The following is a 72,089-nucleotide window of genomic DNA, read 5'->3' as shown; positions in this document are numbered from 1 at the left end:
GGGCAAGGGGGACATACTATTCCATGAGTGCAGGGGAGAGTTAGACCCACTGCAGAACCAAAAGGAAGAAAGGAGTGCAAGCCTACAATCACAGTGCTCCCCCTCCTTTTTTTTTTTTTTTTAAACCATGTTTTTCATGATTAACTGGTTATTTTCTGAGCAGAATTACAGGAAAGGGGGAGGTGTAACTGACTGTTAGAGGCCCAGGGTTTTGATCCCTGCACCCCACATTCACAAATCAGAGGAAAAAGGAAAGATAAAGGAAGGGATGGATGATGGACTAGCAGGTGTGGGCCATCCAGTCCGAGCACTAACTTAGGTACCCATGGCTGGGAAGGAGCTTTTCAGGGAAGGGTTGTATCTTCAAAGTCAGAAAATCTCCTGACCAATAAACACAGGAAGAAATCTATAACAATAGTGAATATTCACGGGGTAGATTTTTAGCGCCCTGCACTGAATGAAGCACTTTTCCTTCATTATTTTCTTCATTTCCTATAGTGACCCCATGAATTCGGTACAGGACTATAACTTGAGGAATTGAGCAGGTAAGTGACAGTCCCCAGATGACACAGGAGCAAACAGTGGGTCCAGGATGGGAACTCAGGTGGTTGTCTCAGATACTGCTCCTTCCATCATTACCTCTGTCTTAAGGGTACATTCAGGGTTCAGGAGGGGGCTCAGCAGGTAAAGGAACTTACCTGATGACTTGAGTTGGATCACAGGAACCCACGTGGTGGAAGAAGACAACCAACTCCCACAAGTTGTCCACAGACTTCCACATATACACCCACCCCTACAATAAGTAACTAAAGTTTTATTATTAATCAATAATCAAGCCACCACACTCATAGGACACTTGTTCAATGCCTGGTTCTATGGACTTTCAAACATCATGGCAGTCCATCTTCCACAGCTACAGTTTGAACACTGAGGGTATTTGGCAAACATACCCTGTGCAGGGAACACTTTGTTGGGAGGGCCCTTCCCTGAAGAGGCCAGTGCCCAGAGCTGTGGTGGGGACTCTGAGAGTCCATGTTCCCCACAAGTGTACAGGAAGGTCTTATGAGACCAGTTTTGGAAACACTGCTGCAGAATAAAAGAAAATAATTACATATTGCAATACTATGGAGAATTTTAAAAGTCCAGTTTTTAAAATTTTTGCTTAGGATTCAAAAAAAAAAAAAAAGGAACTACAAATAAGTGAGGGAGCTAAAATCTGAGGGAAAAAGGAATTGACTCACACACAATTGCTCCTCTGCATGTTCTTTATTCTTCTTTCTCCTTTCCCTGTCACTCTGTTTCTTTGTTTCTCTATATCTGTCTCTCCCTTTATAATACAACACGAGGCTTGAATTTCTCGGGGTCAGCAAGGCAGAGAAGATTTACACACACAGCAATAAACTAAAACTGCTAGGAGAAATTTTTAGCATCCATTACTTAGGGCTGCAGGTCAAAGAGAGGGTCTAAGTTTGATCTGCACAAGAAACAAAACCTGGTGCCTTCCAGTGCTCTAGCCTCAGTGGCAGCACAGGAAAGTTTACTTTTCCCTGAGGAAGAGAAAATGTGCTGATTACCTTTGTCTTTATCTTCTCAGGAGGAAACAGAAGGGAGTAGTAAAATCTGAGCTAAAATCTTGAGTTATTACAAGAAGTTTAAGAATCTTTTAGTGCAGGGTTAGTGTAGGTTATCGCTTTCTCTATCTGTCAGTGAGATTAAGCCACAGGCATGCTTATATTTTCTATCCATCTAGACAGCTATGAATCAACTATTTTGGATTTGTAGTAATTCTATGTCCTTGGATATTTGGGAATGTCTTAGATGGGATGCTTTTGCCTGGGCACTAAACACTGACCAAATGCCCATCAATAAAGGTAATTGCAGGAAGGCAGGTCTCTGAAATTACAATGAAGGGGGGAACAATGACCTGATAGTGGGAAAAAGGCCTCACACATAGCTGAGGAATATAATCAGTAAACTAGGACCTGTTAATGGAGAACAGGTATTTACATGAAACTAGGGAGTATAATCAGTAAAACTCCAAATGCATGGGAGAAATTTGTTCCCAGTAAATGATCAGATGGTGCTGAACTGTGGGAAGTAAATCCCAAGTTTGTTACAGAAAGGAATAAGCCACAGGAGGAAATCTACAGCACGACACAGCCAATTCATTCACGACATTATAATGCCAGGTACAGCTTTTGTACTGCCTTCATCCTTCAGAAGAATCCTTAATTCTTCTAAGTTATTCGTGAGGCAAAGGCTGTAAAATTACTGTGTGATCTTTTGGCTTGTAGCACAATACCAAGAGATTTGATGTCATAAAACACCAAGAAGCTGTCATGGACTAGATGCACGCACAGTGAAGACTGTGGATGTGAGATACAGTGGGCAGATGCTGTGCGATTCACTAGACCATGTGAGTACACAGACCCAGTATATGTTCAGAGGGGCTGGGTTCAGAAGTGAAGCCTGGCTTATGCTGCTACGGTGCACCCAGGATATGAGTAAGCGGGAGGAATCCTGGGTTGGGCGTGGCCTGGAATGACTGACAGGAGCGGAAAAGAAGAAAGGTCTGACTGGAGCAAAGACAATGCCGAAGAACAGGAGCCCCTGCGATGCAGAGGGCCCGGAATTCCATCTAGGGCTGGGGAGAAATTAGGTCTGGATACTGCAGAGGAGGAGGAGCCCTTAGGATGTGTGGGGCAGCTGATGAAACCACTCTTGTAGCAGGTACATCTGCCAGTGATTTCCCTCCGTGGCCCAGCAGCTCTTACTCAGAGGGTTTGCTACAAGTAAATTGCTGGGCCCCACCTGAATCTGGAAGTCAGGGGTAGAGCCAGAGAGTCTGCATTTCCTAACAAGTTTGCAGCGACTCGAATGCCGGGTCACTCTGGAAGAAGCCATGTTGTGCTGGTTGGACTAGAGACCACAACTATGAACTAGTGCCAAGACAAAGGTCGTAGTCTAAAGAATGGAAGCCTAGGTACTAGTGTGTGGTTGGAAATGGGTATGGCAGAATCATGAGAATGAAAGAATACTGTGTGAACCCAAATAGCAAGAATAAAAGGGTAGGTTCTACGAAGCGTCATCTCTATTGCAGTGAATCTTTAGTAAAATGGAATCCTTCCTGCTTCTTCTGTTGCTTCTGGTGATGTAAAATTAAGTAGCAACAGCCAGCTAGTGAGGACTTAATGAAAGCAGACATTGACAGGACTGCCAGAAGCATGCTCTAGGCACTGTGGTATAGATTGGGTAACTGTGATTGGCAGTGTCCTCCAAGCTAACCTGACCCACTTACATGCTTGTCCCAGGCTGAGCCCTATAGCATTGTTTCATATCATCCATTTGCATAGACTCTACACCCAAACCAGAAACTCCTGTTTAGGACCAGAATGACAGCTGTTGTCACTGCTACCCCACCCCCACCCCAGGGCTGGAAACTGTGAACCTTGACTCACTAAGCCAGTGGCTCCCAAACTTTTGGGATGGGCAGCACACTCAAGTTTCTCTAGCCCTTACCGCCAGGGGATGCCATCCCAGCCCTATTGTAAAGTTGGGTAAACCTAAGACAGAGGAGGAGTCCAGTCAGGGATAGAAGCATCCAGAATCCTTGGGGGATACTCCCCTGGAGATAGGAGCAAGAGATTACTCTCTTCCCCTGCTGGAACAGAGTAGATAATGAAACCCCGTATGCATCTCCTTGAAAGCCTCCCAGAACCATGGGCACACAGCTACACAGCTGTCCCTGTCTTGTCAGCATGCCCATGAATCTGCTTAAAGATCATAAGTCAGTTCCTGGACCCCTGGACTGTATCCTCAAACAAATGAACAAAGTTGTGCCCCCTCAGATCACAGACAGAGGATAAAAACATAAACAAGCATAGAAATACATCCCATGGGACCATGCATCTCGCAATGTTTCTATGAAAAACTAAACCCCAAGTTCTGCATAGTATTCATCTTGTCATCCAAGGACATTTCCAGGAAAAAGTCTGAAAACACCTTACATTCCCAAGATCCTATTGTTATAAATTAGACCATTCCCAAAGAATGGTACCCACAAAAATACCCCATTGGTCTAGCACGTTAGAGAGCATCCAGAAAGAGTGGTACCCAGGAAGATGCCACCCTTAGTTTAGCAAGTTAGAGAGCATCCAAAAAGAGTTGTACCCATGAAGATGACCCCTTAGTCTGGGATGTTAGGGGGCAGATGGGTCTGGCTAGTGAGGCGCAGTTTGCTACTGAGGCTAATACTCCTTCTCTGTTAAAAAGTTATGACTCTTCCCTAGCCGGGCATTGGTGGCTCACTCCTTTAATCCCAGCACTTGGGAGGTAGAGGCAGGTGGATCTCTGTGAGTTCGAGGCCAGCCTGGTCTCCAGAGTGAGTGCCAGGATAGGCTCCAAAGCTACACAGAGAAACCCTGTCTTGAAAAACAAACAAAAAAAAGTTATGACTCTTTCCTTTCAAAAGAATGAACTTTCATTCAAACACTATTAACTGAATGCCAACTATGGACCAAGAATTACAGTGGGCAATTGGGCATACTGCAGTGAACAGCATTGATTAAAAAAAAAAAAGTGTGTATTCTGAAAGCTGGTGCTGTGTTAACTGGAAAACAGTAAATAACTGAATAGTTACAGAGAATATGGGCGGGGATCTAATAAAAGTAAAGCAAGGAAGGGATTATGACTTCACAGTGAGGAGTAGGGGAACCTTAGCATTCACTTTGATATTTAAGGATGGTCTCAATAAGAAATATATGAATAAACACAAGGAAGTGAGAGAACAGGTCCAGTCACTACTGGGAGAAAGCATTTATGCAAGAGAAACAGCCCAGAGGCCAGACAGGTGTATTCCTAACACAGTTCAGCTGCAGATAGCAGGGAGACCTAGCCTCCTGGAACTTTATTTGGTGGCACTCAGAGAGAAGCAATGAGATCTGATGGCACGAATGAAGAAGCCCGTTGGATGCCTTAGAGAGTCAAGGGACAGGGGTAGAAGTGGGGAGAGGAGTTGCTATGGTGACCCCACGGACAAAGGTGGAAGTGGCAAGAGCTTTTCTAACAATAGATGTGTCCCGAAAGTGGACCCATTGGAAAATTCTTGGACCAATTAAATGGGGTGCCAGAAGTAGTGGCTCATGCCTGAGCCACAAGGACTGACAAAAGTTCAAGGCCAGCCTGGGCTACATTGTGAGCTGCTTACTCAAACAAACAAGCAAGCAAACCTACTTGGGTGTGATTGTAGAAACCACAAGACAGGATAAGGAAAAAAAAAAAAAAAGACAAAATGGATTTCAAGTCAAAATTTCAATACTGGCATTTTTGGTTGCCAAACATAAAATTAGTAAGTATGAAATAATTAAAGAAATGATGCAATTATTTATTTGAGGACAAAGCAAGAAAACATTTTTAAAAGAACATAATTCATAAAAATGAAAAGGTTTAGAGAGACAGCGGCTGAAACTATTCAAAATCAAAACTATATATGACACATAGGTATAAAAGCATAATCTATCCCAAACACGACGACAAGGTTGAGGAGGGTAGGGATGCAGCTCAGTGGATGGAGCGTTTGCCCAGCACTCACAAAGCTGGGTTCAATGCCCACCTCTGCCTGTTGAACATAGTAGTGTATGCCTACAATCCCAGTACTCAGGAAGGGGAGGCAGGAGGATCACTCTTGTCTACATAATGAGTTCAAGACCAGCCTGGGCTACATGAGATGTAGTTCAAAAACAATCAAACAAACAAAAATTATTCAATGCTAGAGAAATGATCTATAAAGACACAGGAACCATGAAATAAAATTGGTTAAGTGAAAGAAGCTAAGCTGAAAGTGAACATTCGGAGACTTATAGAAAGTGGCGAATAGTTGCCAGGGGTGGGCAGAAGGAGGAGCAAAGCCCAGTAGCTTTATTCCTTAAAAGTCCTTGTTCAGCCGGGCGTTGGTGGTGCATGCCTTTAATCCCAGCACTCCGGAGGCAGAGACAGGCAGATCTCTATGAATTCGGGGCCAGACTGGTCTCCAGAGTGAGTGCCAGGATAGGCTCCAAAGAGAGAAACACAGAGAAACCCTGTCTTGAAGAAAAGAAAAACAACAACAACAAAAAAGTCCTTGTTCAGGGGAGGTGCTTAGTCCTAGTGCAACTTGATATGCCATGGTTTGTTGACACCCATGGGAGGCCTGCCCCTTTCTGAACAGAAACAGAGGAAGGGGGTACAGAGAGAGAATGTGGGGGGAGAGGTGGGAGTTGAGGGGAAATTCTAGTTGGGATGTAAAATAAGTAAAGTTTTAAAACTTGCTATTATTTCAATTATGAAGTTATAGCTCGGCCTGGGGACAGAGTGATTACCTACCATGTGCAAGTCACTGCATTCAAGTTTCAATACACTGAGGGGGAAACGGTTTGAATAACAGGAATTTCAGAATTTTTTCCACAACTGCAGGCTCAACAAATCAAAAATAAATAAACAAAATAAAAACCCTGGTGCTAGGAGCTAGAGATGGCTCAGTGGTTAAGAACACTGCTCTTCCAGAGGACCCAGAGTCAATTCCCAGCACTCACATGACAACTCACAACTATCAATAATTCCAGTTCCAAGGGATCTGACACTCACACAGATACAAATGCAAGCAAAACACCACTGCACATAAAAATAAATAAATCTTTTTTTTTTTTTTTTAAAAAAGGCCTTGCGCTCAGCCTATGGTCTTACGTCACTGTGATGAGTCTGTAACTTCACCAGTTGTAACATCAAATAACAGAAACCAGGCAACATTCTGCTGGGGGATACTGACAGTGGGGAGTCATGTTATTTGGGGAAGAGATAGGTCACACCTCTGTACCTTTCTCTGAATTCTGCTGTGAACCTACAACCACTCAGAAGAAAAAGAAAAACCACCACTCAAGGAAAAGACTACAATTGGGAAACTGAAAGAAAAACAGCCTTTATGAAAACTATTTACAGAACTAAAAGTTAATTTATTGTCTACAGATTTTTGCTATAGGATATAAAGATCAAAGAACATATTGCGAAAAATGAACCAGTAGTTTGAAAATGGTGAAACAAATGATTATGAGTGTTTGCTGCTCCTGTTCTCCATCTGTTTGTGATGTGACAGTCCTGTCTTGCTTTGGGAACTGAGTGAGCACAGTCCTATAAGGTACCTGTACAATATGCCTGTCTGCCACCATGGGAGTATGTCCAGCTTCCCCTCTGAAGGCTGTGCTACCTAACTATAGGAAATGCAGCTCACAGCTGCCAGCTTAGCTGCCAAACAGCCAGTATCTTGTGATTCATTGTGATGTGTGTACCAAGAAAGACTGGCTATTCTGCTGATAGTGGTTTCTAATAAACTATTATCCTTCCCAAAGACCTCCATGGTTCATCTCAGCTCCCCAGCAGAAAGCTGTACACACATGAGTCAGGCTACCATGGATCACCAGCCCCAGCTTAAAAAGCCAACCAGACAACTCAGACAACCATGAAAAGCACGAATTTCTCGTTCTAAAATAGGAAGTATTGCTGGGGCAGTAGTAGGTCAGAGAGAAAACACTTGCCTCCCCAAATGAGAAAAAAAGACTACAATTGTACATTTTTTGAGAAATGTATTTTTCTTATAATTTTTAATTGTGTGTGTCACACACACATGAATGTAGTGCTTGTAGAGCTCAGAAAAGGGTTCAGGTCCCCAGGCACTGGATCACCCGAGAAGTGAACTCAAGACTTCTACAATAGCAGTATTTCTCTAGTCCGAAGTTAGTACGTTTTAAAGTGGTTCATCATGCAGTAAAAGCTGGCTGGCAAACTATTAGCATATTTTAAAAAGTCAGAATTCTATTTATAATAGTCAGAATTCATTAGAAAATTAACATTAGAAAACCCCCATGTCATTTACTACCTCAGAATTTAAGATATAGTAACACATGCCTGTAGTCCCAGCATGCTGGAGGCTGAGGCAGCAGGATCATGAGTTCAAAGACAGCCTCCTTGAAATAGCAACACCGTCTCCAAAAAATAAAAACAAACAAATTAAAGTCAGAAAAAATATGTGTCATTGGCAACAGTTTTCTTTTACTATAACAAATACCTGAGATAACCAACTTAAAAAGAAGAAAAGTTTATGAGCTCAGAGCTTGGAAGTCCCAGTGAACAGTGGGATTAGCCCCATAGGTTTGTTGTTGTTGTTTTGGTTGTGTGCAGAAAGGACATCATGGTAGGTGGTATGTAGTAGGGCACAGTGTTCCCTTCACAGCAGCTGGGAAATGAAGACAGGAAGAAACTAGGGTCCAACAGGCCCCTTCAAGGATACATCCACAGGTATGCCCCCCTAACACAGCAGGGGCTGAGAAGCCTTTAACACACAGGTCTTTGGTAGACTCTGTGAACACCAGCTTTGGCACTGTCCCTGGACACAGACTGAACTGGTCAATTCTTAAAAATATCATTATAGCTGGGTGTTGGTGGCTCACGCCTTTAATTGCAGCACTCAGGAGGCAGAGGCAGGTGGATCTCCGTGAATTCGGAGCCAGCCTGGTCTACAGAGCAAGTTCTACAACAGCCTCCAAAGCAATACAGAGAAACTCTGTTTCAAAAAAAAATTTTTTTTTTTTTTTTTTTTTTTGGTTTTTCAAGACAGGGTTTCTCTGTGTAGCTTTGGAGCCTATCCTGGCACTCGTTCTGGAGACCAGGCTGGCCTCAAACTCACAGAGATCTGCCTGCCTCTGCCTCCCGAGTGCTGGGATTAAAGGCGTGCTCCACCAATGAAAAAAATCACTATTAAATGAAATAATATAATAAAATAAAGGCATTCTAGGGGCTTGTTTTTTAATATCACTAAAATGCCAAAAGACTCAAACAAGTATTAAGTGAAGACAAGGAATGTAGCTCAGTGGTAGGGTTAGTATTTACTCCGTGTATATGCTTAGTATAAAACACAGTCCTCACACACACACATACTCACACACATATTATACCACACACATACAAACCACACGCATACCACACAAGTATCAAAGACACCACACTCCACAAAATTGAATGGTAAAAGTAACTAGCATTTTTCCTATACAAGATTGTAATGAAGATCTTAATACAACAATATTAAAAGGAAAAAAATAAAAATAAAATGGAAACATAACTGGATAGAAGAAAGCCCTTCTAATTCATATGTGATTGCTTAGATACAAAACCCTAGACTATTTAGCAATGAGGAGAAATAGAAGAATTCAGCAAAGTGGCTGGTTATAAGCTCAATGTACTAAATCTAGTTACAGTCCTGTGAAACTAGCATCAAAAAGTTAGCGAATGTAGTATTTGTTCTTAAGATAAACAGTTTTAGAAATATAAAATTTAAAAGATACTTTTATGATAGCAACAAAACTATAAAGTAGCCAGGAACATAGCAAACAAGATAGAAAATACCTATATAAAAATTATAAAGTTCAAGCTGGGTGGTGTGGCGGTGGCGGCGGCGGCAGCACACACCTTTAATCCCATGGGATTAAGTCCCATGGGACCATGCTTCTCGCAATGTTTCTATGAAAAACTAAACCCAAGTTCTGCATGGTACTCATCTTATCATCCAAGGACATTTCCAGAAAAAGTGATTTTTTTCATTGGAGGAGCACACTTTTAATCCCAGCACTTGGGAGGCAGAGGCAGGCGGATCTCTGTGAGTTCGAGACCATCCTGGTCTATAAGAGCTAGTTCCAGGACAGCCTCCAAAGCCACAGAGAAACCCTGTCTAACCCCCCTCCTCCCAATTATAAAGTTCAGGTAAAGAAACAGAGGCATAAGTGAGAGTCATGGTGTTTGTAGCTAGGAAGGAAGGTTCATCATAAAAGTATTACTTATCTCCAAACGCGCTGCATGTTCAATGCAATTATAACCACAACCTAAATATGGTTTTTCATGATATACTTATAAAGAATCATGGGCTACAAGTAGCCAATACTTTTCTGAGGTATATATTTTCAGCACATGAACTGCTTATGAATACTAGCCTTTGTAATACAAAGAACACATTTTAGAAAAAAAAAAAAAAGACAGTCCAAAAATAAATCTGGCACAAATATACTGATTTCAGAGAGGAGTAAAATGGACTCTCAATAACTACAAAACAAACAAATGTGAGTGCTAAATAAACATATGACAGAGCCACCCACAATCCCAGCTTTCAAGAAGCTGAGGCAGGAGGATCACAAGATGGAGGCCAGCAAGCCCCTGCTCTGAAAAACCAAGCTATACAGCACAAAAGGATATGGCAATATGCTCAACTGCATTCTTCAAGGGAAAAATGAGATACATAACGATCTTATCATGTAAAATAGCCAAAATATTTAGACTTATTCATTGTAAACGATATTGTGCATCAGTAACGGTTCATTCAGTAACAGAGCAACTGATTGGCACAGAACTCTGGGGAAACGTTCGTTATTGTTTTGTAAGTAAAACATTTGTCTAACATAATGCAGTTCTCCTAACAGATAAAGAGGTTGCAGGCATGACCCATGAGCTGTGAGCTCTAGGTGTGTGGTTTAGCACCATGTTTTAAAATGAAAATTGCAAATATACAATGTCTGCTGACAGGAGGAGATATTTAGAATTTTAATGAATTATAGTATAATAGCTGGTGTAATCTGACAGAGTATAAAATACACATATGGGTATGTTTTGAGTGAAACTGAGTGAACAGTGAAAGACAAGAGGAAATCTCGGGAGAACATACATCACAACAGCACTTTTCTAGAAGTTTGAAGCCAGCCAGCCCCAAATCGCCAGCACATACAGCAGTGTCTCCCTGGTTCACGTTTTCCTGGCAGAATGCTTCCTGGTTCCTTCCAGACAGCATAATGCATATGTTATAGACACATAGGGAAAATTTGGTACTTAAATCAGTAAAATTAAACTTGAAATGGATTTAAGTATGGGAGGAATTTTTGTTTCTTTCATCTACTGCTGTAGGGATGTCAGGTTCATGGAGGTATTCTGAACAACTCTGGCTGTCAGGCTGTCAGGGGCCTTCATCTCCCCTGATGCTCATGAGAGGACATCCTATTGGTTATGTGTTATTAACTGTGTTAATTATGTAGACTCTAGGAAGTGGTATTTTAAACAGCATCACTAACCAGACAGTTTTGAAGGCTACACTGTACATTGTGACACTTCAATGTAACAAAGCACTAAATGCCTCCTCATTAGCTGCTTACAGACTCTTTTCCACAGAGCCTGCTGTTACTTAGGAACATATTAAAAGGAGATCCATGAAAGAAGAAAAGAGACTGGGCCAGGAGGGCCACATGGTGAGATTAGGGGTAGCTAGCGTTTCGGAGATGAGGGGGATGGAAATCTACTAAAACACACTTACTTTGAAAATGCTGTACTGATATCTAATACTTTATATGCTAATTTAAAAAACAAAAGATCTAAATATCTGCCAGCAGGAAAGACCTTCCAAGTAGTCAGTCTCGCTCTAAGGAAGTAAAACACATTTTATCCAGTGTATGTGTGTGCATGGTCCTAATTATCGTCTCTGTTGCCACAATTAAACACTGACCAAAATCAACTTGGGGAGGAAAGGGTTTATTTGTCTTGCAATTCCACGTCACAGTCCATCACTGAGGGAAGTTTGGGCAAGGACCGACTCAAGGCAGAAACCTGGAGCCTGGAACTGAAGCAGAAATCATAGAAAGATACTTGCTTCTCATGGCGTGCTCAGCCTGTTGTTTTTGTTGTTGTTGTTGTTTGTTTTTGTTTGTTTGTTTATAGCACCTAGGACGTTCAAGGGTGGCGTTGCCTATAGTGAGCTGGGTCCTCGCACTTCAAGCATTATTCAAAAGAGTTCCCCACACACATACCCACAGGACAACCTGATAGAGGGATTTTCTCAATTAAGAGTCTCTGTTCCCAGCCAGGTGACTCTAGTTTGGGTTGGTTTGACAAAAAAAATAAAAAAAAAAAAAAATAAAAAAATAAAAAAAAAAAAAAAAAAATCACCAGCACAGGGGCTGGAAGGAATACCAATATAGTGTTTAAGGATATACACATACAGCTCTTTCTTGTGGCACCTCTTAGGGGGTTGACTGTGTCAAGCTAACTCTCAGCCACGCCTGTGTGAACTCACTAAAGTGGATGAGTGCAAACTTCGTACTTACTATAGAAAAGCATGGCCACACAAGTAGCTACTGAGGCTCTGAGTGAAGAGAGGTCTGAGTCAGTGGTGGGAACGACAAGCAAGGCTTTCCGGTGAAGCAGGGTATCCTGGCCCATGGCAGCGTGCCTGCTGTTGAGTAAGGGGCATTCTTGTTACAGACCACGGAGAACTGGAGACAGGAAGTGCAGGTCTGTCAGCGGATGCATTGTGGATGCCAATCTGAATGCTCTTAACTTGGTTTTTGTTGAATAAGGAAAGACTATTCCTGGACTGAGAGATACTACCATGCCTAGGCAGATGGAGCCTAAAGGAGCCAGCAGAATTAGAAAGCTTTTCAATCTTTCTACCGAAAATGATGTTCCATATGGCAGAAGCCCTTAAACAAACAGTAAGAAGCCCAGGCCTAAAGCACCCAAGAATCAACATGTGTCCGGAGACACAAATGCTCATGTTATGCTTTGAAGAAACAACACTAAGAAAAACGAGGCTGCAAACTATGCTAAACTTTTGGTTAAGAGAAGAAAGGAAGCCAAAGAAAAGCACCAGGAACAGGTTGCCAGAAGAGGTAGAACTAACTGCCCTTGTTGAGAGCTTCTACCTCTGAGTTCAGTCAAAAATAAGTCTTTAAGAGTAACAAATGATCAGACCTTGAAAAAAAAGAATGCACAGTTGTGTAGTAATTTTTTTTAAAGCAAGGGCAAAGGACATTTACACCAACACCCCTGAGGACAAACTTACCAATCTGTATTGAATAGAAAATAAATCAGAAAGCAACAATAATTTAGAAATTTGTGGCAGGGACTCTCAAAGATGGCCCCCAAGGTTTGCTTCCCAGGATTCCCATTAGAGGATTAGACACAGTGGACTCACTTCTAACAATGTCGCCAAAGGGAAGGGGAAGTCACTTCTGAGATTAGGATACAAAAATACTGTGGTTTCCATCTTGGACTCACTTGCTGTCAAGGAATTGAAGAGGTCTTTCCCCAGAATCCAGAGAAGAGCTGAGGCCTCCAGGTTAACCCACAAGAACTCGATCTTCCCAGCCATCCTCCAAGTGAGCAGGGATCACCTTCTGATCCACTAGAGTTCCAGGTACCAGTCTGAGGGAGCCAAGGGAAGAGCACTGACAGAGATTTGCACTGTACCCATATTCCTGATTTGCGAAACAGAGGTGATTACCCTGCTGTTTTACAGAGTTTTGCAGGATAATTTAGTAATGCAACAAGATAACTAAAAGCTGGTTAGTAAGAGCAATGGGATTAAAACATTAATGGTGATATAAGAACCAAGGACAAGCCCAGCTGAGCATCTGTGAGGGCAGAAGGAGCACTTGTGGGGATGAGTTATGACTTTGGTGATCTGGTAGAAATGATAAATAACAAAGGCCAGGACCTTTGTGCCAGAGAAATCCCTCCCAGGGAAATTCTCATCTAGAAATAAATCCCACAGCTTTTGACCTGATTTGATTATCACCCAAGTGGTCCAAGGAACCTGAAGCTTTGGTCTTGGAGTACTGTGAAGATGTGGTATGAGCAGACAAAAGTCTCGCCTGCAGGTAGATTCTAGCATAGAAGGCTTCATGTGTCCTCACTCTCCACACAGATAACATGACAACACAAGCAAAGACAACCAGGCACAGAGAAGACATCATCTTAACCGGAAACGGGGTAATGGTTGTGCCTGGGATTACAGACCCTTGCTCTGCAGTGTTGAGCTTTTCTGTGGGCTCTGGGAATCTGAACTCAGCCATCAGGCTAGCATGGCGAGTGCTGACACACTGAGCCATCAACCTAGGCCCGTCTGAACCGTTTAATTCTTTTTTTTTTTTTTTTTAATTATTGGTGTGTGTAGGGGGAATAAACTCATGGGTACTGGTACTTTCAGTGGCCAGAGGTGAAAGATCCTCCCAGACCTGGATTATATAGGAGGTATGAGCTGTCTGGCATGGGTGCTGGGGTTTGAACTCAGGTTCTCTGTAAGAGCAATACAAGGTCTTAACCACTGGGACATCTCTCCAAACCAGCTTTTAAAAATTACAAAGAAACCACGAAGCACTATTTCTAACTGCTGGTAGACACCTCTCTCGAGTGTAATTCAACTCTGTAATTTAAGATTCAAATATCAACCCAGAACTTTGATCAAATCAGCTCTGATTCTACTTCTAAGAAACCTGGGCAGGAGAGACAGCTTAGCTGTTAAGCGCACTTGTTATTGCAGAAGACCCAGATTCAAATCCCAGAACCCACACGGTGGCTCACAACCATTGGTGATCCAGTTCTGGGGATCCAAAGCCCTTTTCTGACTTCCACAGGTACCAGACACACATGTGGTGGACAAACACACATGCAGGCAAACATTTATATACATAAGTAAATACAAATTAAAATAATTCTGCTCCTAAACACACACACAGACACAGACACACACGAGCAGGAATGAGGAAGACACCACTAAAGATGAATGACAAAATATGTGCCATGTGTGTGCAGATGCCTGTGTGCATGTATGTAGAGGCCACAGGGTGATATGAGATGTGCTCTTCTATGATTCCTTACCTTAGTTTCTGAGATAGGGTTTCTCATTGAACCTCAAGCTTATCATTTCAGCAAGACTAGATTGTCAATGAGCTCCATGGATCCTTCTGCTTCAGCCCCCCAAGCCTTGGGATTTCAGGTGCACACTACCACACCTGGTTTCGTATGCCAGTGTTGGGGAATCACTTGGATCCTCATGCTTGCATGGCAAACACTTTGCCAATGCATCATCTCCCCAGCTTCCATGAATGTATTTTCAATAGATTACTGAACCAACAACTAAAGTAAGACTTTCAACTGCTGATACAAAGGCATGTTAGGTTGGCCAGGAGTAATGCAGCATGGATAGATTTCAGTGTGGCAGTTCCTGGAGTGACTCTAAAGGAAGAGCCACCCGTGATATGTTCTGTCAGCTCTCTCCAGGACCTTGGCCAGTGGTCACATTTAGCTACTGAGCACCTGAGACAGGACCACCACCACAAAGATTTACAGTTTAAAGTACTTATTTTAGACAAGATCTCACTATTTAGCCCTGTCTGATCTGGAACTGAGCACATAGACAGGCAGGCCTTGAACTCATAGAGTTCCCTGGTGCTGGTACTAACGGTTTGCTTCACCACTGCTGGCCTGAGGCTTAATTCTTCTGAATGTAAATACCACAGGGGACTAGGGGTGACTGGCCTGCTTCAGATTTAAACCAGTGACTTATTGGCATCCAAACCAATTTCGTTGGGTGACAATAACTTCTTACAGGGTAGTCTGAAACTCTGCACTCACAACTGACCTAGCCTGTTGGCCCCAAAAGTGAAAGGCAGCCTGGCAGTGCCCACAAGTAGATATAAAATATTAGCTGTTACTATTTTTATATATTTAAAAACTTGGGGTTGGGTGGGTTGAGAGTTTTATTCTGCAGCCCAGGCTGGCTTTAAACTTGTGGCAATCTTCCTGCCCCTAGTGTCCAAAGTGCTGAGTTTCCAGGCCTGCACCATCATGCCAAACTGTCTTCGAATTTTTGCCTTACTATGAAATTTCAGCGAAAGTGGCTGGAATTCATATTTTTTCTTCTTAAATGCATTGGGCCTTATATTTACCTGAATTCCAAAGATAAAAATACAATCTTGAGTGTGAAACTCTATTTTTTAACTTTTAGAGAAATGTGTTTTTCCTCTTCCATCTCAATAGTTTGAATTTAACATCTTTCTTTCAGCTAAAGCCTGGATTACTCTGAGAGCCAGCTAGCATCTCTGCCCCCCAGACCCCATCAGAAGGCCCTGAGGGTCTGATCTGGCCTCTCACCAAACTCCACAGGATCAAGAGCTAACGGCCCACCTAGAATGGGTACTCACCCTTCAGTGTCCACCCTGCATTTCAGGTGCCCGGCACTTTCAGGCAGACTTTTTCCTCCATGCGTTTTTGACAGTAGCTCTTTTTCCCCCCACACTGACTAATAGTCCTTTGGATGTGCCTTGGGCCATGCATTTCCTTGCTGAAAGCCATCTCAGTTGCTTCTAAGTCTTGACAGTTGTGAACAAGGCTGCTACAAATGTTTCTGTGCAGGCTTCTGTACCATGTCAGTTTTCATCCACTTAACATGGGTAGATTGCATGTCTAAGAGCATTTAGATTTGTCAATGCTCCAAGCTCTATCCTGGCACTGAGTGAGCATCCCTGTGGCTGCACGCTCTCACCACTTTTGATATCTGGATTTGGGGTCTGGTCACGGTGATGAGTGCACGGTGTCCTCCTCAGTGCTGTGTTGCCACACAGCTTCATCCTCATGTGCCCATGTGCTGTGTGCACACCATCTCTGGTGGGTTATCTGTTCAAGGGTCTTACTGAGGTTTATGAGCACTGTATATTTGGAGTAACAATACTGTTCCAATCACGGCTTTCTTAAAATAGTTTCTCCTGTTCTGTGGCTTGTTTTATTTCTCGATTCATTCATTCTCAACCACAAGTTATGCATTCAATTAACTATTTGATATCTCCACTTGAATGCTCATACAGACATCTCAAATCAAAATGCAAAGTAAAATTGACCTTTATCAAAATCTGCTTTCTAGGCTGGTCATGGAACCACATATTTATGATAGGCAGAGATGGAAGGGTTGAGCATTCCAGTCTGGGATACATAGCAAGATTATCTCAAAACAACAACAAACAGAAATCCAAACCTGCTCCCTTGAAATTCCTACCATCTCACCTCATGACAGCTTCACTTGTTAGTGTTCTAATTACTGTGACCAAGTGTCTGTCAGAAGCAATGGAAGCGGTACTTGTCACATCTGAGGCTACAGTCAGTTTACTAGAAAGAGGCTCCTTCCTTGGCTGCCTGAACAGAAGGGTGAGCAACTCAAGTATATGCTTACCCTTGAGGCCCGCCTAAGGGGACCGCTTATGAGGTCCTGGAATTCCCCATCAGCATTTCCAGGACTGTAGAATCTCACTTGACTATGACTGGAAAAATAACAAGGTATGAAGAGCAGTGTCTCCCCAGAGTTAGGGGCAAGGACACCAAAACCATTCTGCAGGATAAATGCCTGCATTACACATGTCAAAGTCCACAGAATGTACCTTATATACATTACACATTTTTAGTCACAGACTGTAACAAAAAGTATCACTGATAATGACAATGCCAAAAGTGATGGCAGCCTGTAAGAGAAGGTAAAGGACACATAGGAGTTCTGTATTTTCTGCTTAACTTTCTTGTAGACCTAAAACTGCTCTTTAAAAAAGTCTATTTTAAGCCAGGCAGGGGTGGTGCACAAGTCTTTAATCCCAGCATGGGAGGCAGAGGCAGGCGGGTCTCAGTGAGTTTGAGACCAGCCTGGTCTACAAAGCAAGTTCCAGGACAGCTAGCACCATGCCACAGAGAAACCCTGTCTTGAAAAATCAGAAAAAGGGTCTAAATAAATTATTATTTTAGAAACTAATACCATGTTCAAGCAAAGCAAAGTTGAATATATTTGGAAATATTTGAGGGAAGTATTTCAAATTCTGGTTTGGAAACAGTCACACATATAGTGTGATTCTTGTAAGGCTCTAGGTTTGATCCCCAATATTCGGGGAGGGGCAGGGAACAAGAGAAAGACAGGTTCACACACTGTGGCCACATTTATAATAATCCATTACCAAAAAGTACTCAATAATGGCATGCAAACTATAACTATACAACTTTCACCACAGATTCCAAGACAATACTCTGGGCACCAAAACCCACATGTACTACGAAAAGTCAAAGACAGAACTGAAAAAACTCATGCAGAACAAACACTATAGATGGAATCAGGGCCTCAGATAATTATCTATTTACAATCTTTGTTGTTGTTGCTGTTTTTCTTTTTTGCTTTTGCTTTCTGTGAGACACAATTTCTTTTAACCCTGACTGTCCTAGAACTAGCTCTGCAGATCCGGCTAGCCTGAACTCACAGAGATCCACCTGCCTCTGCCTTCTGAGTGCTGGGATTAAAGTTGTACACTGCTGCCACCACCCAGCCTATTTACAACCTTAAACCCTTTGGAAATTTAACTGTTATACTTTATTTACTAAGGTCTACTCTTAATCTGGTTCTTCTAAGAATTTGCTACCATGCTAATAACACACTAAACTGAAGAAAACAATTGTAGGCCTTTGGGACTGTGGTGTCTCTCATGTTGATAAGCTTTATTTACATAGGTCTTCACAGTAGACACCATCTTCAATTACAGAGATCTTCGACAGTCCAGGTTCCCCCACTGCTTCAAGCATGAAATGTTACCAGACAGATTAAATTTACAGAAAAGCATAAAACAAAAGCACATTCTATAATTTAATATATACAGTGCCATTAGTGGTTAACTTTACAGTTTTTTGTTTGTTTGTTTGTTTGTTTAAGATAATTTACTGAAGCTTTTATTGGTAAAATTCAGGCAAAGTTGTTTCCTAATGTAGATTTCCATAGATTCAAGAGTATTACAGAAGAACAGATTTAGTGTTTTGGTTTGTGAATAGCTGTGGGTCACTTTGTTTCTCCCCTTTTGTCAAAAGTCTTGGATGATGAAGAATCTCGACTTTCACCACAATTATAGCGCTCATATAGAGTCTGAAATAAATCACAAATCTGATTTTCAACATTTGAGCTCAATGTATTATTAGATCAGTAAAGATGATTTTTCAGGATACAAAGAAACACAGCTCAATCTTTCCATAAGAGAATTATAATATAGCACAATAGGCAAATACGAAGGCCTATGAGACCACTGAAAGCCCCTAACATTTCCTTAAAATAACTTGCTCATAGATCCCTATATATCAAATATCCCTTAGGAAATAATATATAATTTCAGAAGCTATTTACACCAATGAACGAAGACATAAAAAGTACTATGCAAATATGTCAAATTAGGTTCCCTGGTCCCTTGGTGTACCATTAAAGGACTGGTTAACAGGTTTCCTACCTGACAGATGTTCTAGCCCCTACAGAATGTGCATACCATTTGCATATATGTGTACATATCTTGCTGAGTATTTTAATTAATACTTATAACTAATACAATGTAAACATGATATAATTATGTTATTGCATTTTTACAGAATCAACAAGAGAGCAACAATATGTCCAGTACACACAAATTATTTTTCAGAATGTTTTTGATTTGCAGTTAACTCTAGATAGGGAACTCATGGATACAGGGGCAACTGAATCATTAAAAGATATGTATTAAAAAAAAAGACTGAAGGCTAAGTCAACATCTAACTTACGAAGTTGAAAGATATATTTGCCATCAAGTAATATAAAATCTCAGTGATGGGATGATTAATTCACCTTAATTTTATTTAAAAGAACATTTTGAATAATACACTATTATGATCTTAAAATATGGAGACATGAAATAAAAAGCAATGAATATAAAGGCATTTTGTTCAACTTAAACACCCCAAAGCTAATGATTCAGTCATTAGCATCTAAAGAAAAAACAGTCCAAGGTCCCACGAATATATGTAGTATAGAGAATATATAATAAATTCATTCCAAGATGGGCCCATATATAGGTTAGCTGGACACTAATCCACAGAACAAATGTTATTAGTTCAAATTTCCATAATTTTATGTTATTATGATTCAAATATCTAATCTGTAACTGTCTGGTAGCTAATCTAGTTGATAAGCAATCATAGACATTGAAATTACAATAACAATGATATCCAAACACACTGTGGATCTGAGTGAGGTGTCTCATATTTTTAATCCCACTACTCTAGAGACAGAGGCAGGTGGCTCTCTGTGTGAGTTTAAGGCTAGCCTTGTCTATCTAAGATCCAGGCTACAGAGGCTGCATAGTGAAACACTGTCTCAACACTCAAAAAAATCAAACCTCATCACCACCATGGAGAAAATCCCAGGAAGTTGCCAAGCATGAGATGTGCTTTGGGCAATGTGCCAATTGCTACAGAAACTATTGCATATGAAAATTACTGCCATTTTCCTAAGGTTGCATTAAAAATTGGCTAGAAGAAATGATTTCTAGAGCTGTGCTAAGAATGTCGTTGAGAAAGTTTAAAAGATAAATTCCTGCCAGGCGGTGGTGGCACACGCTTTTAGACTCAGCACTTGGGAGGCAGAGGCAGGCAGATGGATCTCTGTGAGTTTGAGACCAGACTGGTCTACAAGAGCTAGTTCCAGGACAGGCTCCAAAGCCACAGAGAAACCCTGTCTCGAAACCGCCCCCCAACAAAATAAATAAATAAATAAAAAGATAAATTCCTATTTATTCCAGCTTGGAACCCTAAGAACAATAACACAAATCAGAAACAGTAAGTAAGTAAGTACCAACTTAAAGAAATGAATTTCACCATAGATGTGAACAGTTAACTTCCTTTTTGGCTATATGATTCTTTAAGTGTCTAACTCATTGCACTATATTAAAACATGAAATTAATGTAGACGCACTTACTTTGGCAGCTTTCAAAATGGAGTTAGGAGAATTCAGACCAACCAGTTGACCCAGAACATACTTCATCTCATCAGTGGCTTCCCTAGCCATCTGGCTGCCTGTAAAAGGAATATAATCAACAAGATGCTGGTACTAATAAGAATAGTATAAATTCATTTGAGAATGCACACTCTGAAGTGGTACATGCCTGTAATCCCAGACCCCAGGAGCTGAGGTAGGAGTATTATTGAGGTAGGAGTACTAATCTAAGTTAGAGGAAACACCCCACCCCCAATCAAAACAAACAAAAGAACTTCATTCTGGAGGCAGGGGAAAGGGATCATGAATTCAAGGCCAGCCTAGGCTATAAAAGTAAGATTCTGTCCCCAAAACAACAACAACAAAAGAATACATACTACTATGGGCATTGTAGTAATTTATCACGATCCCATATGTAGGATAGGGAAGATTAGGTAACATAGTTTAAAAAGTCAATGTTATTAACTTTATTATTTAGCAAAATATCAACTTCCTTGAAGAAGGCAGGGTATAAGGGAGTAGCCAATTCAGATTCTGGTTTTCTAGTTAACACACCATTCATGCTGATAATCTAGCAAGCAGTAACCTTTAAGGAAGCAGTACCTGGGTGGGGTTGAATTTGAACATACGGATGTGTGAGCAGTTCAGGGATGGATATTCTCTCTTTAGGGTCCCTTACTAAACAGCGCTTTAAAAAAAGAAAACAAAACAAAAAAAAGAGCAAGTTTTCATACATGTTACTAACAAAGTAGCGTTCCAAATGGCATCATACTATAGAAGCTACACCAGACATCCTACTCAGATAATGGTAAGAAGTTTTCTCTGAGTCACCTTTTAGAAATTCCCAAGTATTCATTAAATTAAAAAACACCTTTCATGGTAAGCATGCTTTAAAAACAATCCCACTAGGAAGTCCTCTTACTAGGCTATATTCAAGATAGCTGAATAATTCCAATTACCTCAACTATTTCTTTTAAACAAACATGAAATTATGAGACATTATCTTCCTATATCCACATACTGTTAATGTTACCTTTAGCACGTCTTGAAGATCTTTTTCTGGAATATCAGGAAATTCAATTTCATGACTGGGGTCAATTATGGCATGTAGTTTAGAGATCTGATTAATGATATGCTGAAATGGTGTTTTCCCATAAGTCATATAGTACAAAATGCATCCCAAGGACCAAACGTCACTTCTAGGGCTTATCTAAGTAGGAGAAGAAAAGTTGTTTTATTTAATATAAATACAAAATGTAACATAAGAATGTTATATATCTGTAACACTAACGATACTTAAAACCTCAATGAGTATCAAAGTATAAGATTACACTTACATGACAAAACATCCTTTCCTAGTTTTCATTTGATCATTTTATAGAAGAACTAACTTTAAACCTTTGAAAAACAACTATTTTTAAAGAAAATAAAGAAATTCTTGGCATTTTGTGAAAATATAACACTAAAAAATAACACACCCATAAATTTGAATTTACTTGTTTGTCCCAGAATGATGGGGTTGTAACACATTTGTATTTGAACTCATTATACATATATGTATATATTTATATTTTAAAAGGTCATTTGAATTGCACAACCCTAATCTCTAGAGTACAACCATAGAAGCAGGCTGGACAGAGTTAGGATCAGATCACTAACCTGGGCATGTATAAAACCCCAAGTTTAATTACCAACAGTAAAAATAAAATAAGGTATATGGTTATGGGTATTAAATAAGCTGAACATAATCAATCACAGAGAAGTCTCTTTTTCTTTGTAGGTTTATTTATTTATTTATTTTTATTTTATGTGTCTGTGTGTGGACCTGAGCTCTGGGAACTAAGCCCAGGTCCTCAGCAAGAGCAGAAAGTACTCTTAACTGCTGAGCCACCTCTTCAGCCCACAGGAGTCTCTGAATAAGTACCAGTAAGTATCACACATTCTCCACAAGCCCAATATTATTAAATGTTCCTGGCATTAAGTCACACTAGGAACAATCGCAGCAACAGGAAAATGGAGAAGGATAGCAACACGAACATATAATTTCCTCAAAGAATAAATCTAAGCCAAATGATACATAGAAAGCTGGTGAAGGATGGGGGAAGAAAAAAAAAAAAACAGGGAAATTCAAAACCTATTTTTTTTAAAAAAGAAGAAAGTAAAACTACAAATTAACATCAGGAAACGAGATCAAAACATCACGTAAAGAAGAGAAAGCTATTTTAACCAACTAAGAAAAAGGATAAACTTAAAATAATTATGTCTGTATGTATGGTTGTCCACAGAAGCCAGAAGAGGGCATTGGATCCCCTGGAGCTGGAGTTATATAAAGCTACCTACCCAACATGGATGCTGGGAACTTAACTTGGGTCCTTTGCAAGAGCAGAACTTGCTTTTGACCACTGAACCCTCTCTCTAGCCCCAAGGAAGAATTTTTAAAATGTTACTGTATCATTGAACACTGAGCCAGGTGGTGTCACACATCTGTAATCCTAGCATTTGAGAAGGCTAAGGTAGGCGATTTGAGAATTCAAGACTACCCCAGACATAATAAGGAGACTATGTCTCAGAAAATGGGGAGGGGGGGAGGAATTTGCCATTGTATGTTAAATCACTGAGTTGACAATTGAAAGAATTATATAACCTCTAGGTATAATTTAAAACCTAAAATTAAAATAGACAAACTTTGCTGGGCGGTGGTGGTGCACGCCTTTAATCCTACCTAGCACTCGGGAGGCAGAAGCAAGCACATCTCTGTGAGTTGAGCCTAGCCTATAGAGCGAGTGCCAGGACAGCCAAGGGTACACTGAGAAACCTGCCTCGAAAATACAAAAGAGACAAATTTTAACTGAAATTACAAACCTTAGAAATTTATAGGCATTTAAAATATTATAAAACCTGTAAATAATAGCCAAATTAAAACTCAGTAAAATTTTTTGTCTTTTTAAAAGCAAGGTCATATTACATAACCCAGTGTCATTAAACTCATGACCCTCTAGCCTTGGCTTCTCAATGGTGGATTATACGTTTACAGGCTTGCACTACCACACCCAGTTAAATTAGTAGTTTTAATCTAAGTATAAACACCAAATCCAGATCATTTATGATTTAAATTAAGAGATAGGGAAAAATAACCAGAGTGCACAAGGAAAGATCGCTCAAGAGGCAAACACAAGATCCCTAGGTTTAGTTTCCTGCACTACCCCCGCCCCCAAAAAGGTGAAAATATTTAGCTGGGTGCTGTCAGTAGTAACTCAAGCAATGTAATACCTATCCCATATGATCCCATCACTCCAGAAAGCCAATGCAGGAGACTTGCCTCAAGTTCAAGGCCAGTCAAGGCTGTCAAGCAAAAGCAAAGCAAAGCAAAATAAAACAAAACACAGAGTATGTAAAAAAAAAAGCACAAATAACCAAACACCTAACAAAGACAAAAACACAAACTGGAAAGCAAAGTGAAATAGAAATTGTTAATAAAGAAGATCTGTTTTTTTTTTAAGTTCAACAAAACCATAGGAAGTCTAAAGAAAACTTAATAATAAGGCAGTAAATATAAATCAGAGAAGAGCCAGGCATTGGTAGTACACGCCTTTTAGTCCCAGCACTTGGGAGGCAGAGGCAGGCGGATTTCTGTGAGTTTGAGGCCAATCTGGTCTACAAACCGAGTTCCAGGACAGGCTCCAAAACAATACAGAGAAACCCTGCCTTGAAAAAACAACAACAACAAAAAACAAAACAAAACAAAACAAAAAAAATCAGAGAAGAAATCAGAAGGCAAACAATTATGAAAATAACTTTGTAAGACAAAATATTCAGCAATGTTTCATGTAAGCTGGGCTGGGGAGATGGCTCAGTGGGCATAGCACTTGCTGCACAAGCGTGAGGACCTGAGTTGAGAGATACCCAAAGCCCAGAGCCCAGAGCCCATGTAAAGCCAGGCATGGCAACCTAGGGTAAGACAGGAGTGAGAGTCAAAATAAACCCCAAAGCTGGGAGTCAGCTAGCTTGCTGTACACATCGGCATACAGCAACAAAAACACTATTACCAACAAGATGGGTGGTGAAAACGGATACCCAAAGTTGCCCTCTGCCGACTACATGTGCTATGGTACACGTGCCCACACTCAGAAGATAAAGTGCACAAGCGCAAGCAAGCGAAAGCGCAAGCGCACAAGCAAGTACACACACACACAGACACAGTCATGGACATATAAACAGACTTTATCCAAATTCTTTGAATAACTACCTAAAAACCATAGTTTCTATAGAAGAAAAGCAAATTTACACAATGGTGAGCCAGACAGATGCTGCAATGAAATTTTTTTCTCTCAGTTATTCTTTTTTTTCTTAAATGGATGTTCCTATCAAATTGCCTTTTATTATTTTTTTTAAGATTTTATTTATTATGTATACAATATTCTGCTTCCATGTATATCTGCACACCAGAAGAGGGCACCAGATCTCATAACGGATGGCTGTGAGCCACCATGTGGTTGCTGGGAATTGAACTCAGGACCTTTGGAAGAGCAGCCAAGAGCTCTTAACCTCTGAGCCATCTCTCCAGCCCCTCTTTTTTTTCTTTTAAAATACAAATTATTCACAAGTCCAACTCACAGAGTGGAACCAGGTAAGTTATGTCACTGCTGAAGAAGCAGGCTTATGGGCATGAAGGTTACTAGGACCAAGTGAGTGCTCTTGCAAATACTATGGCAGTGTAAAGATTAGCCTGGTAGCTTGACATATCCTGGGCAGAGAAAATGTGCCTCTGATAGGGGACATCAAGGAAGATAACAGCACTCACCAAGACTGAAATAAAGTTGCCACCCCACCGGTAGACTAGGAAGTTTTATATATCCTGCTAAATTTGGAAATGTAGAATTCACAAGAAATGATTATTAAATGCACAAGACTCGAGTTTCAATTCCCAATACTACAAAAACAATAAATGTAAAAAATTAGAAAGAAAACAAACAAAAGAGTCCAAAGGACATCAAGGAATATCATTTCTGCTGTCTAAATCAGAGCTATTTGCTAAAATTGTCTTTAACTGAAAACCTCAAAAAGCTCTCCCTAGGTCTACTTTATATGAGCACACTGTGAGGAACCACCATACAAAAGAACAGCATCAAAGGACAATCTCAAGTCAATAAAGAATGGAGGAACTGGTGCTAGAGATGGCTCAGTGGTCAAGACCACAGGCAGCTCCTCCAGAGGGCCTGGGCTCCATTCCTAACACCCACCCCACAGCTCCCAACCTTCTAACTCCAGTCTCACGGGACGCAATGGCCTCTTCCAGTCTCCAGGAACACTTCAGACATGCAGTGAACAGACATAATGTATGTAGGCAAAACCACCGCACAAAACAAATAGTAAAACAAACAAAAAACCTAAAAGAATGGTGAAAGTGAATCAAAAAACAACTTGCAAAAGGTGCATTCCACTGGTGTCAGGTGAGTGAGCTATTCCAGTACCTTGGTCTTGACTTTCCCATTTTCTCTTGAAGAAGACATGTCTCTGATTGCTTCTGGGGGCATGTAATTAACTGTGCCAACCTATTTGTCAAATCACAGAAAAAGAGAAATCAATGAAAACATCTTTCTAGATTTATAAACACATAAATGTCAGATTCTTGGACACTTGGATGATAACTAGTGATTTAAGAGACAGACTTGAAAAATTCAAATAACTCCCAAGAATATAAATATATATGCAAGATCACATTGCAATTCCAACAAAAACAAGTTGGGTTCAGAATGAACTGGTGCATTTGTCTGTAACTGTGTTAGGGAACCAGTATTATCTGCCTTTACAACTGTCTAGGCTCATTCTGAGCTCTGAGGGATTTGAGTATCATTCACTTCCACATTCAAATAAATTCAACATTTTTCCCCCTTCAGTACACCAACTAACAAATTAATATATAAATAAAAACCAGTAAGCTTTATCTCCCAATATTCTTCGGCCCCTATGTCCAGACTAAGATGGGATGGAAACCTAAACCATATAAGAAGTTCCACAGTCAGAAATGATACAGCATAATCTTTTAATAAGCAGCCCCCCCACACACACTTTGGGGAGGGTCTAATGACCTTTTCTCAGGGGTCACATATCAGATATCCACATTACAATTCATAACAGTAGCAAACTTACTGTTACAAAGTAGCAATGAAAATAACTATATGGTTGTGGGTCTCCACAACATGAGCAACTGTATTAGGGTTGCAGTATTAGGAAGGTTAAGAACCACTTCACTTGCCCGGGGGGGGGGGGGGGGGGGGGGGGGGGGGGGGCGGGGGGGGGGGGGGTGGTGTGGTGGGGGGCGAATTGGTGGTGCACGCCTTTAACCCCAGCACTCGGGAGGCAGAGGGATCTCTGTGAGTTCAAGGCCAGCCTGGTCTACAGAGCGAGTGCCAGGATAGGCTGCAAAGTTACACAGAGAAACCCTGTCTTGAAAAACCAAAAAAAAAAAAAGAACCACTGCTTTAGTTCTGAGAACAAAAAAGAAGAAAATGCCTGCATGGTAGGATCCTGCCATAGATAGCTATCCTGACTTCTAAATGCACAGTAGCATGCTTGCACTTGAACACACACACCACAAATAGTAAATAAAACAATTCTTTTTTTAATGTAGCCTGATGGAATGTTTTCATATTTCCAACAGGCTCTTAAAAATCTCCCCCAACTTAAGCACTAAGAAAAGACAGGACAATGGAGACCATGCAACTCCTCTCTGTTCTGCCTCACCTTTGAGAAAAATCATTCAAAACTCCTTGATATATTTGTCTGATTTTGAACTGCTTTTCTAAATCAAATTGACCATGGTTTTGAATCTTTTTTTTTTTTTTTTTTTTTTTTTTTTTTTTGGGTTTTTCGAGACAGGGTTTCTCTGTGGCTTTGGAGACTGTCCTGGAACTAGCTCTTGTAGACCAGGCTGGTCTCAAACTCACAGAGATTCGCCTGCCTCTGCCTCCCGAATGCTGGGACTACAGGCATGTGCCACCACCGCCCGGCCAGTTTTGAATCTTTTATAATCATAGTTTCTATTCTTTTAAAAAAACTTCAAAAATTTTTTCAAAAACATGGCCAGTAAAAAATATAATAATGGCAAACCACTTAACATATAAAAGGGAACTAAACCTTAGTAACTAGCCAACACTAAAAGTTCTACCTGAAGTCTGGCATTGGGCTCACACCTGTAATCCCACACCTGGCAGGCATAGGCAGCAGGATTAGGAACTGAAGACTAGCCACTGATACAGAGCAAGGCCAAGGCCATTCTAGGTTATATGAAACACTGGTTCAAAACACTATAACACAACCAAAAACAGTAAAAAGGTGTCCTACCGGAGAATCTTTCACAATGCTCGTTGTATCTGGCTGCATTTGATTTGCAATCCCAAAATCAATTAGCTTTAGCATTCCATCAACTATTAGAAAGTTAGCAGGCTTCAGATCACTATGAACAATGCCTTCAAAATAAAATTCATTATGTTAGATGAAGTAAAACATTCTACAGAATGTTTTCTGGGTCAGGCTGATTCTTTTAACTAGTCAACATGTTAATATTCATTTATTACACAGTCTAAATCTTCTTAGCAAATACAGTGTGCCAGGGGCCACTTTAAATTTGTCACCTGTAATGAATACTTTAGACCTGTTTGCAATGCTGAGTAAATGAGTAAGTACCATTTTCATCCTCAATTTAAGGGTGAGGACTCTAATGTAATTTGACTTTAAGTGAATTGCTCAAGGTTACAGGACCTAGCCCTAAAGTGAGGGGGAGTTGAAGCCAGGCATTTTGGCTGTCAGTGTGTGCTGGAACACTGCTTCACACTGCCCAGGAGAGCATCACCAATCCCCCCCAGTAAGACCAAATGCTTCACACACCACCCAAGAATCCTAATCACTGACTAATTATTTTTAGGTTGTAAAAAGAGAAGCAGAGGAAACATACTAAATTGAACAAGTTTGTTTTAAAGACAAGGTTAGGAGCAGAGAGCTCTGAAAGAACTAAGAACACATTACATTAAAAAAAAAAAAAAACAAAAACCCAAAAAACAGGACTAATAGTAAAACATAAAAAATAAAGAACAAAACTCTGACACAAGAAAATAGAAAATTCTCGAGGCCAGCCTAGTCTATAGAGTGAGTACCAGGACAGGCTCCAAAGCTACACAGAGAAACCCTGTCTCAGAAAACAAACACCACCAAAAAAAAAAAAAAAAAAAAAAAAAAAAAAAAAAAAAAAAAAAAAAAAATTATCTGGAGACTGAAGCACTGACCAATACCCTCCTATTTTTAGGATGCCCAGAGCCTCAAGTCTAGGACCTACTACAATCCAAGGACTTGAAGGTAAGAAGCACCTGTTAATATGGAGGAAGATAAAGTTACATTGCACATGTGCAAATTTAAGTTTCTGTTCTGAGTCTTCAGAAATGAGTTTGAGCCGGGCGTTGGTGGCGCACGCCTTTAGTCCCAGCACTCGGGAGGCAGAGGCAGGCAGATCTCTCTGAGTTCGAGACCAGCCTGGTCTACAAGAGCTAGTTCCAGGACAGTCTCCAAAGCCACAGAGAAACCCTGTCTCAAAAAACCAAAAAAAAAAGAGTTTGTTCCTTCATCTCTAAATGAACTTCTAATTAATTATTAAAGGTAGGTACTGATAAAATAAGAGCACTTTTCTAGGATGACAGAGTTAATAACTATTTTAACTTTACATATGTGAAGAGATTTTAAAATAACCATGCTGATGGATTGTGTGTACTGCCTCCAACATGTTTTTCCAGTAGCTCTTGCGTTCCCACGGATTGATGGATTTTTTCTTCTTAAGCCAACTATTCAGGTCAATGTTTCCACATTCCATTACCATGTAGATGTATTGCTCTGTGATTTCACTGCAGTTAAAAATGAACAGAAGCACCAAAACAATAATTGCTTACATTAAACTTACTGTTTGCCTAAGAATTATGGCAAAACAAAGTTTTCTTTTTAAAATAAAAATAGATCCATACTAGTCATAGAGTCGGATGATCTTATCACTGTGTTGTTGTAGTTTGTTCAAATAAGCTATCTCATTCCGGTAGCTGTCAATAGTCTGGTTATCTGCGTCTTCTAGGTTCACATATTTTATAGCATATATTTGCTTCTTTTCATTCAATACCTGAAATACCTGCACAGACAGCAAAGAGAAAAGTTTAGGATACACTCTCCCTCTGTAAGCCATCACAATGCTTTTTAATTTTAGACCAACAATTTTAGGATGAGAAAATTCTGACAGAAATACTGACATGTACAATTGAAAGATTCTGGGCCTATCTGGAAAGTAGAAGTAAAAAGAAGAGTGATGATGAGAAAGTAAGCGCCCATTTCCAGACCCTATGACAATGGATGTTCAAATAACTCAACTGACAAGCACCTGAAGTTTTCCACATCTAAGGAAAACAACTTAAATTTGCTATGTTCATAAAACTCTTGGGATGCCTCAGGGAAATAACACTGAGGAAAAGAGATTCACAAATGATAAGGATGAGTAGGGCTGTGATAGACAACTCACTTCTTAAGACAGTGAGGGTTTTTTTTTTTTCTTTTTTTTCATTGTGCCTAATGTCAACAAGTTCATTTCTTTGATAGAGGGTATTTTTAAAAATACGGTAATTATAAGCCATCATTACATCCATTTGTGGAAAGTAGGGTCAGTCACATTTCCAGTTCCGTTGGCAGGAGTGATAACGTTCTTATGAGTCAATTTCTAAAAACACCAATAGGACAAATAACATTCTGAGAGAGGCAAGCATACTGAGTGTACAGCTTCCAGTACACACTTCACTGCAGTGGTGCCTCAGACTTCAGTAATTCAAAACCAAAGCAAAGGGCCTAAAACAAATGTGTATCCACCTGTACCCTATGACACTGAAAACTGTGTCATTTAACTGTGACTACCCCATAGGCTCACTGGAAACAATGAGCCTAAATGAATGTGAGGCTCAAAGGGCCGAAACTACACACATAAGAAGGCCCATCAGGCCCTAAGTAGAGCTCACTCTTCTTCAATACCAACTTTTCCAAAAAATTCACACTGTAAGGGGTTTTGTTATACCATTTCACACATACTCTCTTCCCTGCTCACTTCCTTCCCCTATCCCCCTCCTGCTGGTCTCCTTCCGAAAGGCATCCTCTTTCCTATCATTCCTATTTAATTGCTCTTACCCCAGCTCCTTCCTTATGCTCACAATTGAAAATTTGGTAAAGGGAACATGAAAGGGAAAATATTAGAAGACCTGCTATGTCTGGTAATATACACTATTTATTTTGTTTTTTTGCTTATGATTTTGATGTTGGGGATTAAACCCAAGACCTTGCACACGCTAAGTACATGTTCTGTCAGAGCATACCCCTAGCCTACATATCTTATGTTTGTAGCCCAGGCAAATCTTGCCTCTGCATGCCAGGTGCTGAGATTATAGATGAGTGCTGCAATGTGTGATGCCTTCCTTATTTGCAATACATTAATAAGACTCGCTACTGTTAGCTGACTTAGAGAAATACAGTAAAATTTAAGCCCAATAGCCCTGTTTTGTGTATCACCATAGTAGCATAGGATAGCCTAATATGCAACAAATGAATGATGTCTCTATTCAGCTGTAGACATCAAACCTAACATCACTGAGCAGTCAAACATTGCCATCTTGATAGTAAGTACAGAGAAGGGCACAAACAACAAACTATTCACAGAATGTGGTTAATAGGGAAGCTACAGCTAGGCATGATTGCATACACTTTAATCTCAGCACTTAGAAGGCAGAAGCAGGCTGATCTGAGTTTGACACCAGCCTTAAGAAAATAAAAAAAGAAAGAGAGAAAGAAAGAAAACTACAGTAAAAAGATAGAGAATGGAGAACAGAGGTGATTAGAAGGTAGGAGCTGCAGTTTTCAAGTATTAAGTACTGCTTGGCCGAGAGGACACAAGCAAAGACATGAGGACAGAGATGGGCTGGTAACACACGCCAGTAATCCCAGCATTTTGGAGGCTGAGGCAGAAGAATTGCTACAAATTCAAGGCTAGATGGGTTATAAAGTGGAAGAAAGAGACGAAGGGAAGATATAGACCAGGTCAGAACAAAGACTGTGTGAGCTTATTATTTATTATAATAAACTAAGTAAAAAGGTAATAGATGCTTCAGACTAACACTAAAAAAAAAAAATAGATTCTGAAGCTACTCAAGCTGATTGGCTAAATGTGTGTATGACAATAAGACCAGTCAATAGGTTTTACACAAGTAATTGTAAGAATGGAGTTGCTATTTACCGCAACTGGAAAAACTAGAGAGCAAGTGTTTACACATCCATCTCAAACACCTGGCAACCAAGAAGAGATGCTGAGCAGTCAAGTTTGGAAAGTTCATCTAGAAATGAGAGGACTGAACTGGAAATACAAGTTTGGAAACTGTAAGCATAAACACAGCATTTACAATCACAACACTGGAAGAAAACGCCAAAGGCCGGCTTGAGTTCAGAAAGAGAAGAAAAGTGACCAAAGCCCAAGTACTGAGGCATCACACCTACGGTTCAGGGAACCGAGGAAGACTGGAAAAGATCAGTCAGCGTGAGAGAATAATACAAGTGTGCACTTGTCAGTGAGAACAACTACAACAAGAACAAACCCCAACTGTCTACTAAGAAACCTAAAAGTCAAAACACAGAACCCGTTTTGACAAAAATATGGAGGCCTGATGATCTTGAAGGTGGCTTTATTGGTGAGTGACAAAGGCAGTGAGGTGAGAATCATGGTTTGTAAAGACAGCACTCACATGCTTTTCCTCCTTAGTCAGGTAAATAAGAGCAGAGCTCAGGGCTCCAAGCAGAAGAAAACGAAACCATTGAGACTGAAATATTCAGAGACCTACTCTTTAAATGAATTAATGACCAGATAAGACTCAAACAAACATGTGCATGATCTAAGGAATTAAATCCAAGACACTGAAATGATAATCTCCAAAGTGAACAAACAGCAAAGCGGAGGAGAAAGTACAAAATATGGAAAAGAATTAACAGGGAAACTGAAACATTGAAAAGGAACCAAACAAGTAATAGGAACAAATGTTCAGTTAAGTAAAAGCCACACCAAAAAGTATCTTGACTAAAAAGAACAAATACTGGGGATGGAGGGCAAAGCAGAGACCATAATACACTTAGATATATAATACACACAGGCAATACTCCTAAAAAGTCTGGGATACATCCAAAAATCCATATCTGAGAATTCATAGATTAGAAAAAAGATCTGTGATAAATTAAAAAAGAATAGACAAATAAAATTGTAGCAGGAAATGTCCCATAGCTGGAGAAAGAAGTAGATATCCAAAGAGAAGAGGCATAGAATGTTCCATGATATGTCATGGTTGAGGAATCAGAACACAAAGCAAATAATATAAAAAGCAGCACAGGAAAAATCCCACTCACACATAAAGGCAGGGGTCACAGAGTAATCTGCATCATCTAGAAGCCAGAACAGCTTAAAATGAGCACCTAAAAACCAAGAATGTCAAAAGTTACTCTTCAAAATTAGTGGAGAAATAGGGTATTTTAAGACAAATTAAAGCAACTCATAAAACCAAGCCAGCACTGCAGAAAAAAATTTTTTTTTTAAAGAAATATAATACAGGAAAGAAAAAGAAAGCTTCTGTGGTGAATAATTAATGAATGTCTCCTGTAGCATCTGAACAGACAGTCCTCAGTTTGCGGTAATATTTAGGAAGGGTTAGGTGATGTGGCCTTGCTGGAGTAGATCACTGGGACAGGCTTTGAGAGCTTAAGGTTCCACTGCTGGTTTACCCTCTCTGCTTCCTAGTCCTGCCTCCATGTTTGTTGCTTGTTATACTTATGACATCATGGGCTCTTCTCCCTTCGGAATAGTCAGCCAAATTAAGCTCTAAGTTCCCTTGGTTAAAGAGCTTCATCACAACAACAGAAAAGGAACTAATACAGCTTTCTCCAGGAGAACACATGAAAAAAAAAAAATACACACTCTGTAGAAGCACAAAGAAGGGCCAGGAGAGAATCAAGTGTCTAACACAGTAAACAGCAAATGCCTAAAATCAACACAAGTGAAATAACAAAAATTCTGTCGACCAGAACACAACCTAACAAATTTAAGAAATAGCAAGTCTGTTTCAACAGCAATAATCTTACATGAAAACAGCCTGACTGATTAGAAAACAAGAATCAATTATTTTTTGTCTATAAGAAACACATGTAGTGAATAAAGACATCAAACAAACAAAACTTAAAAGTATTGAAGGACAGATATCAAAGCATAAGTATTAACAAGCAGTCATAGCTATTCTTCTAATAAAGTAGACCTCAAACCAAAACTAATCCAAAGAGATAAAGAGATTGTTACATGTTAATAAAAGAAACAATGTATCATGAAATACAACATTTATAAACATTTATGGGATGGATATTGGTGCCAATTTCATAAAACAAACACTAAAAGACATAAAAGGCCACATAGGTCCTGACATATTAATAGTGTGAGTCTTTGATACCCCAATCTTGTGTTTATGTAGCTCCCCCAAGCTAAAAGTAAAATCATTTCAGAGATAAATTATACCATAGATAGATGAATGTTATATAGAACATTCTGCCAAACAAACTCGGAATCATAGTGTCAGTACATGTAACCTCCCCAGCTGATCACACTACACAGCATTCAGCAAACCTTACAAATGAGACAAACTGCAGTAACCCCTTGTATCACATCAGGATAAAAATAGAAGTCAATAATAAGAAAAACTACAAAAATACTTGGAGACTAAACACTTTTAAATGAAACTAGAAAAATTGCTGGAGTCAAATGAAAATGAGAATACTACCTGCCAGAACCCTGAAATACAGCCAAGATAGTCATAAAGTGAGAATTTATAACTATACATGCTCATATTAAAAAAAAAATTAGAGCTCAGCCAGGCAGTGGTGGCACACTCTAATGAAATCCAGAGGATCATTAGAAAAAACTTTGAATACGTACATTTCAAAAAGCTAGACAACAAGAAATGGATAGATATTTAAGTGAATAACAGCATTACAAGCAATGAGAGTGAAGTTGTAATCTAAAGATTCCCCACAAAGAAAAGCCCAGGACAAGATGTGTTCACTGAATTCTATCATATTTTAAAACAAGAGCTAGTACTAACACTTCTCCAACTATTCCACAAAATAGAAAGTGAAGGAACAACACCAAATTCCCTCTACAAAGCCAGGGCTACCCTGATACCAAATCCAGATAAAGACAGAAAAAAAAAAAAAAAAGAAAAAAAAAAAGACAAACAAACCAATTTCTATGATGAACATAGATGTAAACGTTCTCAACAAAATATTTAAACAAACAAAACTTAAAACACATTGAAAAAATCAAATGTCACAACTAAATAGGAATCATCGTGGAGACTAACTCCTACACACATATCAATAAATGTAATAAATACGGAAATCACATGATCATCTCAACAGATTCAGAAAAGGCATTTGGCAAAGTTCACCATGTCTTCATGATAAAAATCCTATAGAAATTAGGACTAGATGGAACATCCCTCAAAACAATAAAGGTTGTATACAACATATATTAAACACAGGAAGAAGTAAATTCCTTTAAAATGATGAGTGTGACAAGGATGACTACTCTTGCTTCTTATTCAGTATAACACTCAGTATAAGTCTCAGCTAGAGCATTAAAACACGAGAAAGACAAGACAAATGGGATAAAAATAAGGAAAAAGCCAAACCACTCCTACTTGTAGATGACACAATTCCACTTAGCCCCAGTAAACACTTAGTATCAGGATTTAAAATCAACATACAGAAATAAGTACCCTTCATATATATCTACAGTGAACTTACAAAGATATTAAACAACATATACCAGTCATAACAACTCCAACAAGAGTACCTAGGAATAAACCTACTCACAACTTTAAGACACTCGAAAAGGAAACCAAAAAAGACAATAGACAATAGAAAGCTTTTCCATGATACTGAAATGGCAGTTAGTATCATGAAAATAGCTATATTACCAAAATTAATCTACAGATTTAATGTGCTATCCATCAAAATCTCAATGCTATTCTTCACAGAACTAGAAAAAAATTAAAACAATGTGGGATTTCATATGGAATAACAAAAAGACCATGAATAGTCAAAGCAATCCTAAGGACCAAGAATACATCTGGAGATATCATTACATGACTTCAAATTATACCATAGGGAAATAGAAGTAATGATAGCTGGGTACTGACATAAAAACAGATGGGCCAATGGAACAGAATAGAAGACCTGGAAACAAACCAGCAAAACTACTGCCATCTAATACTTGACAAAGACCTCAAATGCATGCATTGGAAAGATAGCCCATTTAACAAATGGCATCAGCAAGCTGGACTTTCACTTGCAAAACATGAAGTTAGATCTTTATCTTTCATCCTGTACAAAAGTCAATTCAAAGTAGAACAAAGACAATTTAAAACTTAAAAAAGTGAATCTGCTAGAGGGAAATGCGGAATATGCATTGAGATACAGGAAATAGCCCCAAGAATCAACAAATGGGACTACATGAAATTATAAAGTTCCTGTAGAGTAAAAGAAACTATAAACAGACAACCTATAGAACAAGAGGAAGATTTTAGCTACCTATTCTTCAGAAAGGGGACCAATACCCAGAATTACAGCGAACTGCAAAGTAAAACAAAATTGCTAATCAACAAACAGGCTAGTGAAATAGACAATTCTTGAAAAAAGAAACAGGGCTGCCAAAACGGATCAGCTATTAGGAACACTACTCTCCTAGAGGACCCATGTTCAATTCCTAGCACCCGCATGGTGGTTGACAACTGTCTGTAATTATAGTTTCAGAGGATCCAATACTCTCTTCAGGCCTGCACAAGCACCCTACACTCAGCAGGGACAGGCAGAAGGAACTCTGTGATACAAACATACAGGCAGGCAAAAACTGAAATATGTAAAAGAAAGAATAAATTAAAAAGAAACACAAATGGCCAAAGAATATTTTTTAGGTGTGATCAAAGCCTAGAAAATATATATTAAAACTACTTTGAGATACTGCCTCATCCCAGTCAGAATAGACATCATCAAGATTCGACAACAAATGTTGGTGAGACGTGGGGAAGAGGAACACTTATTCACTGCTGATGCAGTCATTATGAAGTCAGTATGGAGGTTTCTTAATATTGCCCAGCTGTATCATTTGTGGACATGTACTCAAAGGATTGCATATCTTACAACACAGACACTTGTACATCTATGGCAATTGTCATTCTATTCACAACAGCAAGAAATGAAACCAACCTAAATGTTCACAAACAACTGAATGGATAATGAAAAATATATATTAATAATGAGATTTCATTTAGTTATAAAGAAAAATGAAATCTGTAGGAAAATGGATGAAAACGGAAGGTCATAATGCTACCTACCTACTATGTTGCACACTCATTTAAAAAATAAAAATACATTTAAAAACAAATCATTCAGATAAATTTAGGAAGTAATCTAATTGCAGGAATTTATGTGACTAGAACATTTTTAAGATGGGAAACCTCAAATAAATGAAACCCACTAATGAAAAATCTTACTGAGTGACTCTAAGCACACCAGCAGATCATGCCATGTCCTCATTCAGCTTTCCAGTCTCCTTGTGATAATATATAATGTGATAATACGTGACAGAAGGAATCTGAACGCACAGGCCACTGGAGAAAAGGCATGAGACTGAGATCCAGCTGTAGGTCTAAAGAGGGTAAGTTATTTTAAGGGAAGGAAGAGGAGGATATGAGGCAGATTTTCTGGCTACAGCCAAAGGCTTCTAGGAGATAAAACAGCTCCCATACTTGAAAAGACAAGTATCATCTGATACTTACCTTACTTGAGCCTCCACTGCCTATCTGTTTTAATATGGAATAAATTCTTCCTTTAACACAAATGCATTCATTTATTGATGAGGATCCTGAAATCTAAACAATTAAAATATATAAGTTCAAAGAAACATATCTAAGAAACTAGTCTGCATTAGGTATAGTGAAATGCTCCCAATTTTGGCCAGCCCAAATCTACAAAAGACTGTCTCAAAAAGAATCTAGAACAACAAAAACCACAAAAGATGAATAAGAGAAAAGTATGTCAAATGATTTCAGAGATAAACTTCTAAAGGGGATTCCTCTTTAAGTAATTTTTATTTAATCTGAATAGAAAATTGAAGAATGCCAGTTAATATCCAATGGACAAACTCCCGAGCTACCCATTTCACCTTTCTCTCCTATTTCTTTTCTTTTCCTTGCACCTCTTTACTTCCATATGCACGTAGTCAGTCTCCTGCCCACCCCATTTAACATTATATAAAAACAATGTGCTAAGGTGCAGTGAGCTTCAGTCAGTTAGACAATGACATTTCAATAACACCCATCCCTCTCTTCTGTCTTGACTGAAGTTCAAGAAGTTATGTAATTTCTCCAAACCTCAGCATCTTCCCAGGCAATCTATCAACTGATGCATATCAGTGCCCTTTCCTTCCTTCTCTTATAACTGGATGGTCTCGCTTTGTGCTTATAAAGAAGCTTAAGAGGCCATAGTTTGAGACAGTAAAGCTGAAATGAAGAGTTTTTGATTAGCCAAGTAACTAAATTGGATCAAAGTTGGAATAAATTTCAGTTTAACTGAGTCATGTTTTAAATCCAAAATGAGAGATTCTTCTAGGTAGTCTCCTATAGAAACAGACAAGATGGGTTCTAACTTCTTCATTCTCGGGACTTGAAAGACTTAAGTCAGAGCTGTCTCCTGTGTGTTTTCTTTGTTCCTCTGTAAACAGTGTTTCTAGGCAATAATGACTTTGACATCCTTACCCCTGCTGTGAACACTTTTCAGAATACAGTAATACCAGCAAACTCTACCTCAATACCAGCAGCTCCCTCTACGGGACTCCTTATCCCTATCCACCTCTCCTCACTGGGGCCAGAGCTTCCAAACTACTAAATTAGATCAGTTTACTCTGCTTCTCTTATGCCACCATAACTTCCAAAAACTCAGCAATGCCTTGAACACTGTTTTTTCCTTTCCCAAGCTACAGGCCACACCTGACTGCTTTTTAAGTCCCTCGTGGCAGCAGTATAGAACATTCTCCAAGCCCCATTCCCAGTCACTTTTGAACTGCCTTCTAGATTTTAGCCAGAACAGGACTTGTTACCACTAACAGGTCAATAAACTGATCTTGAGTCAACATAAATCTCTCTGTCTCCCTCTGGAGAAAAGGTTTTTCTATGTAATCCTGGATGTCCTGGAACCTACTATGAAGATCAGGCTGGTCTCAAACTCACAGCGATCTTCCTGCCTCTGTGTCCTAAAAGCTGGGATTAAAGGCTTGTGCCAACATGCCAGGCTTTCCTTTCACTTTGTAACTTATATAATTTCAAGTCTCCAGACTCTATCAAGTCTTTCCATAATTAGTTATATAATCTACCATCAGGTAATCTTTTGTTCATCTTTTTTAATAGTGGCAAAATATACATAACCCAAATGTTGCCTTTCTAACCATTTTTAAGTGCAATTCAGTGGTATTAGATACTCTAGTCAGTGTGGAAACAACACCACTATCCATCCCCAGAATTTTCTGTCATCAAATACTGGAACCCATTGCCTATCAGCAGCCCCCCAATTCCTCCCTTCCAGGTATGTAATCACTTTTCTACTTTCTATCAATTATTTTTAATCAGTTGGTTTTAATAGATGATCACTCTTTTGGCTGTTTCACTTAAATAACAACAGAAGTTAACATTTATAACTTTTAAGTGTCTGCCCATGCTCTGCTTTAAGAGTTACACATGCAATTAACGTAACCTTCACAACTCTTCTAGCAGTAGGTATTGTTATTTCTCCACTTGTTACATGATGAAATGGGTACAAAGAGTTCATCTGACTTGCCAAAGATCACACAGCTGGTGAATCACACAGCCAAGAGTCACCTCCATGAAGTCTATCTAAAAGACCCATGTTCACACTGCGCTGGGAGGTACTATACAATAATTTAATAACTTGGCACCTTTTTTTTGGTCAAATGGCAATTCATATGCCAGAAAAATCTTTGCTAGTTTACATTAATTATAATACATTCTAAGTACCTCAAATTGCTACGCTGATTATAAGATTCACTTTTCCAAATGAACTGCATGAAGCTGCTCATATATAGAAAGCAAGCTCTATTACAAGAGAAGTTTTACTAAACCATTCAATCTGGATCCTTGGGCCTACTCATTGAACATAGGTGGGAGACACTCTAGTCAAGATGTCAAAAAGTTTCCTAAAGAATAGACAGGGTCTGAAGACCTTTCCTGACAACCTGATACTGTGAAAGCAAGATCTCTGAGATTGACTGCAGCTTAACATGCCACCATAAAGCGTGCTCATCGAACCTGCAAGTTTTGAAGAGGAGTACTAAGACCTTGCTGCTGCTGCTGCTGCTGCTGCTGCTGGAGACAGGCAAGCTGGCTGAAAGGTGTTGATGATGACGGGCAAGCAGGGGGAAAGTCACTCTTTACAACTGGAGTCTTAAAACTGGAAAAGATTTTTTTCTTTAATATAAAACTATTAAATTAAAAGGATGGTTTTAAGTCTTCAGATACTCTAAAAATGGAGTCACATAAACCTAAAATTGCCACATTAGCTATTTTTTTCTTAAGAGCCAATATTTACATTTTCTAATTACGGCACATTACCTAGTTTTCATAATAGCTGATATTTATTTGTTCTACTTATATCATCACCAGGTATTTAATTTCAGGAAAATTGTTATCTCCTGAAAAGAAACCCTTGTTAATAAAATAAGCAAACTGAATTAAACATATGGAGTAAGGAGAATTTAACAGTTCAGTCAAGGCAAAGGTCTGCCACAGATTTTAGAACTGTTTTTTAAATAATAATGTTCTATGACAGTCTGCAAGAAATAGCCAAGAGCCAATTATGTCACCAAAGAGGTTTGGTGTTTCCGTTTGTGTGTCTGTTCAGTACACATTCACACTTTGCTCCCTTTGTTTGCTATTATAGCTACATTATCAGTAACAGTAGTTGGCACAAAAGAACTTTAAAAATATTAACAATATATAACTTGGGGCTGGAAAGGTGGCTGGGAGGCTAAGTGCACTTGCTGTGCAAGCACAAGGACCTGAGTCAGAATCCCCAACACCTATGTAAGAAGCTGGGCATGGCTATGTGCAGGCCCATAACCCTAGAGCATGGGGGTCACAGTCACAAGTATGACCAAGGCTTGCTAGCCAGTCTAGCCCCAGGTTCCATGAGAGATCCTATCTAAAGGGAATAAGGTGGAGAGTGACACCCCACTATGGCCTGCAGTTACATGCACAGACCTAAATAAACACATACACACATAAAGACCTTAACAAAAGCATTATTCTTTTAGCTAGCAATCATTCTTAGAAATCGCTTACATGAAATAAAAGGAGGCAATAATAAAACTATTAAACAGATAAGAAACTGGTTATAAAAAGCACAGTTCTAATTAGGATACAAAATGGTATTCTGCAAATAAAATTCCAAAGGCATTATGGAATTATATTACTCCTTAAAAACATTAAAAATAAAGCTGGGCTGTGGTGGTGTACACCTTTAATCCCGGCACTCAGGAGGCAGAGGGAGAGGCAGCAGATATCTGTGAGTTCAAGGCCAGCCTGTTCTACAGAGCTAGTTCTAGGACAGTCAGAGCTACACAGAGAAACCTTGTCTCAAAAATTAGGGGAGTGGGGGGTGAGAAATATTAAAAATATAGCCAACAGTTGAAGGTTATTTCTTTTATTTGAAATGCCACTCATTTTCTTTTGCAAAACCTTTTTTATTACACCTTTTCATTAGCCCTGACCATCCAGTTTCTCCCAAGTCCTTTATCTTTGAATACTTTCCAAACCATGTGAATTATATACCTGACCTCTTTCAGAGGCCATCTCATTACAAATACCACTTCCTACACAGAAATATCTATCCCTTTATTCATTCTAAGAATGCTAAACTTCTTTAAAACATGTGTCTCAGAGAGGCATACATGTTAACAAAAGAGAGAATGTGTTCTCAGATTCCCAAGCTCTAGGTAAAGATTACACTGACAAAGACTAATACTTCTACAACAGTCCTTAGAAACAGAATTACTATACATCAAGATAATACATGTGCAATCATAACCACTTTCCCCTTTGCATTTTATAGGTGACCAAAATGGATGTTGGAAAAAACAGTAATTTCAACGTCTATAATAAAGAGAGTGGGTTCAAGCAAGTTCAGTTTAGTCCTAAAACTTGTCTTATTTCTATTCACTACCTTGCATTCTGAGCTCAACACAAAAGGTAATTACCAGCTCATGTAATCATCCAAGGAATTGCTACTAGGTGTCTCACAAACAGATTTTGGATCAATCCATTTAGGAGCTGACATCGGAGGTGACTGCTTTGAAACTGATAAGGCAAGTTGCTCAACAGTGGTACACTTCTGCTAAAAGAAAATTTAAAATTCCATGACTTAAGAGTTTTAAAATTGGACGATATAACAGTTTAACAAATATAACCTTTACAATAATAAAAATATGAAAAGTAAAACATACTAAAACAGGTGGGCATGTGTGTGTTCATGTTTATGCATGTAGGTATTCACACATGTGCACATGTAAAGGTGGAGTTCATTGGTCAACTTAGGGTGCTCTTCAGATGCCATGCACCTCATGCTTTGAGACCAAGTCTCTATCTAGGATCTGAGGTTCATAGATTATGCTAGGTTGGGCCAACAGACCAATGAGCCCTAGGGACCCACCTGTCTCTATCTCCCTACAAGCACATGCCACCACCCCTGGCTTTTTACACTGATGCTCATGATATAAAGTCAGGGCTTCATGCTTGTGCAACAAGCACTGACTGAGCTCTGTCCCCTGCTCAACTTTTAGTTAAATTTTATTACAGATCATCCTAATATACTCTACTCACACTGGTTATATATCAGGAAGGCACACAAAATTATTTAACAAAACAAGCCATATTTATACAATATTCTTCTATCTACAGAGACAAACTTCAATTTGTGGACAGTCTTAGTTTTAGAAAGTATTTGCATTAGATTACATTGATTTCTATTATTATTTCAGACTATACTCAAGAATCATAATGGATAAATCTATTCTACTTTCTGTACTAGAATCCTCTGACCACTCTTCTTGAAATGTTTTCTCTTTCATTTAAGACATCCTCTGTGTACACAGGAGTGCAGACATGTACACTAGGATTAGTGATGAATATGTGATTAAGTAACTGTTCGAGTAAGTTACTGAGCAATGAAATGTCAGTGATAAGAGTGGGATGTGTGCACTTGTGATTTTGGAAGTAAGAAGTGAGCATATAAGTGTATGTGGCTACCAGGAAGGAATGGTCATTACAGAGGTTACAAATTTGAAGGCCAGCTATAAGACAGGTGATGCATAGGGTGGGTGTAGAAGCCAGAAGAAATCAGGAATTGCTGACTTTTTTATGACCCAGAGCCAAGTATTATTTGTTTTGTTGTAGACCAGTGGTTCTCAACCTGTGGGTCATAACCCCTTAGTCAAACCTATTTCCAAAAATATTTACATTGCAACTCGTAACAATAGCAAAATTACAGTTATGAAGTGGCAATGAAAATAATTTTATCATTGGGGGTTACCACAACACCAGGAGCTGTATTAGAGGGTCATAGCATTAGGAAGGTAGAGAACCACTGTTCTAAACAGTTTCACTATGTAGTCTTGGCTGGCCTGGAGCTCAGGCGGGCCTTGAACTCACAGAGATCTCCAGGAAGAGCCAATGCCTCTGGCCCTCATGAGCACCTGCATTCACAGGCACATATCCACATACAAAAATATTACCAAAACTACAACAGCTTATTAGTAAACTGACAAAAACAGAATTTCTCCTGACATGTACTCTTATTAAATCTATAGGTGCTACTGATCACAGTACTCTAAAAAAATAACATCTTGTAAATAAACGATCCCACTAAATATGGCATAAACACTTTATGCCATATTTTAAAACACAATACCCAACACAGTCATCAAGCTTCAGGCACATATTACTAAAGACAGTACTTTAAGACAACAAAGTTACCTCCGGAATGTGAAACTGATTCTGGCTCACATACTCTGACTTTCTTGTGGACTGCCATGGTTTGTGCTTTCTTTCTGCAATCTCTGGTTCTTGACGCACTTGAGTTTCTGAAATTTTATTGTTATCATTAAAAATTAGTATTTGATGGTAAAAATAATTAAGGCCAGGTATAGTGGTATTTGCTTGTAGTCTCAGCTACTCGGGAGGCTGTGGTAGGAGAGGATCACTTGAACCAGGGAGTTTGAAACTACCTTGGGCAGTACAGCAAGACCCCATTTCAAAACAAAACAAACCCAAAATACGTAAGTAAACTCAAGCAATAGGAGGGTGGTAAAAACTAGGCTTCATTTTCACTCTGAAAAAAACAAAAGGAAGAGGGGAAGGGAGGATGGAAGGAGTCAAGTTCACAAACTACAAGGCAGCAACTTTCCTAAATAGCTTTAAAGTTTCATTGGAGACTATACCAGATTTAAGTGCTTCTGATTTTTAATAAATAACTTAAAATTTTTAAGGGTGGACATTAAAGTCTTACTAATGAAGAGAAAGAAGCTAACTAACCAATGTTCTTAGACCTCCATTTTAATACCGATTTTATTTTACTAGCTTATAATTGACTATCTAAAAGGCCAAAAAAACAAAAACTCAATAACATATTTACAATTCAATGAATACCAAATTCTAAACTCTAAGCAAAATATTAACAATTAATGAAAGACCTAACAAATTATACCAAAATTATTCATACCTAAATGCTGCTTGCTAAACATCCCCCAAAATCATTGTACCTTGCTATAATGAAAACGAAATAGATGCTAACTCAACAATAAAAGTCCATTTGATAAAATTCAATGTTTTAACCACACAAATACACAAAAATATTAATAGTCTACATCTAAAGAAAAACTTACAGAACTAGATAAAAGCAACAATAAAAATCTATAGCAGTTGTATCAGTTAAAATACTGAAAATGTCCCCTTAAAATAGTGAGGCAAGGAATTCATCTGTCACCCCTCCTAGCAATGCTAATCCTGGACCTCTTAGAAGCTGCAAAATAACAAAGAAAATGAACAGGATAAGAAAGAAAAGAGATATTATTTTCAAACATGATTGTGTACCTATAAAAACCCACAAATTGGGCACTGCAGCACAGCCCTTAACAAGTCAATTGTGCATTTGAGAACAGCTAGGCAGTCTAACATGAGACTTTGTCTTCAAAAGAATAAATAAAGCAAACAAGCATTTAAACAAAAACAAAAGCCCTAAAGAATACATAGGAAAATTATTAGAATTGTTCATCAAATTTAGAAATGTCAATATATCTAAGTAAAAAATAAAAAGAATCAATATGCCAGCAATAAAGTTGAACACAAAGATTTTGTGAAGCAAAGAGTACTCTTCATTATCACAACACCACTATCAACTCCCCTAGGGTAAATCTGCTATAGTAGTCAAGAGCTCCGGAGAACACAACTCAATCTCTTAGTGTCTAAAGTGAATGAAAACATGCCAGGCTAGGAACCTGAAAAGCTGAAGTTTGAAGATGACAATTTGTCTCAGATATCTTTACAGGTTCAACTGCCTCTCAATCAAACTTCCACTTTTCAAAGTTTGGAAACCAATACATGGATCCTAATATTTTCAAGGAAATTCAAACTGCTAATAAGAACTGAAATAATCCTAAAGACCAAAACTAAAACACACACTAGCATTAACAGGCATCAAGACTCACTAATAAAGACAAAGTAACTGTGAAGCAGAGACAAAAATTAAAACCAGACACCAACACAGAATCACCTACATTCCCAAAGGATATCCAAAATGGCCCTGGATCAAGTAGACATTTGTATGAGAAAAATCAAGACAAATCTTGACTCTTTATCTTACACATATGTATTCATGTTCATGTTAAGTTCAAGCAAAGTTGAATCAAATATGAAACATAAAATGATTACCTAGAATCTGTAAATATGTTTAGGATACTGGTATAAATCTTGTTTAAAATAAGAGAAAGTATAAAGACAAAGACTAGCAAGTCAGAATGCACAGAAATTCAGAATTCTATTTCATCAAATTAGCCACCAAATGAAGACTATTAACAGGCATATTTGTCATTGATGATTTTCCCCAATGGTATCAAAAGATGACAAGAAAATATGAAATATGGTTTCCAACAAATACCAAGATTAGGAATCTGTTTCCAATCAGCATCAAGGCAAAAACTATTGAGGACGAGGCTTTCCTGGGACACTGGACTTCCAGGTGCATGAAAGCACCAGGCAAGCACCAGGGCAAGCCCCACTTGTTTTCAAAGTCCCTCCTCCAGCTCTACAACAAGAGGAGAGACAAACAATGCAGCCTCTGACTGGACTATGGGCTTCCCAAGGACATTAAAATATTATCCACAGCTCTTATCACAGCTTCAGAAAAGCATCAGCACACAATCAAAGTCACCCGATAACCCTGGTTCTCCCCTGAAAGCAGCAGCTTACTTTGGAGGTCTAAAAAATACAAAGCAAGCATGTCACTCAAGGTACCTAGTCTTAATTCCCGCTCTATCCATCTGTCTTCCAGTGTTTAGCCATACTGGACAGCCCTGTTTATGATTTGCCTGAGCTATTCTCCCTCTATCTGAGCTCTCTTACTTACTGTAGCCCCCACTTAAATGCTAATGGTTTCAAGTTTCTTCTATTTCATATATTCTTCCATATTTTCCCTAATCCAAATTAGTTTCCTAAAATTTTCCCTCTCCTAAATTCTCATAGCATTTTACTTGCATCTCTCCTAACAATCTTTACATTTTATTCCACATTATGTGTTATCTATTCTATATACATTCCATAATTGACTTGCAATTCTGGGCCTCCATTCCTAAAATTATTGGGTCTCTATTACATTTACAGTAGCTATGTAGTGGAAAATCAAAGTGTGACTTAAAATAAAATGAGAGTGAGCTGTGATACAGAAATTGCTTTTTTGTCCTTTGATGAAAATAGCAGTCTAAGAGAAATAACTGTTATTTTATTTCTATTATATTACTGCCCCTCCTTTCTTTATTTTATGCACCCTTTAGACAAATGGCTTCCTCCCCTATAGGAGTCAATACTTTTCATACATTCTGTAAAATAAAATAAAATAAAATAAAATGGAAAATAAAGGAAGACAAAGTTTTATATTATAAATAGGTCATTAATCTGTTTTCTCAAGCTATGTAGGTTTCTGTGTGTATGTGTGCACACGAGTGTGTGTGTGTGTATGTGTGTGTATGATCATGGAAGTCAGAGAAGAACCTCAGGTACCAGTTCTTGCCTTCTATTTTGTTCGATACAGGGTCTCTTCTCATTCCATGCTATATACATCAGAATAGATGGCTCCCAATAGTTTCTGGGGATTCTCTTGCCCCTGCCTCCCATCTTACCATAGGATTGCTGGAGTCACAGATCTATACTACCATTTTCAGCTTTATGTGGGTTCTGGAGATTTGAATTCGGTCCTCATGCATACATGGCAAGCACTTTACTCAGAGAGCCATCTCCCCAATCTGTGTGTGTTTTAATTCTTTGATACTTTCAAATATACAGAGAATGAATCATTTTCATGCTATGGTTACCTTCTCATCTCTCCTCTCCCTAAATGAAACCTTTTTTATTCCTAACAAGCCCCCCTGTGACTTCCATGGCCCTCTTTTGTAAACAGCCCACTGAGGTTAACCAAGATTGCTTGCATGAGCACTTACCTTCCAATTTTGTTAGAAGGCTTGATTCCGTTTTATTCTTCAAGATTACTGATTCAGAAATAAGTTCAGAACTTTTTTCACTGGACACCAGAGAGTCTTTGAAATGGATAGTTTGAATGGGCTACACAAAAAACAGAAAGATTTCAAATAAGATAATAATACCACAAATAGAAGTCCTTCTAATTTGTTTTACTGTTCAATATAATAGTTTTATCTATGTGAAAATGCCTGCTTGCAAAACTATCTCTCATATTTGAATAGGCTCACAAACTCTCAGAAAATATTAATTTCCCCAATTACTGATTACAACATCAGGGCCATAACCATTAACTTGGTGAATTTGTTTTCAGTGGAGGTGAATTTTTTTCAGTGAACATATTAATATTATTTGTTACACTATATTCCACTCAAAAAAGAAAGTATTAGAAGGCTTGCATCCAATGCCTTGTTCGATCTTGATGCAGGGGAAGGGTGGACAACTTGGTTCTGCCTCAACTGAATGTACCAGGCCTCGTTGACCTGGTAGGAGGCCTTACCCTTTCTGAGGAGTAGACAGGGGTGGGTTGTGGGAAGAGGGGAGCAAGAGGAGGGGAGGGGAAACTGTGATTGGTATATAAAAATCAATAAAAAATAAAAATAATTAATTTTTAAAAGAAAAAAAAATAGGTTTGTATCCAATATAGAATAAGCCTGATGGCAAGAGAAAATGTAATTACCTTGTTTACATTACTATACTTTTTATTTAATATGTGTTTATAGGTTTTGCAGTACTGGAAACTGAACCCAGAGCCCCACATATGGCAGCTAAGTGCTCTACCACTGAGCCAAATCCCCTGTTCTGATTTCACTGTATTACAAAAATAAAGCACTAGTAAAACTTAACACTTGTATAACCCCAAAATTAGTTATAAATTCAGATAGTAATCTTTTTGATACAATGAAGTGCCATTCCCTAAAAGTAGAGAAAATTAGTTTTTCAAAGCACAGATCATTAAAGCTTGTAATGTTGAAAATTTACATGACAATGCCAGGGATTTAAGCCAAGTATGCTAAGAATATTAGACCCTCTAGAAATCACTGCATCTGGAATTAGTCACTTCTTGGTAAAGTTAACAAAGGTGGGGCCAGAGAAGATTAACTGATACCAACATGTTCTCTGATTTTTAAGATGCTTTGTCAGAATCATATGATTAAACGTAGAAATAAACAAAGCCTGGTAAAAAACCCCTGTGTTGATTCCCAGCCCCAGGCCAACTGATCCATTAAAATATATGCCTAATTAATGTACCTCATGATTCTTCTAAAAGATGACTGATACTTGCTCTAACAACTTAATCTTAAGAGACAGTCCAAGACTTCTGTGCCATCTTTTAGGGGTGGTCTCAAATCTCCTGTGGCTTCACCAAAACATTAGAGACAGATAAACACTAGATTCTTTCCCTAAAGAAAGCTCTATGACTTATAGACATGGAACTTTTGCTTCACAAACATGTAAAGTTGAAATACCTTTAAACCTCTCAGTTCAGAGGAATCATTTCCACTTGGTTTGAATCCAGGAATAATCGAATCTCGGTATTCTGATCCGGATATCTTTCTATTACCCATGAAACAAATGGATTTTAACAGTTAACTTGAAATTGCTTAATTTTTTCATTTTAAAATTGGCTTTAAATACACATATTTGGTATGTACACACTTTGAATTGAAGCATCTGTTGAAAAGGCATCTTTAAGAGTGACATAATTCTAATACAAAGGTGACCATGCTTAAAAATTAGGTACTGGGCAATGACAAAATTGATAAAGAGATAGGTGATTGCCTATGTCTTCATTACCTAATAAGTTACAGCTGGAGTTAAGATAAGAATGTGGGAAAGGAAAAGTATGTAGGTGAAACATCGCAGACTTCACACAGATCAAGGATAAGAACATGCAATGAACTGCCATGTGGACCTCTATAATCTGGCATACAGTCTATTGTACAAAGCATCAAAAATCTGGCTGTTTGCTTCAACTAGGTATTTGAAATGGAGGAGCAAGATAAATTAGCTAGCATATGTAACTTATATGCACATACCCTTTTTGACTATCAATAATTATTCAAAGCCTAAAAAGAATAGCATCTCAATTATTGAAGATACCAACTAAAATAGTTGATTTTCTAATTTTATTAACACCTACCACCGCATTCCCATTTGTTATTTGGGAGTAAACGCCACAACTGAGAGTACATATATCAGATGTGATGAATGACGTTTCATCACTGAAGATGGAGTCTTACTATGTTCTTCAGGCTAACACCCCAACCTCGTGATTTAAAAGATTCTCCTGGCTCAGCCACCCTGCCAGCTGGGGTTACAGGTCTGCACCACTTCACTCAGCAGCCAATTAACCTATCCCGTTTCTTTTTTGAAGCTAGGGGATTGAGCCCAGAGCATGGCACATGTTTAGCACTTACTATACCAGAGCCAGCTCCAGCCTCTCTCCCACTTCTTGAAGCCCTGAGCTCTGAAACAATGAATGAACTCACTATCATTCCGACCAATAGCTAGTCAACCTCTTAAGTGGATTTTTAAAAAGTTTGTGCTCATGCCTTTAATTCCAGCACTTGGGAGGCAGAAGTAGGCAGATCTCTGAATTTGACTCGTCCTGGTCAGTGAGCAAGGCAGACAGGCCCCAAGTGACCAACCAGGGACCAGAAGGAGGCACTGAAAGCCAGGCAGCCAGGAAGCATCAACAGCAGCAGCTGCCAGAAACTATAATAAGAAGCTCCTCTGGGAAAGAGCACCTGTGTCCCAGGCAACCTCCAGTGCCATTCTCTGTACGTGATACCCAGCAGCATCAAAGACCTCCACAGCACTGGAACCACTTACACCAGAGGGTCGATCACCAGAGATGCAGCCCTGCCTACACCTGGAGGATCGATCAACAGAGCCACAGCCCCAAACTACAACTGGAGAAAGAGGGACCCCCCAAAACACAGGTTCCACCTGTACTGATCAGAGGAAGAGATGGGTAGATAACAATGTAAGAATACATTCAACAACATAAAGAGCTATATAGCATCTCCAGAAACTAGTGCCTCTACAGCATTAAGACCTCAACATCCCAATGCAGATGAGGCAGAAGCTGACGACCTAAAAAATAACTTTATGAAGATGATAGAGGCCCTTAAAAAGGAAATGAAAAACTCCCTTAAAGAAATGGAGGAAAAGACAATAAATAAATAAATAAATAAATAAATAAATAAATAAATAGGAAGAAATCAACAAATCCCTAAAGGAAAATCAAGAAAAAGCAGTCAAACAGGTGAAGGCAACAGTCCAAAACTTAAAAAATGAAATAGAGGATATAAAGAAAACACATACTTGAGGAAATTAAGGAAAGGGAAAACATGGGTAAACAATCAGGATCTATGGATGTAAGCATCAACAATAGAATACAAGAAATGGAAGAGAGAATCTCAGGCATTGAAGACAGGATAGAGGTAATAGGTTCATTGGTCAAAGAAAATGTTTAACACAAAAAAAATTCTAACACAAAATATCCAGAAAATCTGGGATACTGAAAAGACCAAACCTAAGAATAATAGGATAGAGGGAGAAAAAAATACTGCTCAAAAGCACAGAAAATATATTCAACAAAATCAAAGAAGAAAACTTTCTCAGCCTAAAGAAAGACATGCCTATGATGTTTCCTGTCTACAGAATGAGTTCCAGGACAGCCAGGGCTTTTACAGTTTGTTTTGTTTGTTTTCAGGCCAGCTTCCATCCCTGCTAGAGGTGCTACTCATTAACAAGAAAAGCTCAAACACCACAAGTTTCACACTTCAAAGCGTCCATACTTCACGTTCACTTGGTAACTTTGCCACATATTTCCTATTATTTAATAGCTTCTTTAATGAATATTTCAAATGAGGGAAAACTGAAGTCATTTCCTCCAATCACATTTTTGTTCCTGACAGCATGCAGAAATTCACTTTAAGCTAGGCATGGTGGTACATATCTGTAAATCCAGCACTCAAGAAATGGAGACAGGAGGAACACCAGTCCATCTTGGGAGAACAAAAAACAAACCAAAAAGAAACCCAGTAACTTCCAACACCAAAGAAAGATTAAATTATGCCAAGTCTGGTGGACACAAACACCCACAGTCCCAGAAGGCACAGATTATGGCAGGAGTATGAGTTTAAGACTAGCCTGGGAAACTTAGTGAAACTTGTCTCAAATACAGAAACAGTAAAAGGAGGAATTTGGATGAAGCTCTATGGCAGAGAACTTGCCTAGCAAATCTAAGGCCCTAGGATCAATCCCTAGAACTACAAAGAAAAATAAATTAATCCTAGTTACAATTACTTAGTAAAAAAAAAAAAAAGAAAGAAAGAAAGAAAAGAAATATAAAGAAATTTTAAAAACCCAAACTCAAACATACCTTTTTGTAAAATTTGGCACAGCTGAACCATCTGTCTTCACATGGTAATCTGGACTATTTAGAAGGTTAACTGGAACTCTTCCAAAGGGACATGACTAGGAATGATTTGAAAGATTAAGTAACTAATGGGTACACACAAAGAATTCACTACCATCACCTTCCTCAAAGTAGCCTGAGAATGACTTACCCGTTTAGTTTTGTTACTTTGTTTTAAGGGATTTCGATGACTCATTTCTGCATCTTGTGGAGGCACGTTCTCTCTGAACAGAAAGAAAATAGCTGTGATTTTTCAGAGAATACCATTAATATGTATCTTTATTTTACTGTTAAACATAGTTATTACACTCGCATGAAAAATATACATTTGTGGATATATAAAAGATAACCATGCAAAGAGCTGAACTCAACTTCTTACCCATATAAAATCCTTGCTATAGCTGGCTGTCCTCTGGAGTCACAACTGAGGTTCCTATTCTGTAAATTTCCAACTGAACTGGAGAATGATTCTTGGGCAGTCAGTACTGTAGATGCTGCAAAAAATTTCACAACTATGATTAAATTTACAACAACAACAAAAAAGAGTAATCTTACAAATAGGAATATTTTAAAAGATAATTTTTAATAGGTAAGAGTCCTCATGCAAGATATGGAAGCATGACAATGTCATCAATACATTTTTTTCCAACTATCACTTCAAATGTTCTTTACACATATAGCTTTTACCCCAGGGTAAAAGTATATCCTTTATTTCTAAGAATAAAATGTTACTTTCTAACTTAGACCAAGTCATTTTTAAGGAGTTACCAACACAAGTTTAATGCAGGAAGGATCTTTGCTTCTAAATATCTTACCTCTTCTACACTTACGATTTAACTTCAGGTTTTAATCATTATACCTATTTTTTTTTGGGGGGGGTCTTTAAAGTACCCTGAAGCCTGATTTTACTCCAGCAAAGCACAGTATACACCGGTAGTCACCTGATAAACTCTTCTTGTCCTCCTCGGAAAGCAGCTGCTTCTTCTGGAGGTGTAAGTTGCGGATGGCGACCTCCAGCATCTGCAGCGGCACTGCTCCACTTTCTACAGCTTTATGAAGAAGCTGTTCGCCTTTCTTAAGATTGCCTGAGAGACGGGAAAATAACTGTTATTTGATCCAGCGCATTTTACCCTCCATCTCCAGCTTCTCATTTATTCATTAGAACCTAAGAGGAAAAGTAGACTTATTCACATTATTGCACAGGCAAACAAGCAAGCAATTTCCTACTTCTCATACAGATACACTCAACTCCTCTCTACCAATTCCTGCTCATCACTAAAACACCATTAGAAATTTAATTAGCACAAAAAACCAAACCTAACTACACCAATTAGAAACATCTTGACTACTCTACATAGTACAGCAGTCCTAGTACCAACCATTTGTTATAACAGACTATTCATAGTAACACTTAGTCATCAAGACTGAAAATTTGCTAAAGACTCTTCTAGTGAAAGGTTTTACATAAAAAGAAGGGTAAAGGGCTAACTAACATCTGCTACTAGACAAATCTACACAACTGCCAAAATACAAAATAACCAAGGCAGATTACAGCTAACTAAAGAGATTACCAAATTTTCTTTCAAATACAAGCTCTCTCCCTAACATTTGATAACTTAGAGAACCACCAGTAATTCAAGACCTTATTAGCTCAGGTCAAAAAGCCATTAGAATCTGATAAAATGCCCTTCCCCTCTAAATGAACACAGCAATCTTTGCACAGGCCTCAGAAAGCACTCGCCTACTAGCCTGTCTATCCACCCTGCTCAATATAAACACAATTTTGACATGGCGGCTACTGTTATACACTTCAATGACTTAGTTTGGGGTTTTTTGATTTTTAGTTTTTCAAGACAGAGTTTCTCTGTGTAACTTTGGAGTCTGTCCTGGAGTTCACTCTGTAGACCAGGTTGGCCTTGAACTCAGAGGTCCCCTGTCTGAGATTATCTCCTGAGTGCTGGCATTAAAGGCAGGCACCATTACTGCCCAGTTTAGTTTTATTTATTTATTTATTTATTTATTTATTTATTTATTTATTTATTTATTTATATTTTTCGAGACAGGGTTTCTCTGTGGCTTTGGAGGCTGTCCTAGAACTAGCTCTTGTAGACCAGGCTGGTCTCGAACTCACAGAAACCCGCCTGCCTCTGCCTCCCAAGTGCTGGGATTAAAGGCATGCGCCGCCACCGCCGCCGCTGCTGCCGCCGCCACCACCACCACCCAGCTAGTTTTATTTTTATAGACAGCACAATTTATTCATTTTAAAATATGTTTCAGTTACCATTGAAAGGCCACAGGGTCTTAAAGGCCTGAGCAGACCTACCATAAAAAGCAAATCTCTAAGAGGGAGATGTATGTTTTACAAGTACACAGTAGAGAAGACTACGTTCAGATTGCTAGGATTTAGGAATCCCCTAGGTAAACTCAGGATTCCCAAACCATGTCTGAGTTGTTGAAGGTTTTTCCCCACCTCAACCCTGGGGAACAGTTTTTGCACTGAACAAACCTCACTTTAAGCACTATCTGAGGGATTCTGCTAACAGTGATATATACCTTGACTGGTTAGTACATGGGATCAGAAGATTAACACAAATAGGTAGAGGAGAAAAGGGAAGATTTGGCCAGATGATATTCTGAGGTTACAGCAAAAGGTCCTCAGAAAATGAGGGAGGAAAAAGACTAAGGAATAGCCAGGTTTGTCTCAGGGGAAAGATGTCTTGGTCCCATAACAAAAGGCAGACTATAAAGAATCCCATAAGCAAGAAGAAATGTTCTTGCAGTGGTATATTAGGGAGAACCACCAGCTAGCTTAATGTTACAGCATTATTTTAACACCCTCCAGTGCTATGATACCACAGACTAGACAAGTTTATCTAAGTCCCAGCTAAAATGGCTCATCTCTTAGTCTGCAAATACTTAATGAAAAACCTTTCCTTCAGGTGTTTCCTGGGTGAAACACACAAACATAGCATCTGTGCTTATTTCCATAGAACCTAGCTCATAAATATAAAGACAGAGAGAATACTGTGTATTTATGCCATGTAGTGCTCCCATTCCATATTCTCATCTAGTCAACTGTAGTGTTTTTGCTTTAATTTTTCACTTCAAAGCTATGATTCAACATTGATGTTACAGTAGAACACGTTTTCACTTAAAAAGTAAACTTGGTATTTTCTGATTACCTTGAGATAGTTCAAACTGTGCAAAAGATACATGCACAAAAGCAAACTTCTTGCAGTTTTCTCTGGCCATTTGAAAGTAGTCATGAGCCTCATCAGGCTCTTGAATACTGCAACAAAACAGACCCAAATTTAAAAAATCAACAGGACGGATATAGCTGCCTACACTTGATAACTTCTCTTTCCAAAGACATGGATTATTCTTTTTTATGCAAAAAAATCAAAAACTAGGTTATATTTGTGCACTGTTTTAGGAAATTTCTAAACTATTTAACTTTGGGGATCTATGTCCACCGAAAACAATTTACATTAAAAACAAAAATACTGGGTTAGAAAAACATAAATTACATGTTTTTACCTTCTCTCTTAGTAATGCAGTATACACATAGTTTGTTAAGTGCAATTCAAAGCTAAAACTTACGCTTTCAATTCAGCAAGCCTGACTTGGATTCGAGCAAAGCTCTCATTCTGGCCATATTTATCTGGAGGAAGTGCTTCAATTGCTTGACTATAGCGACCAATCAGCTTATTTAAATGAGCATCATTTAGGGGGACACTGTTCTTCTCTAGTTTCAGCAAGAAATTCAACCAGTTCTCTGGGGTGTTCTCCACCATCATAATTTGGTTAACCGTTTCTGAGTTATATGAAGAGAAAAAAAAAATCGCAAGAGAAAAAGACAAATAACAAATTCCATTTTCTTTGAAATTATAGTCAAGCATTTACAAAACTGTCAATGTACATAAGCACCTTATAAGATTATTATTTTAATCATGTGTTCATGATTTTATTTACTTTTAAAATTATTTTATTATTATTTTGGGTGTATGGTTATTTTGCTTACATGCGTGTCAGCAAGCCTGCAATTTTTAAAGTCAAGCATTCTGTGACATATCACAATCCAAAGATAATGGTAATTTGACACACACGAGGAGTAACAGTGGGAAAATGTCTTGTTTTTCATAATTAAACTATTGTTATTTCTGTAAGAGCAAGAAACTTCACATGTACAGTAAAAACATGCAATCATCTTAAATCTGAGCCAAAGTATTGCAGGCAGTGTTGCTGGCACTGAGTGGTGGGACGCTGTGTACAGTGCAAAGCACAGTCACTGTGTGCTTGGAATCGAGGCTTCAAAGCAGCTGAGCAATGCAACATGGGCAGGCACAGGCACAAACACCTTGGATTTATTCCACATTTGCCTTTGAATTAAATTTCAGTCATAGAGCATTCAGACATAGTTGCCAATTTTTTCCTGACCCAGCATTCACATAGTTACTGGGGTTTTAACCTGCAGTTTAAAGAGGTGGAACACAGAGTATCTGTTTTATCTTATGAATATCCGCATGTTGGCTATTCAAATGACATCAGCATTTGAAACATAAAAAAGACTTCAGCTTGTGAGCTAATGCTTCTTACAAAACTAGTGCATTACGCTATATGCACTCAGTTGTCATGATTCAGTAAGTGCCAACTCCATACCAGGCTTCATTCTAAGCACTGGATACAGACAGCAACAGACTGGAAACTATCCTCATGGAAAGAGCACTCTAGCCAAGAACAGAATACCCAAACATACAAACAAATTATACAGGAAATGAATTAGGGCTGTGTAAATAACACAGGAAAGAAGATAGCCAACACACTCCCATCTCAGAAGGTAACTACCTGCAACAGGCTACACAAAGAGACATTTATAAAGACCTGAAGAGGTAATTTGGGACCAGTAGGGACCTCTGGCCAGAACAGGGTTAAGACAGGAAAGGTGGTGGTGAAGCTATAAGATTAATCGGAAGATCCTTCAAATCTAGTGTTTGGTGGTAAGATTAAATGTAATTTTAGGGGACTGGAGAGATGGCTCAGCAGTTAAGAGGACTTGTTGCTCTTGCAGAAGAGCCTGGTTCCATTCCTAGCACCCATATGGTAGTTCACAAACATCCATAACTCCAGTTCCAGAGGATCCATACCCTCTTCTGACCTTTAAGAGCACTAAGCATGAAAGTGGTATACACACATATGTGCAGGCAAAACATTCACACATAAACAACAACAACAAAAAAATTAAATATAACTTCAGTAAAAAATTGATGAGTCTTCCTCAGTTCATAGAAAAATAAAAACAAAAAACCCTGAATGTATAGGGACAGCAGGCAGGTTAGCCAGCTGGCAGGAACAAAAGAGTTAAGAAAACTACCTGTGAGCACACTAATAAATGATGCTTTTTTTGTTGTTTTGAGTTTTTGAAGGCAGGATCTTATTGTGCTTCCTACACTGGCCACAGACTTGAGATCTTTCTGCCTCAGATCCCAAGTACTGGGATTACAGGTATGAGCTACCCTACCGTGCCCATAATGCATCCTCTCTCTCTAGACAACAGAAAAGTTTGTTATGTTTCTAGACAAAAAAGTTAGAATATGAAGTACATTCTAATGGATAACCATCAATTACTGAAGAAAAAAAAAAAGACCTATGGTAGGCAACACACAGTGGTAAATTTCTCCTTACCTTAGAGGCACTCAATAAAGTTTTGTTTTGTTTTTAAGAAAAGAAAGACTCACCTGTAGGATCAGCGCAGACTTTATTCAAGTTCAGCTCATCAGTAAGGTCTTCCTTTATCTTATTTTTAATATCTCTCATTTTGTTCATTATGGAATCAATTGTCAATTTTCTGCCATTTAATTCTTCAGCCTCCATTTCTAAATTGTAACTCACCTTTCAGAACGAAGGTAAAAACATTAGTTTCGTAAACATATCTAAATGTAATTATTATTAGGTGTTAGAGGAGCACCAAAATCAAACCAAAACCAAACTAAAACAAAACACACCAAGACAAGGGGTTTGCAATTTACCAGAAAAGTTTCAACCAGCCAAACACATCTATTCTTCTATTCTTCCCAATAGACTACCAGTGAGGTTACACTGCATGTATATGGAAGACATTTGAGTTTTGTTTGTGTGTCTGAGTCTAGAATGGCCTTGACATGTCCCTGCTTGGTCTTAGCTCCCCCGTCCTCTTGTCTCACCTCCCGAGTGTGAGGATTAATATATACACCACCACCTTGTCCAGCAGATGCCCTTTAAAACTTCAACTCACTCAATGTCTTCCTTTCACTTTTTTCCAGAGTTGTTTTCTCTGGGCCGTCTATAGATTTCATATTAAAAAACGAGAGAAAGGAGGTATTTTCTTGGATTCTGAGTACTAATTGAGGAGACGTAAGGAACCCGTTAGGTAACGAGAAAATAAGTTGTCCCTTTGGTTACCTACTCTGCCTGGGTAAACACCGACATTCAGAGTAGTCAAGAAAAGACATCCTTCAACTGATAACTGACTTTCAGCAGCTTTGTCCCTGACAAAACCGTGATTCGTGCCTTTGTCATGCTAACTCGAGGATTAGGGACCAGTCGCTGTCCTGCGCATTTGCCCAGCTTATCTCCAGGCTGGTGTTTGTAACCCGTCCGTCAGCAGCCTGCAGTCTTTCTTCCAGTCACTCTCGTCAGCGATTCTCCACAACACAGTAACTCAAGGTCACGACAGAAATGCGGGAAAGGGGGGCAGCAAGGGGTCCCCTACCTCCTCCCAGCTCCCAGCCAGCACAGGGGCAGGTTCTGAGGGGTGCGCAGCCAGTCCCGCCCGCGCTCCCCACCCACTTCCGGGCCCCACTCCCAGCCTCGGTCCCGCAGGCCGCACCGCCGCCCTACGCTCCCGCCCGCCTGGCCCGGGGCCCCAGCGCCCGCCTACCGCCGCCATCACCTCCCGCTGGCTGCAGCCGCTCCGCAACGCCCGCAAAGCTGCACTCCGCGCAGGAGGCCGAGCTGAAGGCGCAAACCGCGGAACCGCAACCCCTCTCCCGAGCCACGTTTGAATTTCCCCGCTGACTTCACCGCCACTCCCTATTGGTTACGGCTCGTCACGTGGCAGCGTCGGCCGTGATTGGTTCCTTGAGCCGCGCCACTCCTGCGCGGAGGCCGGGTGCAAACTCCTGCAAACATCGCTGGGGTTTACCTACGCCTGCTGGCCCTGGCTGTTCCCATCCGCTCACCTCCCGCCTGGGCCATGTGGCCAGGAGTCAGGGTCTTTTACCTTGGCGCCCCCCGCAGGCCCTTCCAACACCCTCCAGGGAGTTCCGGCCTTGTCCGGTCCTTCCCTTTGTTAGGATTCTGATACTCCTCCCCCATGACGGCCCGGCTGAGCTCACCTCTCCAGACCCTGGGATGCTGTCCCAGTGACCAGCTCAGCTACTCTTAGAAGAAAAGCTTCTCTGGGCTTCTTCTCTCATACCCATCGCCCCTGACTGGCTGTTGCGGAGAAAGAAAGAAAGAAAGAAAGAAAGAAAGAAAGAAAGAAAGAAAGAAAGAAAGAAAGAAAGAAAGAAAGGAAGGAAGGAAGGAAGGAAGGAAGGAAGGAAGGAAGGAAGGAAGGAAGGAAGGAAGGAAGGAAGGAAGGAAGGAAGGAAGGAAGGAAGGAAGGAAGGAAGGAAGGAAGGAAGGAAGGAGAAAGAAAAAGAAGAAAGGGAGAGAAAGAGGGAGGGAGGAGGTGGGAGAAAGAAAGGAAGAGAGAGAAAGAAAAGAAAGAGAAAGGAAGAAAGAAAGAAAGAAAGAAAGAAAGAAAGAAAGAAAGAAAGAAAGAAAGAAAAAGGCAGCGGCTGTGTGGTCGGACTTGACGCTTGGTTTTGCTATGTAAGAAGCTACAGCTGTAACCAGAACTCTCATCTTCAGACAGCAATGAATGCCTTTCTGTCTGCCCCTGCTGATACCGTGGATGCTCAAAGTGGCATGGTCCTTACAAATAACCTGTGCTCTACTCCTGTATGCATTTCTTTTCTTTAGAGCAGGGGATGTTTGTTTTTTGAGACCGGGTCTCACTGTGTATCCCTGGCTGCCATAGAACTCCCTGTCCTGATCAGGCTGTCCTTGAATTTAGAGATCCACCTTCCTCTGCGGCCAGTGTGCTGGGATCAAAGATGTGTGACTTTAAATGGACCCTTTCTACATCATTTATAACACCAGATTCAATATAGATATGATATGAATTGGTGTTACACAGTATTATTTAGGGAACATCGACAAGAAACGTCTGTTCAATACAGACTCAAGCAAAAAAAAAAAAATTATTTCATCTACAGTTGGTTAAATCCATGGAAGTGAAACCCACATAGAGTACAAAATTAACCCTTAAAATAAAGCCTTCTTTGGTCAAGCATAAAAGCTGAAAAGCAAACCTTAAAAAGATCAGACGATTGCCATGTGATTTAATTATAAACCTGAACACAGCTCTGCAATATTTATAGAAAAAAAGCAACCTTCAACAGGGTCATGTTTACACTTGTCTGTTATCTAACTGAAAAAAAAAAAAAAGTCGCCGGACTGTGGAAACAAGAAAACGAAGTTGTTAAGTGGGGGGGTGGGGGGGATGGGGGGGAAGCTGGGGGGAGGGTGGAATGGCACAGATGACAGATTTGGCTGATAAGAAGATTAAAATAGTAATATTTATTGTATATCATGCCTTCCACAAGATAAGAAGAAAAATCAACTAGACAAGTCAAGGAGAAATCCAGAGTGTGCGAGAAAAAAAACAAAAGTGTGGAAATGAATTGCCCAAAGGATGCAAGAGAAATTACATTGTATAAGGTTTGCAGCCGATTTGTTGGGAAAAGAAAAAAAAAAATCACTAGGCTTGGAAACATAATCTAAAAACTGTGCAAGGGCTGGAGAGATGGCTCAGCAGTTAACACCTCTGGCTTTTCCAGATGACACACATCAGGGACTCACAATCTCCTGAAACTCCAGCTCCCAGCATCTGGTGCTTCTGAGGCACCAGTATCTATGTGCATATAAACACACACACACACACACACACACACACACACACACACACACACACACACACACACACACACACACCTAAAAATAATAAAAAGAAATCTTTATTTTAAAATATGTAAAATTAAACACACAGACAAAAATGAACAAAAGCATTGGTGGATTGGGAAACAAAGTGATATAACGTACACAAAATTAGAGTTTTAAAGGAAATGAGGGGAAACTGAAAAACTGGCCAGCTTGTTCAATTGTGACAAAAAAAAAAAAAAACTAGTAATTGAATAACTTCCAGAATATCTCGAACACAAAAAATTATGAATATTGTAGGTATATGACTAGATTGCTTAAAACCGGTTGTAAAGAGAAAAGTCTGAAAAGCAACTGAAGGATGAAAGGCAATATTACTTACACATAGGAAAACAGTCTTAAGGGTGACAGCAGACTTCCTGTCAGAAACAATGCTAAATATAGATGGCAAAACCAAATCTGCAGAATACTTAAAAGGAAAAGGAAAAAACAAAAAAGCCAGCCTGGCCAAATTTTACATCCACCAAAAGTACTATTCATTATGAGGAGAAAATAAAGATATTTTCACACACAGAAATGATGAAAGAATACTGGTAAGCAAAAAAAAAAAATGAAAATAAAAAGTAGGCAATCAATCCAAAATGGAAGAGAAAATAAAAAAAAAAAACAGGAAAAAATACAGCATTATCAAGAGGATAGGTTGAAATCTAGCTATATCAATAATTGCATTAAATGTACAGGATCAAGAAAAAAAAATCTCAGGAAAAAAAGCAAGTCTGGATTCACTACCTAAAAGAAAGCCAATACCTTTGGAGACCTTGTTGTTTATCTCATTTTGTTTTGAGATGGCTGTCTCTCTGTGTGGGTCTTGAACTCCTGGGCTGAGACATTCCTCCTGCTCCAGCTTCCCTAGTAGCTGGAACCTCCATTCCCAGCTGTCTAATCTGAATGTGAAGACACAAATCAGATAAAAAAATTAAAGAATGAAAAAGATATTATGCTAACTGGTGAAATACTGAAACCAGGAAGTCAACCTGGGCAGAAGCCTCTACCAAGAGGTTTAGTAGTTTGCCTCATGTGAGTCAATGGCCTGTGACCTCTGAGAGCGGACATGTTTTAAAAGTGTCCTCACACATGGATCCAGGGATGAGTGTGTCCACCGGAAAGCTAAGATCAAATGCTTTGAAGTCTAGTTGCAGATTCTGTATCACAAATCTTCATATGGTTATAAAAACAGACATCATTCTCTGATGGAGACAAGTAATTTTTTAAAAACATTTCAACACCCAGTTTACAAGTCTGGACAGATGCAAACAGCTAACAGCTGAAATGGCTTTGCGGGAATGGGATGCAATTGGAATAATAAATCTGCTCTGTATAGAAACATGTTAATTGCATGGCATCACCTTGGTATTCTCATCTTACCCAGGCAGTTTGTCTAGAGAGAACTGAAAGTAAAACAAGAAGAGAAAGGAAAGTGACAGACAAAATGCTGTCCTGTGACATATCTGTTGAGCAGTAGGATGACACCCCTCTCTGGTTTACTTAAAGTGCTGAACATTTCAGGTGAACCAGACAGACAGTCTTGCATCTTCATGATAGAGAATAGACTCATCAGCTTTGTTGCCAGAACGGAGTCCTAGAGAATGTGTGGCTTAAACAGCAAATACATTTTTCTCAGTCTGGAGGTTGGAAACCCAAGGTGAGATGCCAACGGGGATCTTTCCCTGTAAAGCTTCTTCCCTTAGATGTCACTATGTCTACACAAGGTGTTTTTGTTGCTGTTGGTTTGTTTCCTATGTGGGGCAGAGACAAATTGTCTGTGGTTGCTCTTCTGTAAGGACACTAATCCTACTGGATTATAACTCCACCCTATGACTTCATTCCATCTTAACTACCTCTTTACAGGCCTTACTTCTAAATATAATCACATTGGGGATTGTGTTTTGGGAAGACACAATTCAGAAGGAATTATATCTAGGGATAGTGGAAGAATTAGCCTAGTGTTTGCAAGCTGAGTGTCCCTCAGTAATGTTAATTACTTTGAAATTTTGTTGGCAATGCTAGGGATCAAATCCCGGTGCTATGGGCTCTACTACTGAGATATCCTCCATCCCTGAGGAAGGGTTGTAGTCACTTTTCTCATTGCTATGACACAATCCCCAATGAAGACAATTTAAGGAAGTCTTCAGTTTGTCTCGAAATTTGAATGCATCATTGCAGGGAAGTCCTGGCAACGAGAATTTGAGGCCGCTGGTCCGATCACACCCACTGTCAGAAAACAGAGATGAAAGCCGATGCAGCCCTCTTTCTCCCTCCCATTCAGTCCAAGAGCCCAGCCCATAGGACGGTGCCACCTACACCTGGGTTTTCTCACCTTGATCAACCCAATCTAAAATCTCCCTCACAGGTATTCTCGAAGCTTGTCTCCTAGGTGATTCTAGATGCTGACAAGTTGATAATTATATTAATAACCATCAGAGTAAGATTCAGCATTTAATGGATATGTGTTGTAAAGACATACTGGAGCATATGAGTGTACCAAAAGGCTGTGGAATCACTAATAAAGCAAAACCAAACAACGCAAAATGCTCTCTGCTTCACTTTATTGACATTTCCAAGCTCCTTTCTCCCTTTATTTTATGGTGCTAAAGATCAAATCCAAGGCATCACCCATGACCTCCTAACCACACTGTCTCTTATTTTTGTTACTAAGCTTCTATTGTTATTTTCATTATATTTCTTGACTCAATGCACTCTGTTTATTTTAATATGGAGCTGATGGTTAGACATGGGCCTCATGGATAGTAGGCTAGTACTCTACCACTCAGCTGCACATTTTTCTTGTCATGACTCTTAAACACATCTGTCTCTCCTTGATACACTCATGATTATGCCTTCACAATTTATCTCTTCACATCTACTCTGTTCTCTTTCAAATCACCCTCTAAAAGTATAAGTCAGATTTTTAAAGCCTTTGATGCCTTTCCTGTTGTTCTACCAATGAGCTCAGGCTCCCTCTTAAGCTCCATTTGTATAGGCACATTTGTGTGTATGTGTGTAGGCCAGAGGTCAGCCTCAAATGTCAGTCTCTTTCTCTTGAGACAGGTTCTCTCAATTGACCTGGTACTTGCCAATTAGGGTAAACTGACTAACCAGCCAGTAAGCTCCAGAGATTCCCAGGTTCTGCCTCCCCAAGTGTTGGGATTACAAGCACAGGTCACCACACCCAGCTTCTGTACTTGGGTTCTAGAGATTAAACTCAGGTCCTTATGCTTGGTAAGAAAGTGCTTTATCAACCAAGCCATCTCCCCAGCTCCTTTAGTCACATTCTCTACCTTTTTCCATCACTACTCTCTGGGTTTCTGGTGAAACAGAAGTTATCCCTCCCAAATGCTGCCCCCACACACACCTGGCATATGCTGCTCATTCTCTAGCACCCACCACTTCCGCAGTAACCCATTAAATCTTTGCTTTCATGTCTTTTCTTCAGGGGAACGCCACAAAGTCGGGCCTCCTTATTACATCAACTTTACATATCTGATTCTAGGTCTTGAAAAGGTCTCAGATGCTTAGCGTCAAGCTTAATATTTTGTCCTTGTCACTACTGTTCTTTCAGGAAAACCTGAGACTCAAACTATATGAAAGTATTGAGCTATATCAAAAGCGCATTTTGCAGAATAAATTCTCTTAGATGCTTAGCACTGACACATCAAAATCTGCCGTTGCAAAGGCACAGTGAAGAGCAGACTCACTCATGGAAATTACAGCTTGGAGTGGTAACATGTTTTATAGCATTTTGTAGCAGGAAGACAGACATGCACAGTTGTGTCCTGTGCTCGTGTGGCCGGTCAGGAGAGTGCAAAGGTTTAACTGAAACTAGGTAGCTCAGCAATGAGGAAGAATATATATGAATTCTGTAATACACCTTTGAAGGAAGTGGATATATAAAACAGGCATGATTGAAAGAAAAGTTTTATATAGATGATATGTATAATAATCATATTGAAATCATTCATATTGAAATTTCATATTTTGATACATTTTTATATTTGATGAAATCACATGGAAGTGTCTGTATCAACCATTCTTCTCCAAATTTTCCTTGGGTTCTTGTATCAGGCTTTCTTTTTTGGGCCATCAACTATCTTCCAAATCATGACACAGAGACTTATTAGTTATGAATGCTTGGCGTTATCTTGGCTCTTATTTTAATCTGTTTCTCTTTATATATGGTTTGCCTTGGGGCTTTTTACCTTTCTTTCCTTCCATATATCTTTCCTGATGTTTCCATGTCTGGCTGGCAGCTGCCTGTCTGGACCTGGGCATGTCTCTCTCTTTCTTTCTAGTTCTCTTCTTTCTTCTATCTTTTTTTTTCTTGAGCCTGGATATCTCCTCCTACTTATTCTCTCTGAACAGCAGTTTTGCCTATCCCTCTCCTGCTTAGCTATTGTCTGTTCAGCTTTTTATTAGACCAATCAGGTGCCTTAGGCAGGCAAGGTGAAACAGCAACACATCTTTACATAATTAAAGAAATGCAGCGCAAACAAAAGTAACACATCCTTGCATTATTAACAAATGCAGCATAAACCAATGTAACCCATCTTTGCCCAGTTAAAATAATATTCCATGGCAGGTCCTTGACTATTCCTCCCTCCCACATATCTCTTTATCTGTGGCCCAGGGACACATGGGTTTGCTTAGACTACATCAGCTTGCATTTTGAATAATTTCCTATAGATGGAATCATAGAATGATGATTCATTTTGCCTTATTTTGTCTGATTTCATGATGATTTTGAGATTCATTCATGGGGTTGTGTTTGTGTTGATTGTCTGTAGGCAGACTTTTCCTGTGTTGGCAGCCACTCAAGCAAAACCACTCAGGCTTAATATTATTTGTAAATGCTTGGCCAATATCTCAGACTTATTACTAACTAGCTCTTAACAACTTAACCCATTTCTATTAATCTATGTGCTGCCCCTAGGCTTGTGGCTTTTACCACTATCCCACTTTGTGTGTCCAACTCATTCTATGTCTGGCTAGCAACATTCTGACTCCGCCCTTCCTCATCCCATCATTCTCAATTTGACTTTCCCCGCCTAACTTTATCCTGTCCAGCTATTGGCCAGTCAGCTTGTATTAAACCAATCACAGTGACATATATTCACACAGTGTAGAGAAGGATTATTCTATAGCAATTGTCCACTCCATTTTATTGCCAATATTATTCCACTTTATGACAATAACACAGTTTTTGCTAATCCGTTTCCATGATTGTCCACACTTAGATTCTTTTCACTTTGGGTTGTTACACGTAAAGCTCCTAAATGAATTCACATACAAGCCTTAGTACGGAGTATAGTTGGCTTTCTCTGGAGCAAATACCTAGGGATAGAGAGGCTCCATCGTATGGTAGAAATATAGTTTAAAATTTTGTTTTCTAATGTCATTATATTGTACATTCCTTCAGCCAGCCTTGTAAGGCTTTTTCAATCTCTCCATATCTACCCTAACACTTGGTGTGGTTAATCTTTTCCATTTCAGCCTTTGGGCTACATTTATTCAGTATTTCTGAGAGCCCCTGGAGTTTTGTGTGTGTTCACATAGAAGAATGTGTAGCTCCTGTATAATACTGTGGTTCTTTTCAACATCTTTCTCTACTGCTCCTTGGCTCATCCTTGGTCTGAAAGAGATCTCTACTTCCCTGCTGCATTGCTATTATTGAAACTCTGTTATATCACAGGTTGTGCATGTATGCATAAAGTTGTCATAGGATAGCCTTTAGTGTGAGATACAGACCATTAGAAATTTGGCCTCCATGAACCTTTGGGAAGGTAGTAGTTGCTAGATAGCCAGCCAGAGGAAGGAACTCCTTCAACAGAGAGGAGGAGATTAAATCTACACAGATGTCTGCAGAAGTGTCCTAGTTCCCCCACCAACAGCATAGGCAGGAGTCTAGATACCCTCTTCAATAAAGAGAACATGAAGAGTGGGCTTTGTGGATGGCTTTTCTCAAAGCCAGGTTGAGGGAGCTCATCTTAAATTCTTGCAGAATGAGGGGGTCAGTGATGTTAAGAGATGGAAGGCAAAGCAGATTATAGCTCTAACTTCTCAGCTCATGGTTACATAACAATGTAAGCCACACTCTCACACTCTTCAGGAGAATCTTCATGTCCCTGCGAAATCTACCCCTTCCCCTCTTTTTTTTTTTTTTTCTCCTGCAGTAGGGCTCTGTATATGTTGGCAAGCACTTGACCTCTGACCTACACTCTGGGTCCAAAGAGGCCCTTTTCAATTCTTCAGAGCAACTTCTTTTCACTTTCTCCTCCCTCACTAGCTTCTGGCTCCTGGGTTGCCTCAGGTCCTTTAGCACAGTAGGATGGTTCCTGGCCCAAGGGCCCTTCATTTTGTTGCAATTTCTGTTTAAATACTCACCCACAGATCTTTATAAATTTCAGAGTTGCCCTTAGTTCATCTTTCAGGTTCAAATGTTGTCTTTTCTTTCTAAAAATATTAATTTTTATTTTAAGTTATGTATATCTTTAGGAGGGTCGCATGTGAGTGCAGGTGCTCACAACATTGTATCACCCTGGAGCTAGAGTTACAGGCCATTGTGAGCCTTCTCCCAACATGAATGCTCTCTAGCGCCCCACCAACCCTTACCCTGGGTCATGTTTTTAATGAGCTTGTGTAACTACAAGCCCTCCATGATTTTCTTCCAATTCTGCACCACACCCCTATGCTTATCCTTTCATAGATTAAAAAAAAAAAAAACAAAAAAAAAACAACTCTATCTGTAGTAATCTTGTTCATTTATTTGAAGTGTGTTTAGTGTTTGTTTCCCTTAACCATATGTACTTTGAGCATGATATCCTTAGATATGTACTTCTTCACTGTTGTGCCCAACCTATCGAACGGCATGTAGTTTAGAAGAAATAGCTGTCACAAAACGTTCAGTGAATCTATGTTTATCCATGCTGTACACCAGACGATGACTTCTATAAGAACTAGACCAGAATCTTTTTGTTGTTGTTGTTGCTGTTGTTGTTGTTGTTGTTGTTGTTGCTTTGTACACAGAGAATATATGCTGAATACAAATGATGATGATGGTGGTAATAGCAGTTCTAAAGCTAGGGACACTGTTAAAACCAAATAAGGCTAGGCCATTTTGATCACATAGTAGCTAATTGCAGCAGCTTCCTCTGTTTGTTGGGTCATGAACCTACATCTAGCTTTGAGAGAACCAGGAAATGCCAGCTCAAATCCCTCTAGGCTGAATTTACATTCAAGATCACAAGAAGCCTACCCCGGTATCAGAGTCTCTTCTTTCTACATAGGCTGGTTCTTTGCTCCAAAGACTGCCACCCTCATCCTCAGGAAGTTTCTCACTTGTGATCAGGAACAATGTGCCTGCCTTACAGATACTCCTTCTCCAAGGGTCACCACTGCACTACCAGGCCACAGTTCTCTAAGCACCTTGTTCTTAGTAAACCCTACTTCTTCTACACTAACGACAGAGAATTTTACTGCCCTCCACATGGAGCTCCAAAGTTCACAGCAACAAAGCTTGACGATCCGTGACAAACTGGCAACCATCACAGGTAAACTAAAATACGTTTGCCTGAACTAGCCTCCATGCTTGAATAGTAAAGGAAGTCTAACCCATGTCAGTACAAAGAGAGCTCAAACCTGTCTGGACAGCAAACAGACCAAGCAAGTGTGTTATTACTTGAGCTGTAGCCAATCACAGGCTGTCAATGTATTAGACCATGTCCATACAAAGAGCATGCTAATTGTAGCCATTCAGGTTGTTTTTGTCTGTCACTGCCTTTTCTTTGGCTAGTAATATAATTGGCACATGTGGTATGATGGGGCATTCTGACCCATCTTTAGTCCAAAATGTTGTCCTGTCCCAGAATGTATTCCTTGTCCAAATATGCTTTATTAAGTTGAACAGCCTCCCTTCAGTTAGAAATCAGTCTTAGTATTTCACGATTTACCTGAAATGCCTACTAGCCCAATCAGGATACGAAGCTCATGCTGCCCCATATGCTCTTTGGGCCCCAGAAAAACAGCTGGTGTTACAATTTCTCCAGACATGCTCAGGCAGGTGCAACCCGTGGGAGCTTCAGCTCAGATCCCAGCCAAGTCTGTGCTATCCTGATGCACAAGAAAATCTTCACATGAACTCAGCAGTGACAAGCCTTGAAGTCACAGAAAGTCACCCACACCCTTGGCATTAAAGACAATGTCTCCAGAAAGAAAACGATCTTTTGTTTCTTCTATAAGGAGTCTGACAAAACTTGCTATTGCATTGCAAGAACCCCAATCCTGTCTTAAGTTGGCTAGAAAAAAAATCATCAGTTTTCTCTACTATGTTGTGGTCTGAAGTTTCCTTCCTAAATAACAAAACTTGTATTTTTGGTGATAGGAGCAATTTTCTGACTTTTTTTTTTTTTTTTTTTTGTATTGTTGCATTCTGCTCATTGCAAAGATTCATGGTGATTTCTTTTTGCCCTACGCAAAGATGCAACAAAGGCACTCAGTGTATAGGATAGAAGTCACCCACATTAACCTCTTGTATAACAGCTCTGATCAGAGGGGGACTCATACATAGATACCCAGCATGGTGGCTGTCAGAGGCTCACTCCCTAATTTACCTGACAGGTTAAGGATGTCAGGGAATATCTAGTAGCCAGGCTAGTCAGAAGCACAGATACCTCTAGGGTGGGGAAGCAGGTAACCAGGGAATCTTTCTTCCAAAAAACAGTCAGAATGAGAAAAACTAAGAGGTTCCTTCCCCGCCAAAGCCATAGAGGAGTGCAGGGTGGGTATGGATGAAAGGAAAGCAGGAGCCATTACTGAGATAAATGGTAATGTTCACCTCAGCAGCATAGTTCTCTTATGCAAAAACCATCTGATTTTTTTAAAAATCAAAAGAGAAAGGTAGAGAAATAGGAACCTGAAAAGAAACCAAAAATCCCTGTTATCAAACAGACTGAGTTTTTAAAGTAAAAATTTTTGGAATCATACTGTAATGGTTTTGACATTTGATTTGGGTGATTTTAAAATTCTGGGCTGTAGTCACTGGGAAATGAAATATGTATTACCAGGGAATCACATCAATGGCCCATAGAATTATTGTACCAGTAGAGTAGCAATCAGTCCTAGGTTTCTGAAGGAGACCTCACAGAGGGCAATCAAAAAGCCAGCGTGTTGTTTTTGCAAACTGCCATGTGGTGACCAAGGTACTTTACCACAAATAGTCTCACTGGATACCAATACTCATTTACAAAGTAGGCAGTATCATTTTTTCATCTTTTTTTTCCAATAACAGACTGAACTCTAGACCAGATTGAAGGCTTGCCCTGGAATATCCCTGCAAGAAAGACCCACACAGACATCTGCTTCTCAGTCCATTTTTACTTCTATATTATTCAAATCTATACATTTGGTCACTGAAAATAGCTATCAATGTCTAAAGGGGGTGGCTTATATGCAAATAGGTAAAATTTACATACTTAATCATGTTGGACATGGTGGCGCATGGTCCAGCACTAGTAAAATAATGTGTGAACCAACCCAGTAGGCAACTAAGCTGGCTGCTTTCCTATGGATCTCCAGGAGGCCTCCTCCTGCCGTAGTTCAGTTGACACATGTTCCTTCTAAAGGACATCACTTCTACATACTCCACCCTTTGACCCAGTTTCTACCAAAAGTTGGCACCAGGAGTATGGCATTGCACACACTGCAGAAGCTTTGCAGTTGTCTGAAATCTGTCTCAGCAACTTTCAGACTATTTAATTCACCCTGGAAGAAGCAAGGGTGGTGAAACATGCTTGCAAGAACCTTATCAAGTCCATTTTCTTCTCCTTTCCCATCCAGGCCAGGCAGATTCACACAGACTTTCGGAGGCCATAGAGATTGCCTGCCACAGAACTCCAGAGGCCACTTCAGAGGCTTCTGGTGTGATGACATCCTACACAGAAGAGTCTGCTTACTGAGAACTTTCTGGGAACTGTGGGTCCACACTGTGATTGAAATGGGTAGCCCTTGGACATTTGTGAGATACACAAGAAGAGAACAAAAAGAACCCCACAGCCCACTTGAAACATTTAAGTGTCCGACTAAATAGCTGTAAAATAAAATATGCCTTTTCCTCTTACTTTAGACATTTTCTTAATGAGCCAGTAATCTTTGAAAGATTAGTAACATGAAAGTACATAATTTATAAACATAATTTACAAATTGATTTTCTTCACAAATCTGTTACTTTCATCAGAAAATAATCACTTGTTAAGTTACTATAATTAAGATTTTTCACTGGGTCTGGTGGTTCATGTCTGTGATACCAGCATTTGGGTGGCTGACAAAGTAGGACTGCTGTGAGTTCGAGGCCAGCCTAAGGTCCATGGTGAGTAGGATGGCGGCTACTCTCTCTCAAAGTGAGACCCTTTCTCAAAGAAACAAAATAAAAAGGAATACAAATCTTTAAAAAAGGATTTGCCACACAATTTATGTCTATTGACACAAATATTCTTTAAATATGTTTTCAGAAAAACTAAATATGATTAAAATTATTTAACACTTAGATTCCAAAAAGCATTTTTCTTTGAAAAGTTCTAGTAAAATGAAGAACCACACTTAAATTGATGCAAATGAAAACTGTAGATAATTAAAATAAACTGTAGATAAAAATTATCTACAGTTAAAATTTTAACAAACTGTTCAAAATATCTAAATCTTAATGTTATAAATTATCATATGTCTGCATTGGTATTGTCTAATAAATTACAGTATAAACTAATTTTTTTCATATTTTCTGTTAAAACTTTACCCATTCTTAGAAATGTAAAAGCATAATTTAGCCACTGGAGAAATTATCAGTTTTTATGTTTATTCCTGCATGGTTGAAATATTATTTCAACATATAATCAATATAAAACAATAAAGTCTTTTATACTGTTTTTCACCCTGTCTTCAAAAAAAATTTAAAACCCTTGTAAGTGCAGTTGGCACTGGTCA

The 72,089-nt window shown here is 39.2% G+C and overlaps 1 protein-coding gene across 8 annotated transcripts; it reads right to left on the bottom strand.

Moving 5' to 3' along the window:
* Nucleotides 1–18,334: 18,334 nt before the first annotated feature.
* On the bottom strand, nucleotides 18,335–59,519 carry Ttk (TTK protein kinase). 8 transcript variants are annotated; one of them, XM_027411042.2, is made up of 22 exons: nucleotides 59,411–59,519; nucleotides 57,773–57,926; nucleotides 55,638–55,851; nucleotides 55,220–55,326; nucleotides 52,979–53,122; nucleotides 52,417–52,531; nucleotides 52,189–52,261; nucleotides 52,002–52,096; nucleotides 49,078–49,165; nucleotides 47,572–47,692; nucleotides 43,838–43,944; nucleotides 42,064–42,200; nucleotides 40,118–40,259; nucleotides 37,577–37,669; nucleotides 29,657–29,814; nucleotides 29,388–29,539; nucleotides 27,993–28,117; nucleotides 26,120–26,200; nucleotides 21,682–21,858; nucleotides 21,252–21,336; nucleotides 20,631–20,728; nucleotides 18,335–18,778 (listed from the first exon to the last, which is right to left on the bottom strand). In XM_027411042.2, exons 2-22 carry the CDS (start codon nucleotides 57,906–57,908, stop codon nucleotides 18,695–18,697), a joined length of 2,532 nt encoding a protein of 843 aa, XP_027266843.1. In that variant the 5' UTR covers nucleotides 57,909–57,926; nucleotides 59,411–59,519; the 3' UTR covers nucleotides 18,335–18,694. The 8 variants fall into 8 exon arrangements, with proteins under 8 accessions (XP_027266843.1, XP_027266840.1, XP_027266836.1 ...); XM_027411039.1 differs by lacking the exon at nucleotides 59,411–59,519 and adding an exon at nucleotides 58,966–59,111; XM_027411035.1 differs by lacking the exon at nucleotides 59,411–59,519 and adding an exon at nucleotides 58,954–59,110.
* Nucleotides 59,520–72,089: the final 12,570 nt, after the last annotated feature.

Source organism: Cricetulus griseus, chromosome 4 (genome assembly GCF_003668045.3).
Source record: "Cricetulus griseus strain 17A/GY chromosome 4, alternate assembly CriGri-PICRH-1.0, whole genome shotgun sequence".
NCBI classification, from domain to species: Eukaryota; Metazoa; Chordata; class Mammalia; order Rodentia; family Cricetidae; genus Cricetulus; species Cricetulus griseus.
This window is presented reverse-complemented; position numbering and strand designations above follow the sequence as displayed.

Excerpts from the sequence above, each read along its gene's own strand:
- Ttk (XM_027411035.1), bottom strand. Across the intron at positions 52,097-52,188 it reads AAAGTAACAAAACTAAACGG|TCATGTCCCTTTGGAAGAGT; the intron begins GTAAGTCATTCT and ends AATCATTCCTAG. Across the intron at positions 47,693-49,077 it reads CTGAACTGAGAGGTTTAAAG|CCCATTCAAACTATCCATTT; the intron begins GTATTTCAACTT and ends TTTTTTGTGTAG.